Here is a 72,089-nt window from a genome sequence, read left to right on the forward strand (position 1 = left end):
TCTTCTTGTTTATTATTGTGCATTGCCAATGACACTACGCATCAGGCAGATCGGAATTGCAGCCATTGAAGCCCATCGCATGAGATGAAGCAGTGTCACTTGTGAATGTGAGAATCGGGCACATAATAAGAATCCTTGCATTTGATACAACGCCTTATCGTGTCTTTGAGACGTCTCAGAGCGCCTCACAGGATATACTGCAAAGTGAAGTGACTGTAATTTTGTGGGCGAAACGCGGCAGCCAATTGCGCACAGCGTCCCACAAACAGTCGTGGATTGGGGTGAAATGTGTGCCATCTCAAAACATGTTCCTTGTGCTCATCATCCGTATAATACTGCAAACTTTATTCCTATGTAGAGCACAATGACAAAGTGCGCGGGCGCTTTTAAATGGTATTTTACAGTAAGCAAGCTCCAGACAGATATTTTCTTGTGGATGTACAGTGAGTCATGCTGAGCTAATCAAAGCTATTTGTATAGATCTTACTAGATAATCTATTTAATTACAACCTTGGACTGAAACAGCAAATACTGACGAGAAAGCTGCAGGGCTGTCCTGTGCGAGAAAATAGTTTTCATTATTCCCCAATAGTTGATGTGAACAGACAATGGAACAGAGAGTTGTATCACTGATGGTACAAAAGACAGACCATTAGTTTGCAGCAAGTATGCAAAAACCATGTGTATTTTTAAAATAAATAGCAATCAGACATTATAATGAACCAACAACTGAAGGTAATTTTCGGACACAAAAGCCCAAATTATACCCACGGCAGCAATCAAGCGCCGCTTCATATAGAATGATTCAAAGCATGAACTCCAACTCCAAAACCTTCTCACCTGGACTGATTTCTACACATTACACTCAGACATTGTGGCCGGGCGCTAATTTTGTACAAGGATGTGATGATTCAATGTTCTCACTTTCTCGCAGGCTAAGGACAAAGCAAAACCTGCACAACGTGAAGATTTCTGCCTTTTATTTATTCCCTGTGTGGGTATGTTGTGTACAATGATCTCCTGTGGTCAGTGCCTCCATTGTCCAGGCAGTTTAGCACAGTGGGCGCACTTCATACAGGGCTGTGGCATTTAAGTGGTTTCATCCTCCCACAGGGAGACTGAGAAACTGAACAATTAAGGTCAGCACTTATTCCAGGCTCCATTGTTGCCTTTCCTTCTGGTATTTCTGTGGTGTTCTGTAGCGTATTGGTTAGAGCGCTCGCCTCGCAAGCGAGAGGACCCGGGTTCGATTTCTGGGTGGGTGAAACCTTAGGCACGTTTCCTTACTCCACACACCTCTGTTTACCCAGCAGTAAGTAGGAACCCAGTTGTTAGTTGATTGGCGGATTGCTTTTCTGGGGGTAACAGTCCCTTCAAAAAAATTTGTCACTCAATCCATGCAATTGGCTGCCGAGGATCGCCCACAAAATATATAGTCAAGTCACTGTACAGTATATTCTGTGAAGCGCTTTGAGACTTCTCAGTAATGTGATAAGGAGCTATATCAAATGCAAAGATTATCATTATTATATTATAATCTTTCTGATCATCAGTTGGCACCTTGATAGCCAAGGGTGTTTAATATCATTTGTTTGCAATGTAAGCGTCACTATTTGGCATTGTCATGTTTAAAGTGGAGATTGGGGCAGCAAATTTGAAATAATGCTATTGCTATTGATGATTGGGTACCTTAATTAACTGCTGGTAGCAACAATGCAATTATTTACAAGAGTTGTTTTCAATTATGACTTTCAATTATGTTTTTTTTCTTACAAACAGCAATGTTTCAAACCACCCACATATGTCTTTTTTTTATATAATGTTGCTCCTTTTTCGCAAAACCCTTTTCAGGAAAATTAGCGGCAAGCAATGAAAGAAAATTACATTTCATTCAATTGTTCGATTAATTCCAGGCATGTTTCACCCAATTATTTCTATCATTTCCAGCAATCTAACTGCGATCATTTAAAATAACGTCATAATATGATGGAATTTAGCGTTAAGTTAATGAGGGAAGTAGTTAAGTCTGAAGCAAAAGTCTTCAATTTAAATTGAGCCAACTTTGAGAGAGGATTTAGGATTGGTATGAGAGAGGATTTAGCCAGAATAAACTGGGAGACTAAACTTAAAGATTTGACGGTAGACCAGCAATGGCAGACATTCAAGGAGATAGTGCAAAATTCCCAACGAGCACATATTCCTTTGAGGAATAAGAATGCCATGGGAAAGGTGGTGCAGCCATGGCTAACTAGAGCAGTTAGGGAAAGTATCAAATCAAAAGAAAAAGCCTATAAAACAGCGAAGATGAGTAGTAAACCCGAGGATTGGGAGAACTTTAGGGAACAACAGAGGAGGACCAAAAAATTGATCAAGAGGGAGAAAATAGATTACGAGGGCAAAGTAGCAAAGAACATAAAAACAGACTCCAAGAGTTTTTACAAATATATAAAGAGGAAAAGGCGAGCGAGGGTGAATGTTGGTCCATTACAGGCAGAGACCGGAGGAATTATAATAGGGGACAAAGACATGGCAGAGTCATTAAACAAGTATTTTTCTACAGTCTTCACCGTAGAAGACACTGGAAACATACCAAAAATAGAGGACCAAGAAGACAATGTTAGCGAGCAACTTAGGGAGATTAACATTAGTAAAGAGATGGTTCTAGGTAAATTGTCGGGTCTTAAAACCGATAAATCCCCTGGACCGGATGGCCTGCATCCGAGAGTTTTAAAGGAGGTGGCTACTGAGATAGTGGATGGCATGTCTATAATCTTCCAAAAGTCTGTGGATACTGGAAAAGTTCCCATTGATTGGAAGATTGCAAACGTAACTCCACTATTTAAGAAGGGTGGGAGAGAAAATAGGGAAAACTATAGACCAGTTAGTTTGACGTCAGTTGTAGGGAAAATTCTTGAGTCCTTAATAAAAGACGTAGTTATGGGATACCTGGAAGACCATAAAAAGATTAGGCAGAGTCAACATGGCTTTACAAAAGGGAAGTCATGCTTGACTAACCTTTTAGAATTTTTTGAGGATGTATCCAGCAGGTTGGATAAGGGGGAACCAGTAGATGTGGTATATTTGGATTTTAGGAAGGCATTTGACAAGGTGCCACACAAAAGGCTGTTACTCAAGATCAAGGCCCACGGGATTAATGGGAAAATATTAACATGGATAGAAGAGTGGCTATCGGGTAGAAAGCAGAGAGTAGTGATAAACGGATCATTCTCGAATTGGCAGGATGTAACTAGTGGAGTGCCACAAGGATCAGTGCTTGGGCCTCAGCTATTTACCATTTACATCAATGATCTGGACGAGGACATTGAATGTAATGTGTCTAAATTCGCGGATGATACTAAACTCGGTAGCAGAGTGAGCTCTCAGGATGATGCAAAAAGATTGCAACAAGATATAGATAGGCTCGGGGAGTGGGCAAGTAGGTGGCAGATGGAATTCAATGTTAGCAAGTGTGAAATTATTCACCTAGGTAGCAAGAATAAAAGAACAGATTATTTTCTGGAAGGGGAGAAGTTAGATAGTGTTAGTATTCAAAGGGATTTGGGTGTCCTTGTACACCAGTCCCAAAAAGTTAGTTTGCAGGTGCAGCAGCAACTAAGAAGGCGAACGGCATGTTAGCGTTCATTTCGAAAGGTTTAGAATATAAGAGTAGGGAAGTCTTGCTGCAACTGTATAGGGCTTTGGTGAGACCGCACCTGAGTATTGTGTGCAGTTTTGGTCTCCTTATTTAAAAAAGGACATACTTGCCCTCGAGGGGGTGCAGCGTAGATTCACTCGGTTAGTTCCTGGGATGAGGGGACTGACCTATGAGGATAGGCTGAATAAACTAGGGCTGTATTCTCTAGAGTACAGAAGAATTAGGGGGATCTTATTGAAACTTATAAGATTCTTAAAGGGCTGATAAAGTAGACACTGAGGGTCTGTTTCCCCTGGTAGGAGAATCTATAACCAGGGGTCACAGTCTTAAAATTAAGGGTCAGCCTCTTAGAACAGAGTTGAGGAAACATTTCTTCACTCAGAGGGTAGTGAACTTATGGAATTCACTACCCCAGAAGGCTGTAGATGCTCAGTCCTTGAACATTTTCAAGGCTGAGACTGATAGATTCTTGAAAAATAGAGGGATTAGGGGATATGGGGATAGGGCAGGTAATCAGAGTTAGGTGAGAAGATCAGCCATGATCTTATTGAATGGCGGAGCAGCCACGAAGGGCCGAATGGCCTACTCCTGCTCCTAATTCTTATGTTCTTATGTTCTTATTTCTTCACAATTACGTAAAAATGTAATCAGTTAGGAAAGTCAACTCGGAGAGTTAATCAGAGCACAACCACAATATTTGCTTTCAAGCATCTTTTATTTAATAAACTACTTCATAAAAAATCATTTAACAAAAAGACCTCTCAGTTCCAACAGCTGAAAGCAGCAGTCAATAGTTGGTCTTAGAGTGGTCATTCGTGTTTGTTTTTTGTTATCCGATAACAAGAACAAATTAGACTTACACAGCACCTTTCACGTCAGGAGATCGTCCCGAGGAGCTGGACAGTTCAGAGATTTGGACTTGAGCAGGAGGTTGGGATCAGGAGGAGTGGGAACCAGGGAGGATAGGGGTAGGAGGGTGACCGAAGGCGCGGTCGAAGAGGAGCGTCTTGAGCCGTGCCTTGAAGGAGGCAAAATGAGGGAGTGAGGCGAAGGGACTGTGGAATGGCGTTCCAAAGGGTTGGGGGAACAGAGAGGCTGAAGGCCTGACTGAAAACGGTAGGGTGGGCTGTGAGGGGGAGATGGAGCAGGCGGAAAACAAGGAATACAAGGGAAAGTAGAATCTTGGTAAACTTTTTAGCTTTTTTTTGTTTGTTTGTTTTGTTTTTGGTCAGCCGGGTGTCTGACATGTGCAGAAACTCATCACCGTGCTTTAGAGTATCCAAACCAAGCTGAGTATTCAACCTTCACGTGGAAATGATACAATATGTGACTTGACAAGCAAACTGGCGGAACTGAGAGATTTGCATTGGAAGAGCCTAGGCAGAGCTCAAGTACCCTAAGCCAATGGATCAGTACGATTGAAATATCCCAAACCTTAAAAATTTCAATTAAAAAAATGTTGTAAGGTTATCGATGTTAAAATATTCATTTTCTAAATGCTCTCTACTTCTCTCTCATTTCCCCCCATCCCTAGTTTGCTGCTCAACAACATGAAACCTTTTTTCTTTTAAGAACAAATTGGATCGATTTCTGTTAGGAAATAATATCTTGGGATACAACATATAGTATGGGACACGACAAGTCAATGCAACTGCCAGGATAATAATAAAAATAATAAATAATCCTTGCATTTGATATAGCGCCTTATCACGGCTTCGAAACATCTTAAAGCACTTTGCAGAATATATTGTAAAGTGAATTGACTGTATATTTTGTGGGAAAGACGCAACAACCAATTGTGCACAGCAGCGTCACACAAACAGTCGTGGATTGAGTTACCAAATTATTATTATTATTACCCCTGGGAAAATGATCCACCAATTGACTAACAACCGGGTTCCTACTTACTAATGGATAAACAGAGGTGTGTGGAGTAAGGAAATTTGCCCAACGTTTCGCCCTGCCAGGAATCAAACCCAGTTCTCACACTGGGGGGGCGAGTGCTCTAACCACTGGGCTGCAGGACTCCAGCTACCGGACGGACCTTGGTCTTCTCTCATCCAGCAAACTCTTACGTTCTTATGAAACGTCCTGTGTGATCATTGTAATAGAAGCTCTGTGAACATTGAGCATCAGATATCATTCCAGCTGGACAACACACTGAAGAAGTCATGCCTGGTGTCACAGACAAGCAGCTTATCATTAAGAACTTTGATGCAGCCAGCAGATCTGTGATCTAGCTTTTCAGAGCTGTTCTAATTCTGCTAATGCACTCACTCTCGTAATTCTCTTAATGGAGGCAATCACAAAAAGCTATTAGACCCAACTTAACGTTAGAAACGGATTGGCATTCGAAATGGAAACTGACTGGAGCTTTTAGGAAATGTGTTGTCTTTTTTTCTCAAGGAGGATTTCAGACTTTTGTCCATATTTCACGGCATCATTTGAAGAATTTTGCATCTTCGAAACCGTAATGTGCTGTTCCAATTCTATTATTTCTGGTGGAGTTGTGAATCTACAGACAAATGGCAGTTTTTTTTAATGGAATGTGTAATAATCCCTTCAAAAAAGTATTAAAAAATGTGATCACTCAATCCATGTTTGTGGGACGCCGCTGTGCGCAATTGGCTGCTGCGTTTCACCCACAAAATATACAGTCAATTCACTGTGCAGGATATCCTATGAAGCGCTTTGAGACATCTCAACAACGTGATAAGGCGCTATATCTAATGCAAGGGTTCTTATTATTTATTATATCTAATGCAAGGATTAATATTATTACCTTCTTCACAAATAAGATTCATCGTAGCTAGACAAATCTATTGCAGAAATGGGCGGTTGGGACTTTAGGTACCAATATGAATAGATGTTGAATTGATTCGGTGCTTTGTTTGGTGAGTGATACCCACACACATCCTCATGACTCTGCAACATTGTACTTCATTGATAGATATCCATTATTCTGTATGTTTTGTCAGCTGGAGTGAGTTCTGTGATAAGTGGGTAGAATTACAACTCCATCAGTAATAATAGAGCTGTGTGGCACGCAAAGGTGTGGCGGGATTGCACTTTCAGTTGTTCAGTTGATGCAGACTCTACACTCATCACATCATTGAGGCATCTCAAGGCACTTCACAGAATAAACTGTAAAATGAACTGACTGTATATTTTGTGGGCGAAACGCGGCAGCCAATTGCGCACCGCAGCGTCTCACAAACAGTCTTTTTAAATGTTTAAAAGTTTTATAAATCGTACTTCTGGGTTTCCTTCATTCTGTCTGTCTCTCCCAGTATGATCGCTCGTCAGCTCATCTCATCGTCGCTCAGTTCATTCTCATTTTGTTTTTCTCATTTCATTTTAAAACGATGTAGGATTGCCTGTGACCCTGTGTAACTGAGAGAGGGACATGTCTCTGCTCATAATGCAGGTCAGAGCAGCCCTCAATAGCAGAAAATCATTGTTTCTCATCAGTAATAGCACCAATAGCTAACCACAAGGAACACAATAACACATCAGCAACCAGCAATTAATCATTTCTGTCTGATCAAATTCGTGTTTTAAAAATAATGAATAATTTGAAAAAAANTCAAAACAATTAGTAGTGTAATAACTGGCGATTCTAATTATGGTTTTATGTTAAGTACATTATAGAATCTTACTATACCGTCATAGCTAAGAAAAAGTCAATCTTCTCTGAATTAAGTGGAGGTCATTTTTAGTCAAGGTAATACACATCATTAACTTTGATGTTTCTAGATTTGACAGACTGATCGCATTAGGTGTCGAAACAAACTTGTCTGTGTTGAGCGCAACAATCCAATAGCATAAAAGGCAAAATACTGCAGATGTTGGAAATCAGAAATAAAAGCATAAGTCACTGGGAACTCTCAGCAGGTCAGGCAGCATCTGTGGAGAGAGTTATGTTTCAGGTCGATCACTTTTGTCAGAACATCAGTTAATTCACTTGCCTCTCTCCATAGATGCTGCCTGACCTGCTGAGAGTTCCCAGCAACTTCTGTTTTCAATCAAATATAATTTCCATATGTGGATGATTTTGATATTGTGATAAGCCTCTTCTCACAATAATCAATATGCTAATTCAAATTAAAATGTAATCAGGCTGCATGATCCAATTCATATTGATACTGCTCTGCTTCTCGCTTGAACTACACGAATATCCTCACAAACATTTGTGGGTCCCATTTGAGCCTAGAAAACTAGCAACTTGTACTTAGTTTACTGGAGCCACTCATGTGCACAAAACCTACCCAAGTGTTTATACAAGATTTTTCATTACGTGAACCTTGATCACTTCACACCCCACCCCCTCCACATCCCCCAGATCTTTGTTTAAAACCTGACGGCAGAATCCTTCAGACAGTGTAATTACACTAATTAGACCACAATGTCAGTTTGTCTCAGTTTGTCTCTTTATTGGTCAGAAAGCTAAACGTTCAGGCATTCCTATTTATATTCATTTCAGGAATACTTACTGATGTAATCGTTATATCTGCTTACCGATCAGCAGAAATATAGAATATTTTCACCACACGAGTCTTATTTACAATATTTCTGATAAGATGAATATTTGACACTTCACCCTACTTCTATTTCTAGCTTCTAATTAAACTATAAACTTGTGTATTTAATTCAAGCATAATAATTTATATCATATGAAATTAATCACTCAATCCAAACATAATATAGCCAAAACAATATTCCTCAACCCATTTCCCCTATCAAGAAACATCACAAATAAAACACGACAACACTTATTCAAATCAGACACTGTTTATATGAAATCCATTTTATATTTTATATTTTGTGTTTTGCCCACAAAATACACAGTCGATCCACTTTACAATCTATTCTGCGAAGCGCTTTGAGACTTCTCAAAGATGTGATAGAGCGTTGTATCAAATGCAAGAATTATTATTATTATTTTCAAATAAGGAGAACCTAATTCAACTTTTATTTTGGAATTCAGATGAAAGACTTGCTTGGTGTGTTTGGAAGTACAATGGCATTGCTGTAGTGATATCTATCTATTAATTCAAGCGTTTGATTTCCATTTGTCTTCCATTGATTTCATGTTGTTAAAAATGGTAATGTGTCTGGTGGAATAACAGATGGATTAGATGAATTGATATATTCAAGTCTATTCATTGTTTTCTGTGTACTGTGTCTAGTGACAAAGAAATAAAACTTAACAGCATCTCATATGTATCTTCTCCGACTCTTTATCTTGTCAACATTTTTTATTTAAGGTTTTAATAAAAATAATAATCCTTGCATTTTATATAGTGCCTTATCATGTCTTTGAGACATCTCAAAGCACTTTACAGAATATACTGTAAAGTGAATTGACTATATATTTTGTGGGCAAAATGCGACGGCCAATTGCACACAGCAGCGTCCCACAAACAGTCGTGGATTGAGTGACCAAATCTTTTTTTTTTAAATTGATTTTATTGATGTGCACTTCTCAATGTTTCCTAATTATTTTAAAAGTGGTTATGTGTCCACCGCCTATTCAAAATTCTGTAGAATATAGTTTTAATTGGATCTCCACGGATCTACATGAACTATTACTAGCTATTTTATCTCATGTAACAGATCCCAAGTCTTGTATGTAGAGAAATAAATCCTTACATAATAATAACAATCTGCAATTATAATACTTGTTTTATATGTTGCTCTTACTTGGATCATTGTAATGGCAACATGAGCTCTAACCACTGTAGCTTAGTGGCTGGAGCACTCTCCTCGCAAGCGAGCAGACCTGGGTTCGATTCCAGGGCAGTGCAAAACCTTAGGTAAGTTTCCTAACTCCACACGCCTCTGTTTACCGAGCAGTAAGTAGGAACCCAGTTGTTAATCGACTGGCAGATCGCTTTTCTGGGGGCAATAAACCCTTAAAAAAAATTTTTAAAACATAATAATTTGGTCACTCAATTCCACGACTGTTTTTGGGTGGTCGCTGCGGTGTGCAATTGGCTGCCGTGTTTCGCCCGCAAAATATACAGTCAATTCACTTTACAGTATATTCTGTGAAGGGCTTTGAGACGTCTCGAAGACGCGATAAGGCGCTATAACAAATGCAAGGACAATTATTATTAGTATTATTATGACATTAATCGTAAAGCTATGCCTGTAGCGCGCAGCTAAGTCGGTTTGGGGTTAATGGTCCAAGACATTCCTTTTATCTTTCGAGTACTTCCGTCTCCTTCCTACATGGGTCACCTCCCAGGGCTGAGGGAATAAACAAAAACATTTTTGTGGCTTGTTTTTGTATTGAGGCCAACGAATTCCTGTTGTGTGTGTGTGTGTGTGTGTGTGAGAGAGAGAGAGAGAGATAGAGAGAGACAGACAGACAGTGACAGAGGGTAGAAATCCATCAAATGTACAGATGTGCCAGTGTCTGTCAGTCATAAAGACACAACCAGCTATTTTTAGCTGAGTTTCTTTCCCCAGCAGCTGAAGTGGGAGAGAGAGAGAGAGACACACACACACACACAACAGAAAGAGAAAGAGCTGCAGACAGGCGTTGGAAGGAAGGAAGGAAGAAAGGAAGGAAGAAAGGAAGGAAAGAGCTGTCCTTTCAGCACCAGGAGCCAGAACAGAAGGAGTTCGTGTTTCCTTTTCCAGCCCCAAAAAAACAGACGCCCATCAGGCAAAGGCTGTGCCCAAAGAAAGACCCAGGTCTGTGCAATTTCCCCATCCTCCCCATCTCCCCATCCTCCCCATCCTCCCCATCCTCCCCATCCTCCCCATCCTCCCCATCCTCCCCATCTCCCCATCCTTCCCCCATCCTCCCCATCTCCCCATCCTCCCCATCCTCCCCCCATCCTCCCCATCCTCCCCATCTCCCCATCCTTCCCCCATCCTCCCCATCCTCCCCATCCTCCCCATCTCCCCATCCTCCCCATCTCCCATCCTTCCCCCATCCTCCCCATCCTCCCCATCTCCCCATCCTCCCCATCTCCCCATCCTCCCCATCCTCCCCATCTCCCCATCCTCCCCATCCTCCCCCCATCCTCCCCCATCCTCCAGCACTGTTGCATTAGCCTCTCATGCCTTCTCCTTTGTCAAGGCAGCAGTTGCAGCAGAGGGGGCCCTCCCTGTGCTGTGTGCACCCACTCGCACACTCTCGTTTCGAATAGACTGTGCAACCTGTATCCCTCCATCCATCACCACAGGCAACGTGCAGCCTCCTCCATCGGTACAGGTACAGGTCCAGAGGTCCAGAGGTCCAGAGGTACAGACACAGCGCCATTTCAGATCTCACAGCATCCAATGCTGTGGCTGTGTTGCATTTAGGATTTTGAACACAAGGAATCGCCTGTGTTGTGTGTGACTGTCAATGTGTGTGTGTGTGTCTCTCTCTCTCTCTCTCTCTGTGTCTCATTGTGTGTGTGTGTGTGAGGCTGCCAGTCTGTGTGTGTGAGTGTGAATGTCAATGTGTGTGTGTGAGGCTGTCTATGTGTGTATGTGTGTGTGTGTGTGTGAGGCTGTCAGTCTGTGTGTGTGAGTGTGAGGCTGTCAGTCTGTGTGTGTGACTGTCAGTGTGTGTGTGTCAGTGTGTGTGTGTGTCAGTGTGTGTGTGTGTGTCAGTGTGTGTGTGTGTCAGTGTGTGTGTGTCAGTGTGTGTGTGTGTCAGTGTGTGTGTGTGTGTGTGTCAGTGTGTGTGTGTGTGTGTGTGTCAGTGTGTGTGTGTGTGTGACTGTCAGTGTGTGTGTGTGACTGTCAGTGTGTGTGTGTGTGTGTGTCAGTGTGTGTGTGTGTGTGTCAGTGTGTGTGTGTGTGTGTGTGTCAGTGTGTGTGTGTGTGTGACTGTCAGTGTGTGTGTGTGACTGTCAGTGTGTGTGTGTGTGTGTGTCAGTGTGTGTGTGTGTGTCAGTGTGTGTGTGTGACTGTCAGTGTGTGTGTGTGACTGTCAGTGTGTGTGTGAACAAGGCAATATACAGCTATGTAGTTATTACGTTTGCAGACAACAGTGTGTAACTAATCCTGGACAAGCACAGAGCAGTTTGTAAGATTATTGTCATTGAAACCTGTGTAAACACAACTGACCAGAGAAAGGGGTGTGTTATTGCTGTATGTTGCCCTGTTTCCCCATCACTGTGTGTTAGACGTAATGTGTGGGTTGACATAGTGAACGAGTGCAATGTTGTGAATGAGTGTTAAAGGCTGCCACAGGGATCAATGTGCCTTTCTTTTCTCCCAACCATTGCCTAAAGCCAGGAAAACTGTGAGGAGTGGAAGGAAAGGTGGGATGGGGAAATGTCAGGCATCAAAGATTAAGCTGAGTGTGTTTGCTATTTGCTGTTCTGTTTTCAATGCACAATGTGTTTGTGTCTGTATGTGTGTGTGGTCACCATAAACACACACACAAGTTTTGTATTTCCTCTCCAAATCTTTTATATGTTACCTGTATAAGCTAGTACGGTGTTAATATTCGGGGTTTATACAATAACTATTTTATATTAAAGTGTGGGAATGATTCTGGTTGAACCCAATCCATCAGTGGAGGCTACAGCAATAGACACAGCAACAGCTATAGAAATAGTGGGGTGAGCCATGTGTAAATTATTAGGTTGGAGGCCACCCATTTGCACACTTAAACGTGTCTGATAAACAAGCTTGACTACATTCTACACATTGGCCTCAGAGGGCTGTCAATGGCTTGTGCGGTTGACATCCGAGAGGGGCTGCAATGGACGTGCCAAGGGCTTGTGTAGATTGGAGTCAAGAGAGGGAACCTTCACTTTGTGGCTGAGTAACATTATCCAACACAGGTGCCTGTTATATTATCTCAATTTTTTCCAACACAGCAGAAGCCAGGAGTATTGGCATATTCCTTGCGTGTGGGTTAAGCGTTCACAACCATAGGGAGGTAAGCTCCAGTCATGTTTATCTTCTTAGGCAGGTAAGTGCCAAATTCTGGCACTGCTTGTCAGCTGAACTTTCACTTAACCTTTTGCAGCTTTTACAAATGTGGCTCACACACCTCTGTTTACGTAACAGGAAGTTGGAACCCGGTTGTTAGTCAATTGGCGGATTGCTTTCCGGGGTAATAATCCCTTTCCCCCCCCAAAAAAAATGTGGTCACTCAATCCATGATTGTTTGTGGGACGTTGCTGTGTGCAATTGGCTGCCGCATTTCGCCCACAAAATATGCAGTCAATTCACTTTGCGGTGTATTCTGGTGAAGCGCTTTGCCGTGTCTCAATGACGTGATAAGGCTCTATATCAAATGTAAGGATTATTATTATTATCTTTAAACTTCTACCTTCAAAATAACATTTCCACGTGAACAAGGAGTCAATTCCTTTCTAACTTTTGATTTGTTTTGAGTGGGGGAGAGTGAGCTAGAAGGTTAGCTTGATTTGTAAATGCATTTACTCGAATGGTTCTGGGTCTCTGTCCAACATACCCAGGCTGGCAGCTTTTTGCTTGTACTTGTTTGCAAGAGCTCTCTGTGTTTCATTGGTTTTGTCATTTGTCAGCGGGTGATCTGGACATAATTTAGTCTCAGTAATGGACACTGATATGATCTACCCTCAGCCCAGCTTGAATGACGCATCGTTTATAAGATTTCAAATTATTTGAAAAAAATAAAATTGCAAATCTAAATCTACACAAAAAAGGACTTGAATTTATGATCATAGAAATCTGAAATATTCAAGACTTGAAGCGTCAATGGGGGGGCGGGAGTCATTGTATTATTCAGCATAGATCAAGTCTTTTTGAAAAAATATAATATAATGTTTTCCCCAAAGTCAAGTAGAGCTTTGCATTTTATCAGGTTAACTTCATTTATATTCATTAGAGGGGGGAAATAAGATACAAAGTAGAATTTATTATCGGGATCAAACTTTGACCTTGAGTTTGGATGTCAAGCAATTTATCTATCTCAAAGTTTGTGTTTGTTTACTTGCTGATTGTGGAACATTGCTGTGCACAATTGGCTGTCATGTTTCACCCACAAAACGCACATTCACTCCACTTTACAGTATATCCTGTGATGCGGACTGAGACATCTCAACGACGTGATAAGGTGCATTATCAAATGCAAGGATTAATTATTATTATAAATGTCATGTGTTGAGAGGGTCTTTGTAAACAGAGAGTGATCAATCATCCCACACACAATATGCACGTCTTCAGTCTTGGACCGATTAAACAGATGATGGATTTAGTATTTACACCTGAAATGCAGGTTTATTTTCTTTGTTATTCTTGAGTAATGCAATTAACGGAACATGTTTTTCTTCCACTTCTGCTCTTGATTGCTTTTGTTGTTGAGTTTTGGTCATGTTAAGTTAAGCAACACGTTTAGTCTTTTCAGTTCTCTTCAGCATTGAGGTATTCAGTTTCCTCCTAGTAAAAAGTCCTCAAGACTCGGTGATGTTTAATAGGTGGAATAATACTTGGGAATAGAGAGCCTAAGCACCTTCCAACCATCTAATCCAACAGCATCAACAAAATTATATTTGTATAGCATCTTTCTCGCCAGGAAGATGTCCCAAGGCGCTGGACAATCAGTGTTTCCGACCCGAGATCAAGGAGGGTGGAGGGCGGGGGGAAGGAGGGTGACCAGAGGCAGGGTCAAAGAGACGAGGGTAGGAGTATGGTCAAGGTCAAAGGTACAGTCAAAGGCTAATGGCGGGGCGGGCAAGGCGGGGGAAGTGAACCAAGCCGGAGCCCGCTGAGCGGTGAGAGTGGGCAACAACAACAAGATTCCATTTATAAAGCGCCTTTCACATCAGGAGGACGTCCCAAGGCGCTGACAAGGGCAGGTTGGTAGGAGGTCACAGATAGGGTCATGGAGCCTGGTCCGGGAGAAGACACGGGCTGCAGAGTTCTGAATGATCTGCAGCCTGTGGAGGGAGGAGTTGGGGAGGCCGACAAGCAGAGAGTTTCATAGTCAAGCCTGGATGTTATGAATGCGTGTGTGAGGGTCTCAGTGGCCTGCAGTATGAGACAGTGGCGGAGCCGAGCGATGTTGCGGAGGTGGTGAAAGGCGGAGCGGGTCATGGCACAGATGTGGGGTAGGAAGACAGTTGAGGGTCAAACAGGACGTCGAGGTTCCGTATTGGCTCCGTGAGATGTAGTGTGCATCCATGGAGGGTGATGCTGTCAGCGCCTGAGGTATGGAGGCGCTGACAGGAGCCTCGGCGTTGTTGACATTCAACTGCAGGAAGTTAGCTCTCATCGAGGACAAGACTTGATCCCCTCATCATATGACACCAGACACAGAAATTTGAGACAGCATCGTTTTCATTTAATGGGCAACAGCTTAAGAAATATTTCATCTCCATTCAGAACTTTAAATTAGCTGGAGTTCAATGATGGCCATTGAGTGAGATTTTTTTTTATTGTTGTTGTTGGTACAAATCATTGGAGTCTTTTATAGTGTTGCTGTGGTAATGAAGGGTTGCCCTGGCAACACATTTTTTTTTCCACCTGGATTTTCCATTGCTTAGAGAATTGTGTGGTACAATGAGATGTTCCATTATATTCTTATTGAAATTGTATTTTCATTCTCTGGCAGATTATATACAAATAGGTGGGTGATTGTGATGTACCCTTTAAACAATTGTATTACTACATGTCACTGGCTGGCGAGATATGGTATTCTGATGCCTGAGGACAAATGTAAATCCATTCGACACAAAAGACAGAGATAGAGTTAGTAAGCGCGAGAGATTAGCACAATAATAATATCCTTGAATTTGACTTAGCTGGAGTCCTGCAGCTCAGTGGTTAGAGCACTCGCTTTGCAAGCGAGAGACCTGAGTTCAATTCCAGGCAGAGGGCGAAACCTTGGGCAAGTTTCCTTACTCCACACACCTAATAATAATCCCTCCAAAACCAAACAATAATAAATTGGTCATTTTCAATCCATGACTGTTTGTGGGACACTGATGTGCGCAATTGGCTGCTGCGTTTCGCCCACAACTATACAGTCATTTCACTTTACAGTATATTCTGTGAAGCGCTTTGAGACATCGAGAAGACGTGAAAAGCGTCAAAATCAAATGCAAGGATTATTGTTATTATTAGCGCCTTATCACATCTTCAAGACGTTTCAAAGAGCTTCACATAATATACTACAAGTGAATTGACTGTATATTTTGTGGATGAAACGCGGCAGCCATTTGTACACAGCAGTGACGCACAAACAGTCGTGGATTGAATGTCCAAATTATTATTATTAGATTGCTTGCATCTCAGAGATATGTTGGAAGATTTCAGTACCAGGGCCAATTATTCCTTGAGGAATTGCAGTCAGTGCTTGCCAGGGCTGAAAGGAAGACTTTACATCGGGACAGTGTATTTCAGAGAGTGCAATAGACTATGTATTTCAGAGAGTGCAATAGACTATGTTATTGTTTGTTTCTCCCCATGCAGGCTAAATCAAGCTTTCATCAGCAACAATTTACATAGTGCCTTTCACAAGGGCAGACTATCTCAAACTGCTTTACAAATTCAGAGTGGAAGCTTCTAAACGGGATAGGAGTATGGTCAAAGTCAAAGGTACGGTCAAAGACTGATTTTGAAAGCAGAAAGATTTGAGTCCTGTAGTGTGTTGATTAAAGCTCTCGCCTCACAATCGAGAGGACCCAGGTTCGATTCCCAGGTAGGGCAAAATCTAAGGCAAGTTTCCTTGTTCCACACGCCTCTGTTTATCCAGCAGTAAGTAGGAACCCGGTAGTTAGTCGATTGGCGGATTGCTTTCCGTGGTTAATAATCTCTTTAAAAAATAATAATAATCACTCATTCCTTGACTGTTTGTGGGACACTGCTGTGCACAATTGGCTGCCGCGTTTCGCCCACAAAATATGCAGTCAATTCACTTTAGAATATATCCCGTGAAGTGCTTTGAAACATCTCAATGATGTGATAAGGCGCTATATCAAATGCAAGGATTATTATTATTTATTATAATTATTGGAGTAAGGCAGAGGGATTACAGAAAAGCATTCTAGACGGCGGGGTTAAAGTGGTTCGATCCTCACCAATTGATGGGGCATGGAGCATGCCCGAGCAGGCAGATTAGGGTCATGATAGATCACAAAGGTAGGGAGGGAGGGATAAGGCCACAGAAGCATTTGAAGGCAAGGTAATATTTACATCCAAACATTAGTTCATGATGATTTTTCTGGGTGCTATTTTCAAATTATTAATAATATTAATATTAATAATAATAATAATCCTTGCATTTGATAGAGCGCTTTATCATCTCATTGAGACGTCTCAAAGCGCTTCACAGAATATACTGTAAAGTGAATTGACTGTGTATTTTGTGGGGATCTTGTAGTAGGAAAGGATCATAGGAAAACAGTAGTAGCCCAGTCAGTCCATTGTGCTTATTCCACCAGTTTATCAGATCTTGGCGGATCTTTTGACCTCAATGCCACGTCCTTTCACTATATCTCTTAATAGCTTTACTACCCCAATATTTCTTGTAAACATCCCTATTGATTGCACCTCAACAGCTTTCTGGGGCAGAAGGAATATGAAGGAATGCTAAGAATCAATTATTTCTAACGTGAGCCATAATCTTCAATGAGAGCTACAGGAAGTACCTCTCCAGTAGACACTGTGCAATCTGTCTTGGAGCAGCTGTGCTTCCTGTTGGATGAGAGACAGACTGTTCTCGACAACACAGAGGAGCAGGTGACGCGTTGACCTGCCTTCCCTGCTGAAAAGCATTTATAATAACAACTTGCATTGATGTAGCGCCCCTCACGCAGGGTAGAGTCCCAGAGCGCTCGACAGTGGCAGAGAATGATGCCGAGCCGCGGGGAGGGGGGAACGGGGAAGTGGTTGTAGGCTCGGTCAAAGAGGAATGTCTTCAGGCAGGATCTGAAGATGAGGAAGGAAGGAGCAAGGCAAAGGATACAGGAAGAGTGTTCCAGAGTTTTGGGGCGTAGTGGCTGAAAGTGAGTCCACCAATAGCGGAACGAAGGGCACGAGGGACATGCAGGAGGCTGTAGCCAGCCGAGCGGACGCAGCGGGGAGCGGGTTGGGGAGTAAGCAGGTCCCCTTAATGACAGGAATAAAGGATAATGTGGGAAAGGGAAGTAAAAGAGTAAAATGTTAAATTAAAAAAAGTGCATTGTGAGCTCTTTGCATAATATTTGATGTATAGACAGTGGAAGAGTGGCAGATTTTGCTGATAGAGTAGCATGATTCACCAAGGTGTTTGGGAGGGGGTGGGGGTCGGTGGGTGGGGGGAGTGATGAATGGCGTGAGTATTGTCCCAGGGTTCGGTACCAGCTGGGCTTGTTTTTCTGAAATGTAATGCTTTTCTTTTGTGCAATGTTACAATCAGAGGAGTGAGGTTGGTGGAACTCTATAAAGCTCGGAAAAGTGGTGGTGCATACTTCTTTGTAGGTGAATATTTTGTGACCACCTGCTAATACATTGCCTGATACTCCAGTCCCATTACCGCTCCCATAATCTGAAGGAAATAATTATGGAAATAATAATAATAATCCTTGCATTTGATACCTCATCACGTCAGTGAGACGTGCTTCACAATATATTGTAAAGTGGATTGACTGTGTGTATTTTGTGGGTGAAACGCAGCAGCTAATTGTACACAGCAGTGTCCCACAGTCGTGGATTGAGTGACCATATTTTCTTTTGAGGGCTTATTACCCCTGGAAAGCAATCCACCAATCGACTTACAACCGAGTTCCTACTTACTGCTGGGTAAACAGCGGCGTGTGGAGTAAGGAAACTTGCCTAAGGTTTCGCCCTGACCAGGAATTGAACCCGGGTCCTCTCCCTTACGAGGCGAGCGTGTTCACCACTACGCTGCTGGATTTGCGGGAAATTTGCCTGCTTCCACAGTCCACACCTTGCTGATATTTTACATGCATCTCAGAACCGTGATGCTGCCAAAGTTAGCTGTGTTGATTGAGGCTGTAATAAAGGTCAGACATTTTATATGTGAAACGAATGCTGCCGAGGTAAATGGAAAGGGTGATTTTGGTTAAGCCCCAGTGTGGACAATCAGAGCAGCCGTGTGTGGAGGTGAGCAATGTAGTGTTGAATTACATGACAAGTACAGGTTGTTGTAATTTTACGAGTTCCATCTTAATGGTTCTCTGTAGAGAATGTTCCTTCTTTTAACATACTGTACTCGCAAACAGAAAGAAAATTACAGTATCAATAAACACTGATTGGAATTTTTATCTCATCAAAGCTATTGACCTTTCGTAATAATAACTACAGCAAAACGATGATCTGTTATGAACAAGACACCTGGGCCTACTTGCTTTCAATTATTAAGGATTTTAATATATATATTACATTACACTACATTGCTCACCTCCACACACAGCTGTTCTGATTGTCCACACTGGGGCTTCACCAAAATCATCCTTTCCATTTAATATATATAATGCCTAGATCCTCATGATTGTTTTAACCAAGATATTATTTTGAGGGACCAAAAGGAAAATGCTTTTATTTGGGACAGTCAGGGCTAGGATAGAGAATTCCCAGTTCATTTCTGGCAGCGTTCAAAGGGGAGGAATAAATGTTCCTCCACTCTGTCCACTAAGGGAGGTATTTTTCAGTCAGTGTTGAGCTTTCAATGAAGGGATATTTTGTTCAAGGCAAGCCATGTATATATATGTCTACATATATTGATTTTTTTTCAACTGAGTGGTGTGTGCTACACTGTTTAATGGAGCAAATAAGAGCAAATCTCTTGTAAGAAACAAATTGGTCACCAACCAGGATGTGCAGTTGAAAAATTTTTGCATCTTCAGAAAAGGGCTCTCCAACTGGTATTAAGGCATCAATCATTCTGGAAGAGATACTACTATTAATAATAATAATCTTTGCATTTGATAAAGCACCTTATCGCGTTGTTGAAACATCTCAAAGCGCTTCACAGAATATACTGTAGTGGGTTGACTGTGTATTTTGTGGGAAAGCAAACCCCCACACACCCACAAATCCATGCAGTCAAGCACATCTGAGATGTATTGTAAACAGAGGTCTTGCTTTGCACACAGGTAGTTGGAATCTCGATCCTCCAAGGCTGATACACGGGTGCATTTATCCTTCAGCTCATTGTGAAGCCCCTTCCGAATGCCAAGTTAATATAGCACACAGCATGTCTAAATCAATCTCCACACTGTGGGTGGAGGGGAGGTGGGGGAGGGTGAACAGTCAAGATGCCTGAAGTGTTGCTCATAGACATATATATGCTTTGCTCAATGATGGAGTGAGTGCCTAATTTTGCCTGTTTTATTGCATAGTGGTTTGTGCCAGCATATCAGCTGTATATCATTCATCTCTCTCACAGAGAAACACTGTGGAACTCGTGTAATATTTTCTTCCCTTTTGTGAATTATTGCAAAAAATTCAGTGCTCGGGTTTTGACAAATGGCAACACCACATGGCCTCTAGTATGTATTCACAACTAACAACAACAACAAATTACATTTGTAAAGAGCTTTTCACGACCAGAGGACACCCCAAGGTGCTGGACAGGAAGGGTGGAGAGCAGGGAGGGTAGGGGTAGGAGGGTGGCCGAAGGCGCAATCGAAGATGAGGATCTTGAGATGCAACTTGAAGGAGGCAAGGGAAGGAGCAAGGTGAAGGGACTGTGGGATGGAGTTCTAAAAGGTGGAGGCACCACTGATGGTGGGATGGGCTGTGCAGGGCACGTGGAGCAGGCCAGAGCCTACTGAGCGGAGGGAGTGGATAGGTTGATATGGCATTAGAGGTAGGAAGGAGCAAGGCCGTGGAGGGCTTTGAAGGCAAGGATGAGGATTTGAACTCTATCCTCTGAGGAAAGGAAAGCCAGAGGAGCCAGGCATGGGTGGGGGTGATGGGGTCACGGAGCTTGATGTGGGAGATGCCACGAGTTGCAGTGGCAGAGCCTGGTGATGTTGCGGAGGTGGGGAAAGGCAGAGCAGGTCATGGCACGGATATGGGGTAGAAAGGACGGTTGAGGGTCAAACAAGATGCCAATTCCAGACTAGCTTTGTAAAGTGGAGTGTGCATCTTTGGATGGTGATGCTGTCAGTGCCTAAGGTGTGGAGGCGCTGATGGGAGCCAATCAGGAGAGCCTTGGTCTTGTCTTGATGTCACCAAGAGGGAGCATGCACATGTTGAAGAGGAGGGGGCTGAGGACAGCCCTGACGAACACTGCATGAGATGGTGCGGGGGCTGGAGGAGCAGCCATTTGTGGAGACAAAGTGGAGACGGCGTGAAAGGTAGGATCTGAACCAGTCAAGGACAGAACTATGAAGGTTGAGGTGAGAGGACAGGCGGTGTAGGAGGAGAGAGTGGTCAACAATACCGCTTTTGGCATTTTTCTTGTTTTGTGCAAAGGGGAAGTGGCCTTTGGCCGAAAGTGGTATATCGTCAATTTGATTATCGTGTAGCACAGCAGTTAGAGCACTTGCCTCGCAAGAAAAAGTACCCGGGTTCAATTGCCGGGCAGGGCGAAACCTTGGACAATTTCCTTTCTCCTCACGCCTCTGTTTCCTGAGCAGTAAGTAGGAACTCGGTTGTTAATCGATTGGCGGATCAGTTTCCAGGAGCAATAAATTCCCTTCAAAATAATAATCAATGACTGGCCCTGGTACTGAAATTTTCCAGCATATATCAGAGATGCAAGCAATCTAATAATAATAATAATAATAATTTGGTCACTCAAACCACAACAGTTTGTGGGACATTGCTGTGGGACATGGCTGCTGTGTTTTGCCCACAAAAATATACAGTCAATCCACTTTACAATATATTCCGTGAAACCCTTTGAGACTTCTCAATGAGGTAAGAAGGCACTATATCAAATGCAAGGATTATTATTATTATAATTACTGGATCAGTTTCCAAGCATTGGAAATTCTGGGGACAGTGTCCATCTCTGGCTTTTCAATTATTTTAGAGCTGCAATTCTGCAGGAGATGGCAGTTTGCCGGAGATTTGGCAGATATGTCAGTAAATTGCTATTATGCTAATAGTTGATGTCACACATGTCAGTCAGCCGTCTTAACAAATGAAAACAAAATCCTTTTTACCTGGTACTGCATTTCATTGACTTTTACATGCTGTTTTTCAAAACTATTACATAGACCGGAACTGTATGGATACGGTAATAATAATAATAATAATCCTTGCAATATATGCAGTCAATTCACTTTACAGTATGTTCTGTGAAGCGCTTTGAGATGTCTCGAAGACGTGATAAGGCGCTGTATCAAATGCAAGGATTATTATTATTATTTCATATAGCACCTTATCATATCTTCGAGACATCTCAAAGTGTCTCACAGGATATTTCTGTAAAATTAATTGACTGTATTTTGCAGGCGGAACGGACAATCAAACAAAATCGACTTTAAAGACTTGAAAGTGAAGAGAAAGTCAGGAAAGAAAAGCAAAGGGGATTGGGACAAAAAATAGAAAGATGGAGATATAGAGAAAAGGAATAAAAAAATGTGAAGGTGGACACGGCACTTAACTCCATAACTTGTTGGCTCGGAGTGCTGCCAACTGAGCCAATCTAACAGTGTGAAGTTAATGAGACCTGATTGCTGATTGTGTTCACTCTGTATTGAAGTGGTTCCATACCAGCTTCTCTCTGAGGTTGTACAAGTTGTGCACTTGGACTTGATGTAAGCTAAACCTTTGCTCTTTTTTCCGCGTCTTTGATTTGAAAACAAACTCACATGAATGGATGAAGTCTGAATCTTTTTAACCTTTATGTCTCGTTACATTGCATCCAAGAAGTGCTAATGATGTTCCTAATACTACTTTGGTCTAAAAATTGTGAACTGGAGTCCCGGTAACGTCTCTCTTGTGGGCAGAGAATAATCATTCTTGTGCAGTTGTGAAAATTCCAGTTGCCCTTTCCGTCTTTCCCAGTTTAAGTTTAACTTGCCCTCTCCCCTTTCAAGGTATGTCTCAAAACATACTTCTTTGACCGCGCTTTCGATTATCTTTGGAGTAAGGACAAAGTTTCCGCCCTGCCGGGAAACGAACCCAGATCTCTCGCTTGCAAGGCAAGTGCTCTAACGACTGAGCTACAAGACTCATAATATAATTGCAACTTGGTCTCGTATTGTAATCAGAATTCTTGTCGAGGCCTCTTTGAACCCCTCCTTAAAAAAGCATCCATCAATACATGCCATCCTGGAGTTCAGGCTGCAGACACTTGATGCCGAGATTAGTTATCGGTTAAATATTAATGTCTTGACCTCCAAATATGTGCAGATTAACTATTACTGAACTGAAGGCTGTGACTTTCCATCTGTCTATAAAAGCTCAAGTGGCAGCACATTCCCGCTGGCTGGTAAAGATACCAACATCAAGAAGGGTAATTTAATCAAAAAATCAAAAAATAATTTGGTCACTCAATCCACGACGGTTTGTGGGACACTGCTCTGCGTAATTTGCTGCCGTGTTTCACCCACAAAATTTACAGTCAATTCACTTTACTACATATTCTGTGAAGCGCTTTGAGACGTCTCAATGACGTGATCAGGCACTATATCAAATGCAAGGATTATTATTATCATTTCCCCAATATAAGCACAGCCTGAATACACGACCAGTACATTATAGACCAGCGGAATCCACCTTCCTCCCATCCAAGTTTCGCTATTCTTCCCAGATTTACTTTTCCTAATTGGATATTTCCCTATTAGTCCAAGACAAGAAAAAAGATGCTTTCACCAATGGAACGACATTATAATAATAATAATTCTTGATTTGATATAGTTTCTTATCACGTGATTGAGACGTCTCAAAGCGCTTCACAAAATATACTGTAAAGTGTAGTGACTGTAAATTTTGCGGGCGAAACGCTGGGCAGGGCATAAATTATCCGTGGACAAAGGTATTCACTTTGCGCCTGATGTGAGGACTAATTGCACAACTAACACACGCGTGTGCCTGGCTGCTGGCTGACTCACTCGCCCTCTCCTCTATAATGAGCACTACAGTGATTGCCATCATGGGCTGAATGCTACGTGTTGCCTAGTTACGGGCTGAATACACGGCTGTCAATATGTTTCATTTTCCTCGGTCCTTGTTAGGTAATTGGATCCTTTCCAATAGCTCAATAATAGGGATAATTGTTGCAGACAATGGCTTTAAAATGCCAAAAGCAATGAAAGAAAACAGCGACAATAATATCCTCCGTAGCCCACATAGACAGCGAGCGATTGTGCAATAATAGAGACAAAAGTGTTCCGAAAAATATTCATCCAGAGTACTCTGCAATATATAGTTTGGTACTCAGTGCAACCTTTCTTCGTGCTGGATCAACTAATCGTACAAAATAAGTTATACAATAATGGTAATGGACCAGGTGAATACTTGATATCAATTTAACATAGTTGGAACAACAACAAATTACATTTATATGACACATCGGGAGGACATCCCAAGGCGCTGGATAGCGGGGTTTGGGATCAGGAGGAGTGGAGGGCAGGGGGGGGTGGAGATAGGAGGGTGACCAAAGGCATGGTCGAAGAGGAGGGTCTTGAGGTGTGCCTTGGAGGAAGCAAGGGAGGGAGCAAGGCAAAGGGACTGTGGGATGCAGTTCCAGAGAATGGGGGGCAGAGAGGCTGAAGGCCCAACCGCCGATGCTGAGGCGGGCCAGGCAGGGAACATGAAGCAGGCCAGAGCCTGCTGAGCGGAGGAAGCGGACAGATTGATATGGTGGTTAGTAAGTCGCAAGGGTAGGAAGGTCGTGGAGGACTTTGAAGACGAGGACTTTTAATTCTATCCTCTGCGGGATGGGGAGCCGGTGGTGCCAGCCGAGGGTGGGGGAAATAGGGTCACAGAGCCTGCTGCGGGAGAGGACATGAACTACAGAGTTCTGGATGATCTGATGCTTGTGGAGGCAAGAGTTGAGAAGATCGACAAGCAGGGAGTTGGTGTAGTCAAGCCAGATGTAATAAATGCGTGGATGAGGGTTTGGCGGAGCCAGGCAATGTTTCGGAGTTGGGGGAAGGCAGAGCAGGTCATGGCACGGACGTCGGGTAGAAAGGACAGTTGAGAGTCAAACAAAATGCCAAGGTTCCAGACTGGCTCAGTGAGGTGGAGTGTACATCCCTGGATGGTGATGCTGACAGGAGTTAAACCAGTCGAGGACAGAACCGTGAAGGTTGAGGTAAGAAGAGAGGTGGTGGAGGAGGATAGAATGGTCCACAGTGTCAAAGGCAGCAGAGAGGTCGAGGAGGAGGAGGATTTGCAATATTATGTACCCGGGAAACAATCAGCCTGTTGAGGCCATTCAAAAAAAATGTTCTTAGGTTGATTTGAAACTTAGCCAAGTAATACCAGCTGTATTTATGCTCTAGGTTTAGCATGTGAGTGTTGTGGAAAATGAACTGCCCAAATCCTGTCTGGCATAGTAACCGTTGTTACAACTCTTGTGAAAGGAAGTCATCAGTGGCAGTTGAATCCTTGGAGTGCTGCAGCTTAGTGATTAACAAGCTCGCCTCTCAAGCAAGAGGACCCTGGTTCGATTCCCGGGCAGGACAAAACCTTCGGCAAGTTTCCTTACTCCACATGCCTCTGTTTACCTAGCAGTAAGTAGGAACCAGCTTGTTATTCGATTGGCGGATCACTCTTCCTGAGGTAATAACCCCTTCAAAAAAAGTGTGCCCACTCAATCCATGACTGTTTGTGCGACATTGCTGTGCATAATTGGCTGTCACGTTTTGTCCACAAAATACACACTCAATCCAACTTACAGTAATTCTGTGAAGCACTTTGAAACATCTCAATGACTTGTTAAGGTGCTACATCAAATGCAAGGATTATTATTATTATTAATAACATTGAAAGTGATGGCTGGCCATATCTACTAACCTTAGGTCTGGAATCCCACCAGTCTGTAAGACTGTTAACTTCGAATTTAAGCTCACATATTTTTGCGGTGGGAAAAAAAATCTTGAATTCCTTCTAAATTTGGAAGCCGGTTTATTGCCTTAAATGTGGGAGTGGAATATTTAGCCTTCATCTTCAATCAACAATTGCTCATTGACATGGAATTGAGATGAACAACAATTCAGAGAGGGCATGATTATTTTACAAACCAACATGTCTGCATTTTTGATGCAGACACATTGGGAAGTTAATTAATGGGTACATAAGTTCATGAGCCTGGAAACAAAATGGTGGCAGATCTTGAACCAAATAAACTCAACCAAGCTAGAATCACTGAAAATAATTTTTTCCATTAATTAAGCTTTAGCACCGGAATGATTAAGCGAAATAACAGGGATTGCACAACCAGAAGGCTTTGAAGCTGGTTAAAGGTTTATTTATTGTTACTGTTGAACCGTAAAGCAATTATTGCACTTTATTTTTCCCTGACTGTAGGGTTTTAAGCTTAATGTGAATGACGGTGTGATCATCAAGTTTATTGACAATCAAACTTTATAATGTCTACTTGGCCTGTGGCTGACATAAAAGATAACCTCTTGATGTCAATGATGGAATCGAGAAAACAGTAAGGATGCTCGGAACTAGATGCAAATGAATTTCAGAAAATTCAGCACAGAAAAAGGGAATGTTAGAGAAACCGAAAACTGGAACCCAATTAAAAAATAGAGATTAAAATGGAAGAAAACGAGCGAAAAGGGAAGGAACAAAAATTGAGAATTTACAACGTGAACGGTAGGTAGGAAATAGAAATCAGTTTCATTTGTCACGAGCGTCAAGTTCTTCTTTTACAATCAGGTTAATTGGCAATGTAAATGCTCATGTAAAATGTATACATGTATGTATATATTTGCATATCTTGCCCACGTAGATGTGCTGGTTGAGATTCTGCCCCCAATAGTTTCTCCCCATGCATTGTTCAAACACAAAGTTCCTTTTAATGAATTGCAAAGTGGAATCTGGCTACCTTGTTTGTTGGCAATTGATTCTCATCTCTGTGGATGAACTGTGCAAATAACACTTGGGTTCATCCAAGGCTTACCTTTGGGCTTTATACAGTACTAAATATGTCTTTATACATCATTGTTTGTTCGCATGTCAAAGATCCATTTAGAAAAAAACATTGTAGATCCGTTCTCCTTCCTCCACATGACCCGCAGCGGTCAAAGTGTGGCATACGGTAACAATATTCATCACTTCTGTTCACGCTGCAGATCAGGGTGATATTCACCATCCTTTGCCCCTGAGACACAGCCTAGCATTTGTGAAATTCCACTCCATCTGGAACAATTGACAATCTTCTTAGCTTGTGTTTAAAACGTACATTTATCATTTAAACTCTGTTTACATAGCAGTAAGTAGGAACCCTGTTGTTAGTCGATTGGTGGATCGCTTTCCGGGACTAATCCCTCAAAAAAAGTTCAACACTGCTTTCCCACAAAATAATTAAGGAATCTGGTCACTCAATCCATGACTGTTTGTGGGGCACTGCTGTGAACAATTGGCTGCCACGTTTCGCCCACAAAAATGACAGTCAACTCACCTTACAGTATATTTTGTGAAGCACTTTCAGACGTCTCAATGACATGATGAGGCGCTATATCAAATGCAAGGATTATTATTAATGTGCTGATGGTGGAAACTAGTTTGATATTTATCTTTTCCTGGAATGTGATTTCTCAAAGCTCAGTTATTGGCTCTGGAGGGGCTTCAACGCAGATTCACCAGAATGATACCAGGGCTAAAAGGGTTAAATTATGAGGACAGGTTACATGAACTTGGTCTCTATCCCCTTGAGATTAGAAGATCGAGGGCTGATCTGATTGAGGTTTTTGAAATAATAAAGGGATTTGATAGGGAAGATACAGAGAAACTATTTCCTCTGATGGGGAATCCAGAACAAAGGGGCATCATTTTAAAATTAGAGTTAGGCCATTAAGGAGTGAAATCAGGAGGCAGTTTTTCACCCAAAGGATAGTGGAAATCTGGAACTCTCTACCCCAAAAGACTGTGAATGCTGGATCCATAAACATCTTCAAGATCAAGGTGGATAGATGTTTGTTAGGTCAGCGTATTAATATAGAGCAAGGGAGGGTAATTGGAGTTGAGGTACCCATCAGCCATGAGCTTATAGAATGGAGGAACAAGTTCAAGGGGCTGAATGGCCTCCTCCTGTTTCTGTGTTCTATGTTTCTAATGTGGTTTCTGAGTACGACTACACCAGCTTCTTCTGCTCTCTGACTTGTAGGCTAATGAGCAAAGTAAGATAAATCCTGGCTTGAAAAGTCCATTTGACCCATGGAGACCACTCTAGCAACAGGCCATGTGCAATTACACTCTTGTGGAGTGTTTCAAACTCATGTCATCTCCTGTGGGAGGTGAACAACCACAGGTAAAGCTTTCAGTAAGATAAAGCTCCGTGAATCCTCTCCCTGAGTCCCGAAGGTAATCAAGCCCAACTTCAGGATATAAATCTAACATCACAATCTGTATTGTTCAACCCTGACTGGTTGCACTTCACCACAGATGACATTTCCATGGTCCCAGCAGGACAGGGAGCAAACTTCCATATAGTACTTGTATCTCAGCTTATCTTTAACTGAAACATACCTTTCAAACGTTCTCATATTCATTAGGCTATTCCTCAAAGGCTATTCTGAGTTATAATCAACTCAAAATTCAATGCTTTGATGGGAATCTGTTCATATATCTACAGCTATAGTAACTGCAGTAACTTCTTGCTTCAGTCTTGGTAATTGTGTGTTTGTTCTCTTCTGTATTTTCCTGACTATCCTAGGGCAGTGGGGGGGGGGGGGGGGGGGGGAGATGGGGGAAGGAGGTAAATGAGCTCTCCTTGGAGTTATGCTCCAAGGTGACAGAATGTCGGAATTGAGTTAACCCTCTGTGGCAGTATTAGTTCACTGATCCCTGAGACAGGTTGGTCTGCATTGGAGGAGCAAGGGGGGGAATGATTCTTCACACTCGGCTCCCATTAACTCCATAAATTGAAGCTCTAAAGGCCAGCTGGCAGTTTGCCAGATAGTTATCTGAATGGCAAACTGTGATTTTTATCTTGTCAAATCCCAATATACTCTGGGGTCCCCAAGACTTGACTCTTGATAATCTGCATCTAACAATTTCTGTGAATTGCTTTGAGATGTCTCGAAGACGTGATAAGGCGCTACATCAAATGCAAAGATTATTATTATTAATAATACTTTTCAGTGTTTAGGTATGCAGAGGAGAGAGTATGCATTTCATTTCAGACATACGTAAATGTCTATGTGTAGGTGACAGCGTTATGTGGAATTCTCATTCTGTTTTGAATGCTCTTAACCACTTTGATGGGCTTTCACATGTGTTAGATACCTGGCTGACCAACTACAATTCATGTATTCGCAATTCAGTTCGTGTTGAATAATGTGTTTGCCAATAAAAAAATAAACAAAGTAACTCCATCAAAAAACATTGGATTTTTGTGTATTCATGTTCCCCGAAGAATGAAATGAAGAAGATAATATTCCAGTCAAAAAGGGAGCATTAATATATTTGAAATGCTAATAGCTTCGCTTCCTACAATATTTTTATTTTGTTATCTGAAAAAAGGATTTGTGTGATCCCTAAAAATGGTTATTTCATTTCTGCTGAGATAATGGTACAATATGCAGAAGGTAAGATGCATTGTGCTTAAAATAGTAAATCATGCAAATTTTTACTGGATGTGATATGACCATGAAATCTTGGATAATTCACATCTTGAAATGAATCTAGTGGCAGCCATGGTATAATTTCAAACATAATGATTGTAATAATAATAATTCAGTACTTGTTTGAACTTTATCGTTCATAACACTGAATGAATTTTCTCTCAGGATTATAGTTTAAAAATTATTCAAAATACAAATGGTCTTTAAAAAATATGTTCTTGGATATTAACGTTCCCCATCAACATTTTCAGATTTGTTAGGAGAGGGAGATTTTCAGATAACTTAAATAATTTAGTATTAAAAACATGTTGAATAATTGAGAAGTAAATTTCAGAATGTTAATTTTATTTTGCTGTGTTTATGAGGCAAGTGTTATGTCCTGGGAAGGGGACTGGTAAAAACAAACACGTGCTTGTTTGATGTGTTTGTCACAAAGATTGTTTAACAGTCGGACACGCAATAGACTCTCTTTAACAACTCTAAAACCATCCTTTAACATCTCCCAAGCATTCTGATGGGCCACAATGCACTTAGCTAGAATATTTATCTTGTAGCTGGTGTGAATCCCAATCCTGACACCAGCTCTTCCAAATAATGCTGAATCTAATGGAGATGGATTAAAGCTAACCTACTCCTGACAGTTTATTGGGGTCAGTGCACATTTCTGCATTTCAGTTTGTTTTGGGATGTGCTGGTGGGACGAGAGGGTGTTTAGTCCTGTATTCCTAATGATATTTCAAGGACAAACAGTCCTTGTTTGTATATGTGGGTATCATCACTGGTCATGGGGTGGTTAGAATGAATTCATTTCCCCAATGTGAGAGTATAACTTTGTTTCCTTGCACATTAAGGACATTGGGTGAACTGGTCACTATGCACTCAATATTTTACGTTGTGAATATCTGAACCTAACGTCAAAAACAACTTAGGGGAAAGATCCTTCTCATTGAGAACTTGAAGCAAACCCAACAGAAATCCAATGATTCTGGTCACCTTGCTATAGAGATGGTGAATGCTAAACTTGGCACACATACTATAATCTTGAGAATTGTGCTTCACCCTTACACTATGTTAAATTGAACCTAACTAATACTGTATCACTGCAGCTGGCTTACGAAATGTTGAGTTGAGCCCAATTAGTCCTGTGCATTGATAACCCTGAACTGAGTTTATTGCTGTGTTTGTGACTACTATGTTGACAATTTTTTTTGCATGAGTAAACATGGTTGAATGAATTAACTGTTAGCACATTGAACTGTCTTACTCATTCATTTACACTCCCTCTGAGGTGTAATAATAATAATAATCCTTGCATTTAATATAGCACCTTATCACATTGGTGAGATGTCTCAAAGCGCTTCACAGGATATACTGTAAAGTGAATTGACTGTGTATTTTGTGGTGTAAACCTGGCACACACATACTGTAATCTTGAGAATTGGACTTTATTGTTACGCTATGTTAAGATGAGCCTTTTGGTGTCTCTAGGTCCAATTGCAGAGCATGCATGGCTGACGGGGATGTTTCACATTGAACTTTAAACACATTTGCCAGAGTCTCTAAGGAAATAGGAGCAAATGGTCACTTAAACCACGGCTCATTGATCTCTGCCTGTGAGTGGAATGTGTCATCAGGATTTGGATAGTTTTTGCTACGGGATCTCGTTGATCCAGGTTAAAGAGAACATAACCAGTGTCTTAACTTTTATAAAAGTTTATTGGCTTGATTCACACCTCGCAAGTTAGCATAAGCTTCTGTTTGTCATGTTATTGTGCTGAAAAATAATAAAACCTGCTACTTTTGATTACTAGGAAATTGCAGATAGTTACAGTAATAATGCAAACAATGCTTCACAGCAAATACTAAGTGACTGATTATAGTAATGGATGCATCGCTGCGTCCCCTGTGGGGAAAATGGCAGAGGGAAGCAATGATAATGATGCTTTGTTGCCGGTTCAGTGAGGTTTAAAGTTACAGCATCAGGCAGACAGTGTGTGTGTGCTTTGCCTGACAGGGGAAGGAAACAGTAAAGTCTGTGCTGGAGGAAAAGATCACACATTCATTGTGTCTGGCCACAGCCACAGTTTCAAAGTCACAAGAAATCAGAAACCTCAGTGAAATGATACCTGTTTTTGTAAAAGATGGCGTGGCTGTGTCTCAATAATAATAATACCAACAATCCTTGCATTTGATATAGAGCCTTATCACGTCGTCGAGACATCTGTAAAGTGGATTGACTGTGTATTTTGTGGGTGAAATTTGTGATGCAATGAGTGTGTTCGTGCCAGAGGCAGAACCTGGCTGCTGTCTCTCAGGCTGGCAGCTGTGGGCAGTGGATCATAGGCAGGTAACACATTATACAGAGCACATCACAGGGCTCTCAGCCACGCAGCTCATCCATCAACCTACAAGTAAGATTGATATGAGTTTCACGGTGAGAGACAAGCAGCGGCTGGAGTCATTGCCACATTGGCTGGAAGGAGAGAGAGAGAGTTATGTCTGTTTATTGGTTAATTACAGTGCAGGAGAGTGGCTGCTCAGAGAGAAAGGATTGAGCGCACACACACACACATACACACACACACAAATACATATACACACACATACAAATCCATATACACACACACACATATACACACACAGATACACATACAAATACATCTACACATACACATATACACATACACACACACATGGTTTATTTAGCGCTTTTGTTTCCTGGAAGTTAGTGTTGTTACCCGAATGAGGTTCCGTGCTGTATTGTGTTCTCCAGGAAAACACAACGAGTGTCCTTTGGACTTGTTATGGTGCAGAGGGAAGGCTGTTCTGTCTGTGCTGCCCTGGTCAGTCCAGCAAGGTGCTCCTGTGTTGGGACACACACGCAGTTTGCACTTCTGAGATGTGTAGTCTTACTGTTCCTGCAATGTCAGTCACCAGCCAGCTTCACACTGTTTGTTTGCAGGAAGCCTTGTGTTTGGGCTGGGGATGCCGGTGAGGGTTAGGGAAGTGGGGGCGTGTGGGGGGGTTAGGTCATGTTTAGGAAATGACTGAAGGATGCTGAACGCTGCAATAAGGGAATTTCACACTCTCTGTCATCTGGAATTCTCATCTTGGTTTGGATACTCTGAAGCACGATGATGGGTTTCTGCGCGTGTCAAGACACCCCCCCCCCCCCCCCCCACCGGCTGACCGTTTGCCTTTCTCGGTGTATTTTTTTTTGGTCAGCCGGGTGTCTGACACACGTGGAAACCCTCTCTCCGTGGAGGGTCTCATCCTGCTTACCTAATTCCAGAAAGTATTAAGCACAGGTTGGCCAGAGCCAAGGCTTGGGGGACCCCAGAGCGTGCACTGTCTCTCCGTGTACGTTGTCACATTGCAAAAAAATACTAATAATAATTCGGTCGCTCAATCCACGACCGTTTGTGGGACACTGCTGTGCGGCATTGGCTGCGGCGTTTCGCCCACGAAATAGGCAGTCAATTCGCTCTACGGTATATTATTCTGTGGCGCGCCTTCGAGACGTCTCGAAGCCGTGATGAGGCGCTGTATCAAATGCAAGGATTATTATAATTCTTCTTATTATGACATATAATAATACCTGACGAGGGTAGCACTCTCTGCCACGAGAGGGAGTGCTGTCCTCTCTCAGGGCTCCCAGCTCCATTCAGTCTGTGTAACTTGCAGACAGACACGCCTTTCCTTACACTTGCTGCACAGTACATCCACCAGGAGACACATGCAAAAGGCTTTGCACGTTGCATTTCCCACAGACCAGAGGAGAGAACAGTCCACACTACCCTGTGAATACCTGGGTGGTGTTGTTGTTGTTGTTGTTGTAGCTGGCTCAGGCTTCAGATGGTAAAAGAGACTGACTGGGTGTCTTGGCTGGTCAGGGCAAGGGCAAGGGCTAGTGGATGGATCAGTCACTGGAGTAATTCTTTTTCCTTCTCTTTGCTTTCTTTCAGCTCTGACTCTGTCCTCACTCAAACCCCACTTACCTGGAAAAGAACCTGACCTGAATGAAATTTGCTCCAGTCAGCACAGAAGTGAGTCGAGACAATTAGCTGAAAGACATGGATTTCGTTATGAAACAAGCTTTGGGAGGTGAGTTACAGTAACAGCTCATCTCTCTTCTTTTTTTTAACCTTGGGAACAGTCTGTGCTGTTGGAAAAGATGGTTTAGGACATGTTCACACCTGTGTGAGTGGCTGGCTTTGTGATAAATCATTGCCCAGTGTTTCCTTTGGCTCCTGATTCGTGATGTATGTGTGTGTGTGTTTTTTTTAAATGAAATATATATCTGTATTTGCACAAAGAAATAGCCAAAGGGGCAAAGTGTGGGAGTGACTCAGGGTGAAAGGTGATTAAAAGCGTTGCTTCAAGGAGAGAGAGAGAGGAAAAAAAACAGTGAGAAGGTTAAATGATGCTTAAAAAAATGTCAAGTAGCTGTATTAGTCCCTGTGAAGTGGAGCTGGGCTGGTGGCAATGATAGGGTTAGGAATCTCTGGTCATGAGATAAGGAGGGGAATGGTCAGTGGGTGTAATATGGGGGGATTGGGAGTGAAGGGTTAAGGACATGATGTAAAAGGAGCAGTGCCCCTTCTTTCATCATTCAACAAAGATTGAAATTGCACCTGGTTAAACCCTGAGGTGCAAAGGGATTTTCAAGGTCTCTGTTTGTAATTAATAAACACACACAGGAGGAGGATGAGATGCTTTTTTTTTCACTTGGAGAAACGCTGGTTCAATGTTGGGTAAAAAGGGACTGTTCACCCCCACTCTGATTGAGATTCTCAGTGTTATTTCCCCACCTGGTGATGGGGGAAATGGGCTCAGCTCAGAGCAGGTGGTTGGAGAGGATGGTTGGAGTGCTTTGGGCAGAGTTCCAGGCTATCAACGTGGAGAGGAATACTGTTCTGGGTTTAGATTGCCTTGGATAGGTTCTTGCACACTTGGTAATGCCCAGCACAACTCAACACAAGGATGCCTCCACTTCCCAAATCTTCATTAAAATGCCATTGAGAGCCAGAAGCTGCCTGTTTTAATGACTGGTTAAATGGTCAATGGTTCTAGGTTAGGACATCAGGAACCCAATATAACTCTCTCTCTCTCTCTCTCTCTGACTGTTCAAGGCATATGCTGTGTTGGTTGATTCCAATTATTCTGTGTTTATCTTTCCCATCCAAAACAGAACACGTTTCAGTTAACAATGTCTTGCTCATTTGAAGTTATTTTTATGATGATTTTTTTAAAAATCACTGCTAGAAACAGTAACAAACGCCAGATAAGTGTGTGTGTGTGTGTGTCAGACAGTATGTGTGTGTCAGACAGTAAGTGTGTGTGTATGTGACATTAAGTGTGTGTGTCTGTGCGTGTCAGACAATGTGTGTCTGTGTGTCAGACAATAAATGTGTGTGTGTCAGACAGTAAGTAGTGTCTGTCAGTCAGACAGTAAGTGTGTGTTTGTGTGTGTGTTTCAGACACTGTGTGACTACTCCGCAGTTCAAAGCGGTGTAATTTACCATTCAAGCCCCTGTTCTCCCCAATCCTGTCGCAGAAAGCGTGGAGGAAATGAAAGGAAGGGATGAGAGAGTTAAAGGTCTTATTAATCGGAATAAAATATTAGTTTTTGCTATCGAACAATCAGTCAGTTAACCCATCGGTTCTGAACCGTTTTCACCATTGTACACTTTCTTTCCAAAACAAGAGATCTCAGGCACAGCCAAGGTCATAGCTAATCCTTTACTGTATCACTAATAACAATAATAATAATCATAATAATCCTTGCATTTGATAGAGCACCTTATCACACACAGTTGAGACATCCCGAAGTGCTTCACAGAATATACTGTAAAGTGTAGTGACTGTGTATTTGGTGGGCGATTGTGTCACGGAAGTCTTGCTTTACTTCCAGCTGTGGTGTGTCCTCCCATCCATTCATTCCATGAACCTTAACATTACCCAGCGCTGGATTTTAATGGAATCATTGAGTGTTAACCTCTGCAGACTCAACCTGGGCATTTTATTTTGTGTTTTGTTTGTGGATCTGGCATTAGTGTCGTTTGTGTCGGGACACTTTTTGTCCTTTGGGGTAACTGTCGGAATCTAACCAGCTGAAACTGCACAACTTGCCATAGAGCGCACTATCTGGCAAGCTTCCTCTTGCTTGTCTAGCTAGAAGCACCCTCGCCGTTAGGGTTTTGGCTTGCAGGGTTAACAGGAGCTAAGTAGGGAGAATCTTGGCTCTTAGCTTATCTCAGTGCTGTACAGTCTTATTTAACTCCTCGTGATCCCTGCTGCTCACCATCTGAGTTCCCAAATATAATCGTACAAGGTGGAATCCAATCAGTCATCGCAAGAAACCTCTGGCAGCCTTTCGGCACCAGTGCTGTTGTTTGCGAAGATATATGAAGTTGAAGAAATATTCAAAACAGGTTATTAATTTGATGTTATCTATAATTAACCTAGCACGAGTGCAGCTTTTACACTCAAGCTACAATTGTAGTGTGCATTGTGTACGTTCATAGTACATGCGATGTTGTACTCTGTATGTGAAGGTTTTCAAAGTGCGTAGACTGCAGTACATTACATTAATACATTACATTAATAACAGTCCTCGCATTGGATGAAGTGCAGTACATTTCATTGTAGAGTTTAATAATGAATGAATTACTAGATAGGAATAGGCCAAATTATAAAATAAAATAATGCAAAGAAATATGTCTAATCCAGAATTTCCATTACAGTACTTTTTTTTTAATATTATTAGCCATAATGTTAATTATTACTGCAAATGATAACAAGTTAGATTTTTTGTTTCAAAATCCACGAAAGGAATTTTTACCAGTGTTTTTGATATGTACTTGTACTCTGTGTCGTGCAAGTTTCCATTTATAACAGAGACTTAATGTTTTGATTGCAGCTTTGGAAATGTAGTTATGCAGGACCGACAATGCTCATTTTTGTTCGGTCAGGGTGTCGAGGGATATGGGGCAAAGGCAGGTAATTGGAGTTGGGGAACAAATCAGCCGTCATCTAATGGAATGGTGGAACAGGCTGGAGGGGCTGAATGGGCTACTTATGTTTCTATGACGGGGGTGTGCGGGGTGGGGATAGGGGGAATCGCTTCACACAAAGTGGCTGTTTTACTGGAAGGATTTTAAGATTCTTTCTGCATCGATGGCTAGAGGGCAGTGTAGTCTGCTCAGATTCCTCGTATTAGCCCCGTTTTTCCAGCATCGTCAACCGGTTTTATGTAAATTCCTTGCCAGTCTCAGAAGTTGCACCCAGCAGCTGCGTTAGACGTGCTCCGGTAAGAGATCAACATGATCAGGGAGCTCCTAACACCCCTGTAAAACAGCCTCACATCTCAGTGCTTGCTCCGCCTTCTGTATAGACTGTATGAACACACGCACATAAGCAATTGTAAAACCAAACTTGATGGGCACACTGATGCAGTCAGAAATGCACAGTTGTACAGCGAAAGTTAATCCATGTAAGATTCAGACGTACTGCAAACATGGCGTTTTCGTTTTTGGGTCTTTACATTATTTGGGTGAATAGCATTGCTTTATTTAACTTTTTTTGGATTTTTTTGAGTTTTTAGCAATAATTTTCACTATAAAAATGGCTGATGGGGGAGGTGGTCTTGCGCAATGAGCGGGCACATATAAGGGCTTCCTGTGTGAATTGTATTCCCCCCACCACTGCAGTCCAATTGTTTGTTGTTGTGATGTTGTTCATAATATCTTGTTTGATTAGAAATTTCAGTGAAATATTCATACGTATCGAGTTGCAGTGGATCTCTGCAGGTGGACCTGAGTAGGAAAATTGACTTTGAATCCTTGTGTAAATAGGCCAGGAAGGCTATTTGCAATCATTTCTAAATGTTAATGTACAATTCAGAATTGAAAAACACATTAAAAAGCTCCATGTGGAGAGCACTTTAGGGGATAATAATCCTACAGCATCCGGTAAACAAGGCTTGTCTTATCAAACGCACAGCAGGAGCAGCTGATCAACGGGGACTGAGCTGTTGTTTGCTCTGGCTTTTCTGCTACCTGCACAGATAGCAAGGTTCACTACCTGTCAAGTAGTCACTGTAGAGGTTTAAATTTTTTTGCACAATGAACCCAGTCCAGTGTAGCTTTGTTTCATTCATAGCGTCGTGTGATCATCTGCCAGCTGTGAGGAGAGGCCTCTGGCTTGCTTTTCTGATGATGATGATGATGATGATAATAATAATCCCCGCATTTGATACAGTGATTTATCACGCCTTCGAGACGTCTCAAAGCGCTTCACAGAGTATACTGTAAAGTGAATTGACTGTATATTTTGTGGGTGAAACGCGGCAGCCAATTGCGCACAGCAGCGTCCCCACAAACCGTTGTGATTGAGTCACCAAGTTACAATTATTTTTAAGGGATTATTACCACCAGGAAAGCGATTTGCCAATCGACTAACAACAACAACTTGGATTTATACAGCGCCCTCCACGCCGGACGGCGTCTCAGAGCGCTTTACAGTAACAGATCCCGGGACTGAGCCAAGGGGGGGTGGGAGAAGGTGATCAAAGGTGTGGTCAAAAAGAAAGGTCTTCAGCAGAGATCTGAAAATAGGAAGAGAGGGGGCGAGGCGAAGGGAGTGAGGAAGGCAGTTCCAAAGCCTCGGGCCATAGTGGCTGAAGGCACAGCCGCCGAGTATGGAGCGGAGGACTCAGGGGACGAGGAGGAAACCAGACCCGGAGGAATGAAGGAAACTGACACTGTTTTGAGGAGAGAGGAGGCCAGAGAGGTCGGGGGGTGCAGAGGAGTGGCGGGATTTGAATGAGGATCTTGAAGTCAATCCTCTCTGGGATAGGCAGCCAGTGCAGTCTGGCAAGGACTGGGGTGATCGGGGAGCGGAGTTTGGTCGGATGAGAATGCAGGCGGCAGAGTTTTGAATGATTTTGATTTTATGGATGGTAGTGAATGGAGACCGACGAGGAGGGCGTTAGAATAGTCCAGCCGAGAGGTAGCAAAGGCATGGACTAGGATTTCAGCGGCTTTCGGAGGGAGGTATTGGCGGAGACGGGCGATACGTCGGAGGTGGAAGAAAGCGGTGTTGGTGAGGGACCGGATGTGGGGGAGGAAGGATAATTGGGGGTCGAACCTGACGCCTACGTTCCTACATACTGCTAGGTAAACAGAGGCATGTGGAGTAAGCAAACTAGCTTAAGGTTTTGCCCTGCACGGGAATCAAACCCAGGTCCACTCGCTTGCGAGGCGAGTGTTCTAACCACTGAGCTACAGGACTCCAGTGGTGCAGTGTAGCAAATATAACTGAGTGACACAAAACATTATGGTTGCATTCCTTCTTTTGTTCATCAAAGCTATCCATTTCATAAAGTTGTTCCTTGTCAAAGAGACGAGAGAAGAATCTGAAAAATATTTTTTTATGTATTCATTGCATACACTGATTGTACCATTTCCAACACTTTAAACGAGCTACACCTTTGTGCAATGAATTGCTGTTAGTGATGTACAAGCGGTGTGGAAATGAGCTGGGATTGTTCTGTACCTTTTTGCTCGACTGTCTTAAACCCCAATATATTTCTGTCTGTATAAACCCTCAGATATTTCTGTAAATGCCTCGTTTTCTGCAGTATTGTTCAGCAGCTCTATCTGACTAACAGATATAGTGTGGGCTGAGGCTAAAGGTAACAGAACAAATCGAGTTAATTAGCTGTTGATTATGAGTGTAACCAAATGAATATGAAACATGTAGGATTGCAAACTACAACCTGCCTGCGAAACAATCGGTTGATTTATTTGTGCTGAATGGTTCTCGGCAGGGTGCTCTAATTAACACTACATTAAAAAGTATTTTGCATATAATAAAATCAACATATTGAAATCATTTGAATGCTAGTTAAAGCATTAGTTGAATTAACTGTATGGGGCCAGTCCTTCACTGGGCAAAGCAAACTGCACAGATCCAATGACAATTTGCCCTTGTTTTGCACTTGATTGCATGTACAGTATCCAGCCTTATTTTGACCCAGCAAAATGATCAATCCATGGAAACTTATTGAACACTATGTGTTTTTGAATTTGCCTAAACATGTATGTGTATCACAGAGGCCTTTGACCCTTTGGGAGAAGGTGGATGTGGAGCTGGATCAGGGATTTCATAACGCTGTCACATCTGGATACAATACTGTAGATTGTTCTTCAGATTGTTAGATTGGAGTCCTATAGAGTATTGGTTGCATTCGTCTCACAAGCGAGAGGACCCTGGTTCGATTCCAGGGCAGGGCAAACCTTAGGCAGGTTTCCTTACTCCACAGGCCTCTGTTTACCTAGCAGTGGGTAGGAACCCGGATGTTAGTGAATTCTTTTATGGGGGTAATAATCCTTGTAGAAATAAAATTAAAATTTGGACGCTCAATCCACAACTGTTTGTGTGACACTGCTGTGTGCAATTGGCTGCTGTGTTTTGCCCAGAAACTAAACAGTCAATTCACTTGATAGCGTATTCTGTGAAGGGTTTTGAGAGGCCTTGAAAATGTGAAAAGGCGCCCACAAATATACCGTCCATTCACTTTACAGTATATTCTGTGAAGCGCTTTGAGACATCTAGAAGACGTGAAAAGCATTATATCAAATGCAAGGATTATTATTATTATATATCAAATGCAAGGATTATTATCATTATTCTTTGGATAGAGACTTCAGGTCACAGTAGTATCAAATATATTGTGTAGAATACATAGACCCCCAAATACAGTGTATACTTTACAATATGTTTTGTGACGTGCTTGGAGATGTCCTCCTGACGCGAAAGGTGCCATATCAAATGAAAAGATTATTATTTATTAAGTACATCAACATGTGGTTGAAATACCAAAGTTCATCCACGCTTCACTTGGTAATTGTCCTGAAAAAGCCTCCTCATTACTAATCACACCACTGAACTAATTGGAGCCCAATGATGAACTACATCAAAAGGATTCTTTCATCATTGAATCTGAGTAACAAGGGAATATTGAATTTTAATTTTAACACATTACCAATTAATTGCTAAGGACTCTTCTGGGCATTCACTTTCGTCATGTGACAGAGCCATATCTTGTAACCCGTTTACAGGTTGCATTAATACAAATTAATTATATAATCCCTCAAAAGCAAACGTTTTTAATGAATAATTTGCTCACTTAATCCACGACTGTTTGTGGGACGCTGCTGTGCGCAATTGGCTCCCACGTTTCGCCCACAAAATACACAGTCAATTCACTTTACATTATATTCTGTGAGGGATAATTTTTTCTGAGGGGACAATGATTTATACTTTACTGATTGTGAAACACTGAGGGCATCTTTTTATCACAATTGTGCCTTTAGTAAACAAAATCTACACACATCTAATGTTATGATATATATATATTAGGAATCTCATAAAATATGAATGCAAATGGGTTTCAGAATTGCGCAGCATGAAAAGAATTTCATTAGTAATATGTTCTTGTACGTTTGATTTTGCAACCTGGGTTTGAGTTAGAAGAAAAATATTTGCCAACGTTAACAAGTGGCATAAAAATAATGATGTCAGTGTGACACAAAATCACACAACTGATGGGATCGCATTTGTCATCAGCTTTTCCAATTTGCACCTATGGAGAGTGCTTTAACCAGTGAGTTGTACATGTTGAGCTCCCTCAATATAACCATGACATTGTTCATCAGCTTAGATCATAAGAACACTCCCCCATTGCACTGGTGAGCCAATTTCATTATCTCCACTCCATGCTGCCTGTATGTTGGAGCAAAGCCCCTGAATCAAGTAAGTTTCCATGTTATTCATAGTTGGGGTCTAATATTCACTAACAGCTCAAGTTATTGAAGCTGATTTTATTCCCTGAAATGTTCCCAGTCATTTTGAGGGAAGGCCCATGTCAAATTGGGCTTGAACAAATTGGGCCAGAAGGTCCTGCTTTGAAGTGTTCTGTTGTACTGTGGCACACAGGTTTCTAGACTGATTTCCTAGTCCATGGTACGTAGCATTTTTGTGATGTCTTGTTGAACTCGTGGCAAAGCTTCGAGCTGTAAATGAGGGATGGTTTTGTCAACAGAGGCAAAATGTTAGGCACGTTTCCTTACTCCACATGCCTCTGTTTATCTAGCAGTAAGTCGGAACTCGGTTGTTAGTCGATTGGCGGATTACTTTCTGGAGATAATAAATCTTCTCCCCCACCCATAAAATGATTTGGTCACTCAATCCACGACTGTTTGTGGGGCATTGCTGTGCGCAATTGGCTGTCACATTTCTCCCACAAAACACGCAGTCCATTTTACAATATATTCTGCGAAGTGCTTTGAAATTTATCAACAACGTGATAAGGCACTGTACCTCAAATACAAGGATATCAAATGCAAGGATGTACTTTAATAACGCGAAGCAGAGCTGCTCACAAGCTGCTGGGGGGCTATAAGCCTATAAGCGAGAGGATGGGTCCTTCTCTAACTACCTGTGAATTAGAGGTGGGACTTTTGTTGGTTTGTGTTCTGTCTCCCTGTGGCATCACTCTCTGGGTTCTGTCTTCTTCATTAAGAGATGTTTTATGCAATGAATTTCGGAAGACATTTCATACAGCACCTCACGTGAAATGCATGGATTAATTTTTTTTAAATAAATTGGAATGAAGGTGGAAGCAGTAAAAATAGGTAAATTATAAGAAGTAATCACAAATGCACTGATTACTGGGAAACGTTTCAGTAGGCACCAAGGACTAGACTTTTGAACGTCTTTAGAAACAATGCATTTTGGATAGTGACACGGTCTTGGACTCTCACTCAGCTCTGCTCTGGTATATCTTTCACCCTCAAAATATACAGTCATTACAATTACAATAACAAGCCATGCAAAAGGAGAATGTTTGTGGGAACAAACCCAGCTAGCACACAGTTACCAATGCTAATACTGTGCAAGGTTGGGTCAACTTACATTTCGCCCACAAAATACACGGTCAATTCACTTTACAGCATATTCTGTGAAGCGCTTTGAGACGTCTCGAACACGTGATAAGGCGCTGCATCGAATGCAAGGATTATTATTATTATTACCATCATTATCTGGAGGCTTTGGTTTCCAAGTGAGGAAGCGCAAAGTGCAAATTGTTTCGGCGCACAAAGGGTTAATGTGCTTACTTCACACTTCTGTTGTCACAGCTTCCAGTTCCACAGTTGTAATGAGTTTTGTCAGCTCCTGACTGTGCCATCCAGTGGGACAATTCCCTGTAGTGGCGAGGGAAAACTGACAGAGTGAGTTCTGCCCTCTAGCCAACCATCGAATGTGTGCAGACATCCAGCGAGCTTGGCATTTGCTGGCAGAGACGTGCGTTTCAAGGAGAGATTGACTGAAAGGGGGAGCTTTGGCAAGAAGAGAAACCAATAACAGACATCCTAGATTCCCCCAAGTGTGCATGTGTTTGCTTTTCACACAGGCAAGTCTGTAACCAGAGGAGACCCACTGCCGTAATGGTTAATACACTGACTTCTCACCTGGATAGTGCAAAGAGTAGCGTCTTGTTTTATTTATATATGTATTAAATATATATATATATTTGCTTGGTCCATCTCCTGTTCCTGAGAGAGTTTTGTTTCTCAGCTGACTGGTTAGATGGGGCAGCATATTACTGCCTTTCTCTGTACCATTGGAGGCAAGGATACAGCCTAGTTTTCTTTCTATTCTGAGGGCACTGTGGCGTGCTGAGTCTCTGCTGTCTTGGCCACAGAGAACCCGTGGCAGTGATCAGCTCCCGCAACAACACAGTCAAAACAAAGGCAAAAATCCCTCAGAAGCTATATTAACATATCTCACCCCGCTTAACACAGTCCGGTTATACATCGTCAGGTACTGTTTGATCAGAACATAACCAGACCAGAGAGAAAAGTATCTGTAAGCCTGGTGAGAGAGCATTTGCTATTAGCGTGAGTCTCCTGATGCCTGTTATAGCTGCAGTGTTAGCCTTTTTCCCTCTCGCTGTCTGAAATACATCTGCATGGTAAACAGTGCACCATGTTTAATCCCATTAAACACAATGAAATTGTTTGGGAAAATATTTTGAAGACATCAGAAAATATAAGACAGACCTGCCCTGTGTAGTTTACTGCGCCATCTCAACGTAATTTATGAACAATGCCTCTTTAGCAATTGACAGTGAACTTGAACACTGATTGCTTCTTCACCCCACAGTGTAAACCTTTACTTTTCGTTCACTTAACAATTAAGGGATTTATCTTGTTCTTAGCAAAAAGTAATGGATTAAACTGTACATCTGGGTCTGGCAAGTAACAATACTAATCCTTGCGTTTGATACAGAGCAGTATCACGTCATTGAGACGTCTCAAAGCGCTTCACAGAATGTCCGGTAAAGTAGAACTGACTGTGTATTTTGTGGGCTAAACGTGGCAGCCAATTGTGCACAGCAGTGTCCCACAAACAGTCATGGATTATTTCATGTTGAGCTTTATAGGGACTGGGAGGAACAATTCTGTTCTATTTAGAGATTATTTCATTAGATGTGTCTGTAAGTAAACAAAGTGGAGGTGGATATCCATTGACCAGATGGTCAGTCTATGTACAGTCTAAACCTCTGAATGGAATCAAATTCTTGTTATAAGTAAATTACATCTGCTTGTGCTATGGTTTATCTCATAAACAGCAGTATAATTAAGCTTTCCAGATCAAACAAGGGAAGTGCAGTCTTAATCCATTAAATCCAGGTCTGGACAACACAGTACAGACAAATAATACAATGAGTGAGTGTTGGGGAACAGCAAATCTTTGAATTTGCCTCAAAATCATTGCTGGGAGTGGAATAATGTACTTTGTATGCTGATTTTTAACAGCAAAATTAGCCTCTCACAATTAACGTTTGAAGTGACTAGCGAGTGGCTGCATTAACATTGTACAGGAGAGAAAGCGCTAAGTCTCCGCTTGATTTTATGAACCGTTTTGTGCTTTTAATGATGAGGCGTCTCTCCACATTACAATTCAGAACACTCCAAAAGTGTTGAGATCTAAAGTTCATTCAATGTTTGAAAAGCTTTCAATAATGTCAATTAAAAAGCAGCAACCATCCGATTTGAGGAGAAGAAATAAAAACATTTTTTGGGGGGGCGCTGTCAGCTGGGGGTCTGACACATGCGGAAACCCATCACTTTACTTAAGAGTCTGCAAACCAAGCTGTGAATTCCATGCATCCCACCTACACATGGATATCCCAGAGATAGATTGTCGGAATGGAATGCGCTCTCTCTCTCCCTGGAGGGACGCCTCCTGTTTACCTTATTCCGGAAAGTATTAGGCGCAGGTTGGCAAGAGCCAAGGATTGGGGACCCCATAGTGTGTGTTGAGGTAACTGCAGGAGTCTAACCAGCTAAAACCACGTAGCTGGCCATTGAGAGCATTGTCTGGCAAGCTTTCCCGCTGTAGTATAGTCACTTGTACAAACTCAGGCTCCAGGTAACGCCTTCCAACAGCTGTCGCCCCAATCCTCAGTGTTTCCTCATCAGCTATTTGCCAAACATCTGCCTTCAGTGAAGTGGGAGGACCTTTACAGGACAGCTTGTGGCATGCCAGCCATCTTGCTGTTCTCAAGGCCCAAGTCCAATGCTGTGTACCAGGCTTACTCAGCACCAGCTGCTTAATCCAGGTCCTCATGTGAAGGGCCATGGCAAATAGACGTGCACTCTGAGAAGTGGACTCTGCCTCCAGGGTGCTTAGCAACAGATCCGTGTAGGCCAGAGCCCTCCCTCCCTCCCTCCCTCCTTGCAAGCACTTCCCTTGTTTTCCACCAATCCATCTCACTGCTTGATCTTGGGCTTTGCACACGGACCGGAGAAAACCTCTCCGCTGGATCCTCAAGACCTCAGATCCTTAGACGGGAACAGTTTGCACACATTAAAATGTATGTCACAAGCTTGACCTACATTGAGACCCTGCGGTGCATAATCATTTCATGATTCTCTTTCCATCTCCATTGATTGAGTTGTCTCAGCTCATCTTACAGAAACCTACGTCCTCCTGTTTATAAGTGCTGTAATATTGTTATAAATGATGACCTTTACAGTCTAACACGCCTGAGGTACCCTTTTGGAATGAGAACTGAAGATTCTGATATTGTTTGTGCACAAGGACTCATCACATGAAGTACGGAGCGAGACAAGAATCGGCCAGCGTGTCTTGCCCTATCAGCTCAGACAAGGCAAGGACATGGTGCTACAGCTAGATTGCTCAATGAGTGAAGAATTGGATGCAATCTGTATAGCCGGGTCACCTTGACACCTTGTAATGCTGCCAGTCTCCATTAGGCAACATATTTCTCTCTCCAGGGAACACAGAGCCGATCATATGGTCCTCAACATCTCACTCAGGAGCTCCGTTCTCTGCGAAGGTTTCAATTTGGAAAGTGACCAACCAAAGCCAACGCCACTGTGTTGGGGTCATTGAGGCAGATTCCGCATTTGCTTTTTAGAGGGGAATCGGATAAGTAGCTGAACAAGGAGAAATATAAAAGGGTGTGAGAGTGTGTGTGTGTGTGTGTGTAGGAGGTGGGGGGGCAGGAGAATCGACTTGGCATTCCCTGTATAAAAAAGTGGCATAATAAGAATTCCCAATGCTGGGATCAGTCACTGCCAGCGATGGCTGCTGGATGGTGTGTCCGTGTGAATGGTGAGGAGGTTCAGACTTGGCTGTATTGCTTGTTCCCTGGTTGAATGACCTGCCCATATTGAGGACTCTATAGGAAGTTAGGACATTGGCTCATCACTACCACTAAGCTGGAGCCCAGGAAAATGTCTCCCAGCCACAGTCTGTGCTTTCAAGAGGAGGAGAGAAAAGGTCAGAGGCAAACTGGATTATGGAAGTTCCTTCACAATGGGCTCTATTCTCAGATGGCTCAATATTTAATAATAATAATAATGATATTAATATTCCTTGCATTTGATGTAGGTTCTTATCACGTTGTTGAGATGTCTCGGAATATACTGTGGATTTTGTGGGCAAAATATTTCCCAGTTTCAAAGGGATTTTTAGCAATTCGTCGCATGAAAGAATATCAGATCAAAATTTCCATAACTTCTATCATCGGCACAATATTTTAATGGCTCTCCAAAGCACAAAGCTCTTGAACATAAATAAACATGTATAGCCCAAACCACCAAGGTAGTTTGGTATTAAATAGGAGCATTGTGCAAAAGTGAGATAGCACCTGAGGAAAGATAAGATAACAATGCCATTTCACAGCCATTTTGAAAGCAAGTGGAAGATTTATATTCCAAAAGGTTTCCAGTGCTCAAATAACAGGGTAAATCTTCATATAAAACATTACAAATGCTGAGGTGGAGATTGATTATTATGTGTTGCTTCCAGCGGAATTGTGGGGAAAAAAAAGGAAATCGAGTTTCAAGTTTTCCTCAGCACTGACATTTTTTTGTATTGAGATTATTTACAGAACAAATGGCAATGGTTTCAATCAGCAACTTGTTTTTTTTTAAAACTTCAAACTCTTAACTGTGGCACATTGGCACACAATAAATATACCACAAAAGTACAACTATCTTTCAGTAATAAAGTCTCAGTAATCCGTATGCAGAACTGGGAGTGATTCCTGGCCCCACTTCTCAGTTTACTTGGTGTGAGTTCACAATTCGGACCGTCTTAAGTGCTCTGATATTCTGAGTCCTGTAGCTCAGTGGTTAGAGCCCTCGCCTCACAAGCGAGAGGACCTGCGTTCGATTCCTGGGCAAGACGAAACCTCAAGCAGGTTTTCTTACTCCACGCTCCTCTATTTACCTAACATTAAGTAGGAACCCGGTTGTCAGTTGATTGACGGATCGCTTTTCCAGGGATAACAATCCCTCCCAAAAAAATGATATGGTCACTCAATCAACGACTGTTTGTGGAACTCTGCTATGCGCTAATTGACTGCCGCGTTTTGCCCACAAAATATACAGTCACTACACTTTACAATGTATTCTGTGAAGATGTGATAAGACGCTGTATCAAATGCAAGGATTTTTTTTAAAAAACAAATAAGAGACTGATTCAAATGTAACCTCCCTTCTTATTGCATTATTAAAATGTAATAAATTCAGGACTGTGATTGAGGTATTTACGGGGGAATGAGTTCAGAATATCAGTGTTCCAATCCCCACAGTTTGAATAATTTATACAGATAAGAAATTTGAACAAAAAAATGACTAAATGCCCTGAACTCCTACACTCGAGTTATAAATAGTTTTTGAGTGGAAAGAGCAGGTACCTGCAAGGTTTTTTAAAATATAAAAATTATATAAAAGCATTCTTGGATAATTCTGAATTTGTTTCTATGTGTTTACCAGAAAGGCAGATTCCCTACTTGTCTCGCATCTTAATGCTCTTTGCTGATCATTTTGAAAGCCGTTCGCGATAGCGTGGCAAGTCATTGATTGAACGGCGAGATGAAAACGATAGTATTTTTGCTAACGCAGCCACGATGCAAACCTATATGAATGTGCAACGCCTTGGCTTGTGAGAAGCAAACAAGCGTGCACTCTGCGTGAAGCACATCAGCCACCGAAGCTTGCTTGCTTTCTTGTTTCCTTCACTGCACTCCATGCTGTTTATCATTTCACCTTCACTCTGTCTACTCCGACCTTGAAGCTGGCCGACAACATGATGGAGATTGCAAAGCAGTCAGGCTCAGTCCCATCCACGCTCTCTAGCTCGCTTCAAACCCCACCACAATTAACCGTTCTTGACATTTCAAAATGCCGTCGACGCCTTTGATTTCACAAGGTAGTAATTACCAACAATTTCTGATTTTTTTTTATTAATGAAAAAGAGCTTATCAGGCAGAACAATCCGAATTTGAACACGCGGGTGTGAGGTAGCGTGACCTTTGGGTAAGGGTTGGTGTGATTTCTCAAGACAATAATTTGAGTGTTGTATGATCATACCTTTCACGTCGACTTTTAATAACGATGAAATTGCTTTTCAAATTGCAATGTCATTTTTTTAAGTAAACGGGCTTCGTGCTTCGTTCACCCCTGTCTAGGTATAATAAGATCCAACGTCAAGGACCATAATCAATTGGAAATGTTAAAACGAATTAACATTGTGAAGCACAACCGATGTGCTTCACAATGGGAAAGGAATCTTCAGTGTTCTGGGTCATGTCTCCCAGTCGAGCACATTGTGGACAAAGTCTTTCTTGAAATATATTCATAGGAATTGGTTTAACACAGTCACAAAGAACCCCATGGTGGACTGAAATGCGTAGAAACGTTTGGAAATAAGAGGCTATTGTTTGCAGTAACTTGGAGGGAAATTAAAGAGTTACGTTGAGAGGAAAAGCAGGTCCTTCAAAATGCGGATTCATAAAAGAAAATTATACTGTTATATTAAAAAANCACTTTAAGAATATACTAAAAAGGAAGAAACTTCTGCACCTACTCAGATTAATTGTTTCGACTCCCAAGTTGACTTTTATCTTGTGCCTGATAATGAAAGGAGAATAAAGTGTTTCAAATAGTGGCCGGTGGGATGTAAACAGCGGCTAGAACAGGAAGAGAAGATTGTTTCATGGGGTGTGTGTTGTGGATTGAGGTGTGTTGTACTATATGACAAAAAACAATGGAATGGATATGACAGAGAGCTTTGTGGAACTGAGTTACATAACTTCTGTCCTTTTACATTGATTTAGTTCATGTAAGAACACACAGTGGTTCAGAACAAACCTACTGGTTCAGCTTGTTTTGGCCGCTAGTTGTTTTACCTTGTGTTAATTTGTATCAGTCACACAGCCAACTCACACAACAGATCAGTCTTTGGCACAATCAATCCCTCGTTGAATTCATCTTTTCATGTGGGACTTGCGGATTTATTATCGAGTGTTTTCCACAGTGAGCAGCTTCAACCTTTTCAAAATAATAATAATCCTTGCATTTGATACAGCGCCTTATCACGTCTTCTAGACGTCTCAAAGCGCTTTACAGAATATACTGTAATTGACTGTATTATTGGGGCGAAAATCCCAATAAGCTCTCAATAACTCGACCCTGGCTTAACTTGTCACTACCACTTAAGTCATCGTGCTGTTAATATCCGGGACGCATTTATTTGTGTATTTATACACACGCCTAACACGCCACTGCTGATAACTCGCCACTATGAGCTCTATTCCCTTGGAGTGATGAGTTATCAGCAATTTAGTGCCTTGGGACATCCTCCCGATGTGAAAGGCGCTTTACAAATGTAATTTTGTATTGTATTTCTATGTTGTATTTACTGCCAACGCAAATGGGTTTAATGGTTTGCTGGCTACAGGCTGAGCACACAAACATCCTCGCACACACTGTGGACTTTGTGCTCCTTTCCAACTGCAAAAATAATGCCTAAATAACTAAATATGCAGAAGATTTAAGTAGAATTAGAACAACGTCCAGGAACACATCCTAATAATAATAATCCTTGCATTTGATATAATGCCTTATCACGTCGTTGAGACGTCTTAAAGAGATTCACAGAATATACTGTGATGTGAATTGACTGTATTTTCTGGACGAGACACTTAATATTGCTTAATAAAGACCTAGGACACAAGCAAGATGAAGCATAAGGCAACCAGGCTGGAGGGTTCACCTCTGCCAGGACTATCCTGAATCATTGGTGATGCTGAGATCTTTCATAGAGTCCTGTAGCTCAGTGGTTAGAGCACTCGCTTTGCAAGCGAGAGACCTGAGTTCAATTCCAGACAGGGCGAAACCTTGGGCAAGTTTCCTTACTCACACGCCTAATAATAATCCCTCAAAAAAAAAAACCAAAACAATAATTAAAATTGGTCATTTTCAATCTACGACTGTTTGTGGGACATTGCTGTGCGCAATTGGCTGCCGCGTTCGCCCACAAATATACAGTCAATTCACTTTACAGTGTGTTCTGTGAAACGCTTTGGGACGTTCTCTCGACGTGAAAAGCGCTATATCAAATGCAAGGATTATTATTATTATAGGAGGAAATGTCCAAATGCTTCACTTTTTTTATTATAAAAACGAAACATTCGACTCGTTTTCTTTGCTCCTGTGCAAACCGCTGCCTTGAATTACTATTGTGAGCGAAGGTTGAGATTTCCAGGGTTACTGGATCAAATTTGACATCTCCTGTGTTATCCCTAAAAGCAGGTTTTGTGATCGCTCCCAGCACAAATGGATTTTATGCTTTATTGGATACGGGCTGAGCATAAGCCTGGTCACACAGACCGTGGACTGTAGCATTCACTGGATGTGCTCTGGGAGCTAAAATGACAACCTTTTCCTTTGTAGCTTTTCAAATCATTGCAAACAAAGAAGAGAATAGAGCAGTGAATTGGTCACTGACTCTCACACAAACCCAGTTAGCACTCAGTTACCAGTGCCAATACTGTACAAGATTTGCTCAACATATATTTTGCCCACAAAATATACAATCGATTCACTTTGAGACGTCTCGAAAACGTGATAAGTCGCTACATCAAATGCAAGGATTATTATTATAACATTCCTTGTCTGTGAGTTTCTGCACAGATTAACAGTGTACAAACATTTCCTGTCAAATGTTTTGTGTTTGTCTGTAAGCATTTTCATTCATGTTATTTGAGCCCATTTTAACAAGTCAATAATTTGCTCATCTACAAAATAGTCACTATCTTTAACAGTAATTCCTATGAAGGAACAGTGATAATGCATAGTACGATACAATGGTATTATTTCCTCTAATGAAGACAGAAATGGACTTCTTTGTCTTATCTGCAAAGAACAGAAATGTTCCTGTGTTTCTCAACGTGCCCAGTTCACAAGAATAAAAGGGGCTGGGTTTAAATGGAGATGTGCCCAACACATGTGTTTGTATTGACAATACCGCAACATATTGTCATTATTGCTTCAACACATTGAGCAACAGTATTTCAGGGAAAATATATTTATTTAATAATACTCCTTGCATTCGATATAGTGCCTTATCACGTCATTGAGATGTCTCAAAGCGCTTCACAGCATATATTGTAAAGTGGATTGACTGTGTTGTATTTAGTGGGCAAAATGTGGCAGTTCAATTGCACACATCTCAGCAGTGTCCTACAAACAGTTGTGGATTGAGTGACTAAATTTTTTTTTAAAAAAGGGACTATTACCCTCGAAAGCTATCTGCCCAATCGACTAACAACCGGGTTCCTATTTAGTGCTAGTGAAGCAGGCGTGTGGAGTAAGGAAACTTGCCTAAGATTTCGCTCTGCTCGGGAATCAAACCTGGGTCCTCTCGCTTACGGGGCGAATGCTCTAACCACTACGCTACAAGACTTTCAAGAGGTCATTTGTTAGAACCTTTTGTTGGTGACAGGCTACATCTCAACAGACAAAATGATCCAAGTGTCAGCAAGTCAGTAGTTAAAGGCTGCAGAATATATTCTACAATTATTACCGCCACTCTTGCCACAGAACTGAAGCAACAAGAAAATAATCCAATGCTGGAAATTAAGAAGTCAGATCTTCATTGGGGAACCTTTTTGAACAGAAGTGGTTGATATTTTGTGCTAAGTTTTGCACTTGAGTCTGAACACCGTCCAGCTGTATCAATAGCAATGTGTCTTGAAGGCATCATAACAGCTGGCAAGTGTTCACTTGATTCTCAATTAATATGCACAGTGCCACCTTCCACAGGCACTGAGGTGAGAAGTGAATACAAATAAGAGGCTGTAACACACTGACTGGTTATAGCACCTCCATGCTTTGTTGCTGATTAATCGATCTCGTCCTCTGAACATAACTCAGCTGAGTTAGCTCCAGGCAATGGTAGGATTTTATTGAACGCTTTATTGTTCTTCTGCGAAGGACTCACCCCTGCACAGCAGTCCGTGTGTGTTCTCTTCATCCATCACCCGGTCCGCAGTAGGGTCAAATAATAACACGCCAGTTTTTAATAAACATCAGTATACGTGCTTAGAAACATTTCATGTCACATCGATCGCAAAAGTAGGGCTGAAAATCAAAATGGAAACACTAAACTTCAAAAGTTCCAAAGTTTGCTTTTTATTATTGGCGAGTTTACCCATCGCTTGCTGGTAATTAATTGAAATGTCTCAATCGAACGACGTTACCAGAGTTCCCTGGCTGAAGGAGCGATACCAGCGAGATGGGAAGAGAGCTGACCGGCAGAGAATGAAGATCTTCCTATACCTGTCACAAACACTGCTGGTTCCCTGCGGCATTGCGAGAGGCCGCTGTGGTTCGTTGTGGCTCACTCCCCTCACGGGGGGTACCCACTGTCACCGGCAAAGGGCAGAGCGACTGGAGGAGGCTGAAGCTGATATGACACCCAGCAGGCTGCACCTGTGCAGTGCCTCGCATCCCTCTGGTCCCATCCATCTGCTGCACATGCTCACTGACCCCTCCGCTCTCAGCTGCTGTAAGCTTTCCGATTAGCCGCTATCACTGTTCTTTCTGCAGGAACAGCAGAGAGAAAACACAACCTCACAAGCTCTCGGAACCAGTTTGTAAATGTTACTGAGGAGAAGCTCCAACAGGACTGTGGAAGGTCCAACGCTGAACACTTCATTTGGGGTTCAAGAACAACAAATTGCATATTTATAGTGCCCTTCACTGAGAGCGTCCAGGTCTCTGTATTGTCTCAATAATCCTTGTATTTGGTCGTGAATGTCACTTTGGGAGGACGTCTCAAAGCGCTTCACAGGATATAACGTAAAGTGCAATAATCGTGTTTTGTAGGTGAAACACAGTGGCTAATTTGCCCACGGCAACATAGCATACATAGCGATGAAGTGAATGACCGATTTTATTGGGTGGATAGTTGGCCAGGACACTGGACAGAGAGACTATGAGATGCTCAGTTATTGAATTTAGCTGTTTTTTGGGGGAGAAACTGTATTCACATCACATTCAGATACAATAAAAAAAACATTTTTTTGTATGCGACACATCAAGAATTTTCTTTAATTTGCACAACCAGAACCAGATAACGTTGTCTTATTTTATTACCTAATAGGATTTGAAAGAATAATAATAATCCATGCATTTGATATTGCGCCTTATCACTTCGTCGAGATGTCTCAAAGCGCTTCACAGGATATATTGTGAAGTGAATTAACTGTATAATTTGTGAGTGAAACGCGTCAGCCAATTGCGCACAGAATTGTCCCACAAACAGTCATGGATTGAGTGGCCAAATTATTATCATTATTTTTGTCACGCAGCGTGAATCTGCATCAGAAGTGTTGACGTTAGGAGCCCAGGACCAAATTACCAATAACAACAACAGTTTGCATTTATATAGCGCCCTGTAAGGCTCTCTATCAAATGCATGGATTATCATTATTATTATTCAGAGCTCACAGGTTACGATGACTGTTGATGAAGCTCAGTCCACTGATGTCTGAGGTGACAGGCCTGGAATCAGACTCAAGCTGCTCAAAAGAGGTGCAGTGTCCATTCAGGGCAAATGGACCACACGCGCCTTTGATTTCATCTGAAGTGTGAAGTGTCACGGGTTGTGTTAGAGGAAGCCAGCGCGTCCAGTCTTGCTTGTCATGTGTGAGGACACGGCGCTGTTTAAATGTAGATTTACTCTCCCACTGGTGCTGACACTATCACACTGCTCTTCCAGTGTCAGTCTCTGACAGCGCCTCCTGATTAAACCATGCATGTGTAACTTGCTTAAGGAGACGCTGTGTAACACAAAGACCTGGTGAAATAGGTCATTACAGCCCTGCAGGGATGATTATAGCTAACTAGAACATATACACTGTGGGTCAGGAAGTTTCAACACTTTGAGAGTCAGGAAATTTCAACGCCTTGATCTAGTTCTTATTAATAAAACACATATTAAAAGGTACAGAAGCCTCAAGTGTAGCTTAACTGGGTTTTTTTCTCCGAAATGTTGTCCGTAGCATTTTCAAACGGGGGCGGCCAACTTTTAAGCAGGTCCTTAAACGCCTAAGTTTTGAAACCGTCTTTCTACTTTGAATGAGTTTAAGAACTACAGAAAACAACAACACGTTACACGTTACATGTTACGTGTCTTTCACGTTGGGAGGACGTCCCAAGGCTCTGGACAGTCAGGGCTTTGGACACGAGCAAGGGGTTGGGATCAGGAAGAGTGGAGGGCTGGGAGAGTGGAGAAAGGAGGGTGACTAAAGGCATGGTCGAAGAGGAGGGTCTTGAGATGGGTCCTGAAGGAGGCAATGGAGGGGTCGAGGAGAAGGGACTGGGAGATAGAAATTCCTGAATTCAGCAATTTGAGAAATTCTGCCCACTCTAAAATGTTACTTTAGTGGAGTAAATCTAGACCTGGGTGAAATTTCTTCCCTTTTGTCTGTATAGGAAGAGAATGGATTAGTTTTTTTTTAGGTGGGGTTGAAGATGAGGGTCTTGAGGCAGGTCTTGAAGGAGGCAATTACGTATATCTCGCCCCCTACACATGGAAATATCCCTGGTCCCTAATTTTGCAGGATGAGTAAATACGCAAGAAAGTAAAAGCCTCCATTATACTTTGAAGCGACTTCATGTCTGTGAGGTTTTTTGTGTGTTGTTGAACGCAGGGGCCACCAAAGACATGGGAAAGATGCTGGGAGGTGATGAAGAGAAAGACCCAGACGCGCAGAAAAAAGAGGACGAGAGACAGGAGGCTCTCCGACAGCAAGAGGATGAACGTAAGCAGAAACATATCCGAATGGAGGCCGAGAGGGAAAAAGTACGGCAGCAAATAAGAGATAAGGTACAAAAGCTTATTTCTCCCTTCACTGACAAGCCAAACCCACAGCTAAAGTTGTCTGTTTAGATCAGAGTGGTTCAACTGGTGGCCCACGAGCCGATTTCATCCACCCTTTCTCCTCACCCCCTCCATTTCGTTCGGCCGACCCACTCTCTCCACACCTACTCCATCTGAGAAGCTACTGGAAGTCCAGCTTCACTCCTCCAAACCACGCTTCGGCCACGAGAGAGAAAATAGCGGAAAAAGAAAACATTAGTTTTAACACCTTATCTGTCGCGCAAAGCAAATCTCAGACCTGTTCTGTCAAATGCAGCAGCTCTTTAACGATTACAATGCCTGGTAAAATCTGGATTACATTTAGCTAAAGAGGTGGACACACCGCATGCCATTGGTGAAGCGCTTTGAGGCGTCTCGAAGACATGATAAGGAACTATATCAAATGCAAGGATTACTATTATTATTATTATTATTAAAGTCGCACATAAGGAATTGATCTGGCATTGATCCAATCACTGAGACCTCAGTCTTACATGGCTGTGTGCTTACACTTTGATATCCTGTTTTGGGGGCATTTGCTACATTAGCACGGAACTAAAATGCATGGAGTTAGCATTGCGAATGGAGTTACTCCAATCTGCATGAGACGCAGCCCTGTGTTTGCCAGTCCTGATTTTCAATGAGGTTTCCTCTGGAACTGATTACAGGCTGGGGCTCAGATTGGAGAACGAAGACTCAGCGATATTGTGGCTTGGCCCCATTCTGGTCAGTTTCCTGCTGCTCAGACACACAGTGAACCATGGCTCCTGAGAATTATTTCATTTTCCACCTCAACGGGCGCTTCTCTTACTAAGTCAAGGGAAGGATTCTTACCTCCACACTGGACTTTCACAGTGTATAAGAGAACAGCTGACAAAAACATGCAATGGGCTGCAAGTCAGGGCCGTGTTTGACAACAGTGTTCACAATGAAAAGGAAGAACAAGGATAATATTGGCATTCATTAGAAAAGAGTAGCCCACACATATCAGAATGTCGCCAATCAGATCAATCTGAGGAGATAGGCCGTAGTTATTGTATTTTCTTTTATACTGTCAAGGAAAGAAACAAAGATATTACTTTCTATTATCCCAAGACATTTCTTTCAAGAACAAATGCGAGGTACTACTGAACCTTAAGCTCTTGCAGCTGTGAATTTCATTCAAAATCAATGTTATCTCCAATCTTCAATAACCTGCTCGGTGACAGAGATAGACATCTTGCAGAATTTTGAAAGCTCTCATTGTAGCCTTTCACTCCTGTGTTGCATTAGCTGAAATGCTCTAATCTGTATGCTTGTGCCTTAAATATCCTGGGTTACCTATAGAGGCAGGCAGCAGATACATCTATTTTCTTACCCTTTTCTGGCCTGTTGTTCATCTGTCACTTGCGAATCCAATGATTAATCAACTGAACATTGACCCATTCAGATTCAAATCATCAAATTGGATTGTAACCTTACACTTTTTCCCTCTGTCTTTGCTGAATTCCTGAAATATGTTTAAAATCTCGAGCATAGTCCTGGCAGGATAATCAGAGTTATAGTTTACTGGAACTCTCTCCCCAAATCCTTCCAACTCACACCTTCCCTCTGGGTTTTCATTAAGTTTTCGACCCATCTCCTCCACCCCCTCCCTCCTCCACCCCCGTGCCTTCAGTCACCTCTTCCCACCATTCCCCCCTCTCTCACCTCAGTCTCTCTGAAGCTGTGTTATCCTGCGTGAAAGGCACTGTATATTGTTGACAAGCTGGCTCAATAAAACATTCCCAAACTACATTGCAGCGCTCCAGTGTGAGGGGCGATATATAAATCCATTTCCTCCCTCCCTCTCTCTCTCCCTCTCTCCCACACACACACACGCTATCTCATAATTACCCCTTCACATAGACTTGCACGACCACAACTCACTCTATCCGTCCACATTGTTGTTTGTGAACGTTGTAGTATTGTCACTAGACTGAAGGAGTTAGAATTGTTCATTTGCTAATTGGATAGCAACTGGCGCTGTGCCCTATTACTGTTGCCAGTGTTCCAGTCAACTGTGTCTTTGACAAACACACAGTTCAATGCTAATTTCCAGATTTATTATATCAGTGTCTAGTCCCATCTTACATTGCAGTGTCTAGTTCCACCGCAACAAAGCTGGCACGCTAACCAATGCGGCAGCACATACATTTTTCCCCTCCCAAAATACACTGTCAATAAATCCATTTTACTGTATATTCTGGAAAGCGCTTTGAGGCATCTCAAAGACGTGATGAGGCGCTATATAAGAATTCCTTCAAAAAAATAATAATAATGATTTGGTCGCTTAATCCACGACTGTCTGCGGGATGCAGCTGTGCACAATTGGATGCCGCGTATCGCTCACAAAACATACAGTCAATTCACTTTACAGTATATTCTGTGAGGCGCTTTGAGACGTCTAGAAGATGTGATAAGGCGCTGTATCAAAGGCAAGGATGTTTATTGGTATTATCCATTGTTCTAGCTGGCTCCTGATGCTTGCTTTCATTACATTACAGTACGGACTAAAGAAGAAAGAAGAGAAGGAAGCGGAGGAGAAAGCTGCGATGGAGGCCCCAATAGAAGGCAGCTTGACTCGTCCAAAGAAAGCGATACCTGCTGGCTGCGGTGATGAAGACGAGGATGAGGAAGAGAGCATTCTCGACACTGTGCTTAAGTACCTTCCCGGCCCCCTTCAGGACATGTTCAAGAAGTAATTGAACGGGGTGGGGGTGGGAGGGGTGGGGGGTGGGGGCGGGAAAAATGCTTTATATTGTAAATTATTTTAAGTTCTTAGGGTTTACATATGTTTTGACCATATTCAAAATGAATTTCCTTTTTTCTCTAACTTGAGTAAAAACGCTTAAAAAAAACTCCTATTGCAATATACTTACAAACAATTTTTTGTGCCTCTCTATGATGTAAGCCATGGTGAGGAGGGGGGGGGGGGCTGTGATTGAGCATGGAGTCTGTGAGACCTTCCGGTCTCGTGTCAACTTCTAATTGCCTCTGTTATAGAGTTCACATGTGCTCGCGTAATATTGAAACTCTCAACCTCACGACTTGGCAGTATTAATTTGTCTTCAACTGTTGAGCTTTTCTTCTGTATTGCAGACTTTTTTTGGAGGTTGCCTTTTTTCAGTTGCCATATTGGTAAGTGTGCTGTAATGTGACTTGGTCGTTGGCTATTGCAGGAGAACTTGGGGTTGGCATGCAGCCAGGCACCCTGTGTCGTTATGTGTTTAAGATCAGACAATTTTCACCATGATTTCTACTGAGATTTTTAAAAACAAAAGTTTTATGCAGTCGTGATTTTTTTTGGTAGCAAAATCCTTGCATGGTTTGCTAAAAATAGTGAATCTGTGCAATGTTATTATGGAGATGCCTTTCTTTTAATGAAACAGCAATTTGCGATATGAGTTGAGGTTTGTTGTTGTGAAAAAAAATCTTTATTTTTTTTGAGGGGAAGCTTTCTCTCTCTCTGGTTCAATATACAAAAGGTAGCAGTGTACAGTAATGCCTTGTATTTTCACAGAGGAAATATTTGGTTAAAAACAAATTCAATTTAATCCCAATTCTATGTTTAACACTGACGATTATTTATGCCAAACTTCAGAGTGAACAGAAATGCTCATTTAATCCCTCTGTCTTCACACACGACAAAGTTGAGATGAAACAAGGTTTGAAGCCTTTTCTATTCATTCACAATATCCAAGTGACAGTCGCCTTTCTCTGTGTTTTGAAGGAAATCTTTAATAACCCTGACTTTCATCAATAAGCTACTTTTAGTGGAATCCTCTTTATTAGAGCCCCTTTGTGTTATCCTGAAATGAACACCTCCCGTTGTTTAATAGTCTTAACAACAAAAAACAACAAAAGATCACAACGTGTTGACAAAGTTAATGATTTTTTACAAATCACAACAGGACCAATGACTTGTCATAGCACGAGATTGTGACAAATCCTCAGTTTTTTGGGGAAAAATACACACACACAAATTGCTGCCGAAACGGCTGTAAACGGCAGCATTCTGTTTCCTATCACTGCCATGCAATGTTCTTGCTCCCAGTGCCGTCTTGTGCCCAGCTTGCCCACTGCCTAACCCACCCACCCCCCACCCACCCACCAACTATTGCCAGGCCAGGTTAACGTGTTGTGACTTAACCTACGTCCGTGCGTGCATTATCTGCCCAATTGCTCACTGCAACCAGGTCTCACTGTTCCCATTGAAAGCCTCTGTGGCCTAAAAGATTCCCTATTAACTCTGTCGAACCTCCTTCTCGGTGCTGTTGGACTGGCCTTTGGGGCTGCTGCTTATTATAAAAGGTGAAAATCAGTTATCATGTGCAATATTATATTAATAAATCCCATTGGAACCCCCCCCTCCCCCCAACGCACTGTAGCAGATGGCAATTACACGCACAAGTCCGTGTGATTTTTCACTCCTATTCCCACAGAATGTTGGCCTTTTCTTGCCACCACAGCTAAACAGAGTAATGGACTGGCCTGCCGTTATTAATATGAAGGAAATCTTTTATTGGCCCTGTTTTGACTTTTTCTAGCCTTGATTTAACATTTTTATATATTTGGAAGTTTTTTGAAGGTTATTGTTGCTTTGGTTACTTTTTCGTAACAACTATTTCTATTGTAGAGACCAATTTTCTTGCACAAAGTGTTCTGAAACAAACTTATTAGATGTAAGAGCAGGAGATATTCCACATTCCGTTACATACACACTAAAATATTATATAATATTGAGCCCCCGAAATTGCACAAATGCGTTTGTTTGTATTGGAATTTCTACTCGGTAATGAATAAATTTCCCCCACCATTTAGAGGTGCCTACCATCACAGTGCAAAGCTTCATTATATACAGTAGTGTAATTAGACATTTGGTAAGTGAAGAGACAAATTTAAAAAAAACATTCAATATAGGTGAATTTTAGAATGTATTCTAACTTCTATTCAATACAAGATACAAATCCCATTAATTATAAGGTCTTCTATTATCAATCACTCGCCCATTATTTTACTAGTTTGATTAAACCTACCTGAATAGTTGGATCAGCTATTCAGATATCTCGGTTTGCTCGCGATTCAATAGCAGTGCCACAAATGTTTAGCACTAATGTGCTCCTGTTATTACTATTTGAAATGCTACCCCAGAATGAAACTAGGAATGATTATCAGTCTTTGGATTCTGGCATCGGCTGACTTGTATTGTGAACATTTGAGTTCTTTTATAGTCGATTTTGCTGCTTGCAATAGCTCGCTCAGTGTTGAAACCTTTAATGAGTTTGAATTGTTTAATAGTGGTGTATCTATCACCTGCATTTCATTTGGCGTCAAACCAAAGAGAATCGTTCTCTATGGATATCACTAACTTAATTGCTTCCCATGGCATAAAACTAGTTTCAAATTTAGATGAGAATTAGTTTAAAAATCTCAGGTATTGGTTCTTGGATTTCAAACCACTATGCAGGAGAGTTGCTTGTGTTTGTCTTGCGCTAGCTGTTATTGCCCGCCACAGTCCTGTCAACACAAACCAGGACTCCAGTCAGGAGAATCCTAAGTTAATGTTTGAAGTTAATTTAGGGATTTGAAGTTTCTTCAGTTAAAACTCTATTTCAATAGTTAAAGCCATATCAGTTAGACTGCAATACTGAAAAGGAAAAATTGAAAGGAAATATCTTTTTCCATAAAGGAAGAGTGTATTGAATAATTTATACTTAAAGCCACAGTGGTCTGTCTACGTGTGAATTGAAACATGCTGTCGAAACATCAGTCTAGTTTGGAACCGTCTCTGTAACAGGGTATTTCGCTTGAGCTCATATTTCATTCTCATTGATTATATGATAGTTACATTCGCTGAACCATTTGGATGTGTGACTTGCTTTTAATGTTATTTCAATGCACAACACAATGGTACACACAGATGTATGTATTTATTCAGAATATTTACGAAAGCCATGCTTGTTCTTCTGATGTTTGTAACACTCCAATTACTACTCACTAAGTTGTAGAGGGAATACATGTACAGAGTTGTGTTATCTTTACTACAAATAACTTAAAGTAAAGTTGGCACAAGGTTAAAGATAATAGAAGCTGAACACTGTCAACCTTATCGCCAGTTGGTGTGCCTCTACTTTTTGATAGAGCAGTGTACTCAAAGTCCTTTCTTCTTTAAAGCAAATCAAGTAAGTATCGGTTCAGTGTGATGCTTTAGAAAGAGCTAAATAGACTTATTGTGTAATTTTTCACCACATACAGGACACGTTGTGAAAGTAATTTTGTTATAAACTTGAATGACTTCTCTCCTATGATTTTTACTGTGCCATTTTCTATAGCTCTTTATCTGATAAAAGTATAAAAGCAAATAAAAAAGGTAAGGTTGAACGTGTTCAGTCAAGTGACTTTTTTCCACAGTAAAACTAGGGGAACATTAACCTCTCGCAGCTCAGCAAAGCTTTAAATTTTGCCGCTCTGATTCTCAAGAATGTAAAACTGTGTTCATTCTGATAGAAGACTAACTTCACTGCATGTCATAAATGTGCAAATCGCTGTAGTATTGTCACAAACTGAATTCAGAATTCTTTAAAATAAAATGGTTTATAAAAACCTTCACTGTGTTTTGTTTAAATAATCTCGAGTTTTGCAGCAACGTAGATTAATTCTGTGTCTCCTATCTCCTGACACCCATCCGGTGGCAAGGCAACAACAACAACAACTTGCATTTATATAGCACCCCTCATGCAAGGTAGAGTCCCAGAACGCTTAAGGCGAAAACACACCAGATGCTTATAACTTGGGACATCCTCCCGACATAAAAGGTGCTACATAAATGTAATTTGCTGTTATTGTTATAAAGCCCAGGTTACATGTTAAACACAATTTATTGGCCGTGTTCCTCCGGTGACATGCCACAGCTTACCTGGAACACAAGCCAGTCAGTGATTACCATGGACTATCTGCCAATCTCCTGGTAGAGTTATTATACATTCAATCCCTTTGTTAAACAGGCATCTATCCAGTTCTTTTTGAATCAACGCAAGGTTAGATGTTTTCACTGTCAGTCCGCTTTCTACTATAATAATTCCACATTACAGTCTGTGTCTTTTGGTAAATAATCAGAACTACACTTAACACCCTACACTTGTTACTTGACCAAGACTTGGTTTTCCATGTAAAAGGTGTGCTGTACAGAGGGCAATCTACTCCATTCACCCACTTGTACATCACCCATTTTGGTCTCCTTCCACACTCGAGATCGATTTCCTATTCAATTCTCCAAATAGTGCCTCTCCCTCATCTGTGCAGTATTTACAATGCTAAATCGAATAACACGCTGTGAGATCAACAGGGCAACCAAAAAGTCGGGCTATCTACCCCACTGTCTAAAAACAAAACAAAAATATCAATCATTTCTTCAAGACTTATTAGACATTGTAATGTTATCACGACTTTTTGGTCACCGTGTATTTCTAATGGTAATATTATGCACATTGCAACAGTTGAATTATTTGTGGTGCAGTAATACAGTACATTAAACCTGGACTCACTATATTAATTATCATGTACGAACTGCAACACAGTCATTATTTCGCGCATTCATAATTTCTGCTACTGGTTTGGAAAAAAAAGCACATTGGAAAATACAATGGAAATTGACCCAACTCGGTTCATAAAATCACAAGCCCTGAGAATGACATTTGAGAGTCAGAAGGTGAAGAACATTGAAGGGTGATAAACCGTGTTTGTTCCTGTAATGATCCTGTACTTTTGAACCTCAAAAGCATCCCAGCTGTCTTTGATGTGATAGAGACAGACAATTCTCCAAGTTAATGCAGATCAGATACTTTGCTTTCCACACACACACACAAACAATGTTGGCCTGAGTGATGTTATACAAACATGCAGATCAGGTTTACATTTTTTGCTAAACTGAGATCTTAGCAGAGAATGAGAGCGTGAGGATGGCGTAGGATGTGGGTGGTGGGGGGGGGGAGGGCAAGGAAAGCATAGCATCACCTCCAGGTCTCTAGTCCTGTGAGATGCGCTGCATAAAACACATTTTCCTACACGCACACACCCGACACAGACACACACACAACAACAAGATTACATTTGTATAGCGCCTTTCAGGTCGGGAGGACGTCCCAAGGCGCTGGACAGTGTACAGCATTTCAGACCCGAGCTGAAGTCTGGGGGGGAGAAGGGAGGGGAAGGAAAGGGGGGGTGGGTAATGCCATGGTCAAAGAGGAGGGTCTTGAGGTGGGACTTGAAGGAGGCTAAGGAAGGGGCAAGGTGGAGTGACTGGGAGATGGAATTCCAGAGGTTGGGGCAGAGTGGCTGAAGGCTCTTCCGCCAATGATGGGGCGGGTGGGTCGGGGGACATGGAGCAGGCTGGAGCCGGCTGAGCGGAGGGAGCGGGCGGGTTGGTAGGGGGTTAGAAGGTCACGAGGTTGGGTGGGGTGAGGCCATGGAGGGCTTTGTAGATGAGGACCAGGATCTTGAACTGGATCCTCTGAAGGATAGGGAGCCAATGGAGTTGGGCAAGAGTGGGGGAGATGGGGTCACGGAGTTTGGTGCAGGAGAGGACATGGGCTGCAAAGGTCTGGATTATCTGCAGCCTGTGGAGGGAGGAGTTGGGAAGGCCGACACGCAGGGCGTTTGCATAGTCGAGCCTGGAGGCGATGAAGGCATGAACAAGAGTTTCAGCGGCCTGAGGTAGTGGCGGAGTCGGGCTATGTTACAGAGGTGAGGGAAGGCAGAGCAGGTCATGGCTTGAATGTGGGGGAGAAAAGACAGTTAAGGGTCGAACAAGACACCGTAGTTCCTGACTGGCTGGTGAGTTGAAGTGTGCAACCATGGAGGTTGATGCTGCCAGAGCCTGAGGTGCAGAGGCGCTGGCGTGAGCCAATCAGGAGGGCCTCAGTCTTGTTCGTATTCAACTGTAGGAAATTTGCCCTCATCCAGGACTTGATGTCCGACAGGTAGTCTGTCAGGACAGCAGTGGTCCTGGAGTTGTGGGTGGAGGCAGAAAGATAGAGTTGAGTGTCATCCGCATACATGTGGAAGTTGACCCCATGTCTGCGAGATGACGTCACCGAGGGGGAACACGTAGATATTAAAGAGAAGAGGGCCGAGGACAGAGGGGACGCCAGATGTGACAGTGCGGGGGCTGGAGGAGAAACCGTTAGAGGCAACAAAGTGGAGACGGCACACACAAACAGACACCCATCCCACCTTCCCCCCCCACACACACTCAGACACCCACCCCCCACACACACAGACAAACCCCTCACACAGACACACACACACACACACCCCACCCTCCCCCCACACACACACAGACACCGCCCCCATAGACACACACACACACACTCCACACAGACACACACAGCCCCCCACCCACCCACAAGCGGATACCACAAACATACACACAAACACCCCTCTACCCCACACACACATACAAACATCTCACTCACACACAGACACCCTCCCCCCCCCCCCCCCCCCCGCACAGACACTCACGCAGACAGGAAAGCAGTGTTGTGTATACGGCTACCAGTTGGAGTTTGCCGGTTGTGGAGCAGCCCCTCAGATTTGTTAGCATTTCTTTCCGGATCATATTTCGGGGCTTGTTCATTTGAAAGTTTATTTTTTTCTTGCCTGCAAAATAATTTACATAAAGATACAGCCAGAGCACACTAACCTATCGAAGTGCCACTGGCCCGAAAATTCTCATTAGATGATTGCCTCGATACATGGAAGCTCCTGTGGAGGTTTAGCAAACAAACAGCCTTCAAATTCAGTTGCAATCGGGAAACCATTTTGTCCAAATTTCAAAACAAAACGTGTCTAAGATCTCCGTAGTATTAATGTAATTACATGCCTTGCTCTCGTAATATACACATAATAAATATGTCGCTATCATAATATATACATCAGCCCTAGTGAAGGATCCTACATCATTGCCATTAAATCCAAGGTCAATTCACTTTACAGTATATTCTGTGAAGCGCTTTCAGACGTCTCTAAGACGTGATAAGGTGCTGTATCAAATACAAGTATTATTATCAAGCAAAATACATCAGTGCTGATCTGAATATATTGCGGATCACTCGGTGACTGAATAAAAAACTGTTCTCCCAGGCAGGTCCCTGTTAACTGTGGTTCCCATTAACTGGAATCAAAAGTGCTTGGAGCAGAGGGTGACATCAAGATAAGACAAGTGGTGAGTTTTGTTCGCTGTCTGACTGACTGACTGACTGACTTTCTTGTGGGACTGCTACCTTACAGCTTCACCAACCACCTGCTTTGCTCCCAGATTGGCTTTTTATATATATATATATATATATATAAAATAAACTTTTGTGTTCAGCGAGTTTCACCTGATGTGTAAAGAAATAAAAAAAACATCAAATCCTTCCTGTTTAAAGGGAACACGTTTGGCTCAGGATTTTTTTCGAGGGGGTATGGAGGGGAAGAGGAGAGTAGAGGGGTTCTCGACGATTCTAACTTGAGCCTATAACACAATCTCTTGTCTGTTAGAAAGTTATGACTTGGGTTTTCAATGAAGACGTTACCAGCAGCACAAATAGAACGGTTAAAAAGGCAAGTGATCTGACAGCACTAAGTTCAAGAAAACAAGCCAAGGTAACAGTTTCTATCTCTACCAGAGTAACCGAGTTGAAGGAACACAATCTCCTGCCTCAGCTTGGTTTGGTTACTCTTTAAGCATGGTGATGGGTTTCCGCATGTGTCATTCACCCGGCTGCCCCCCTAAAAATCTCAGGCTTTCATGAACTCTGTCAAGTCTCAGGTAATAATAATAATAATCCTTCCAATTTGATACAGCGCCTTGTCATGTCTTCGAGACGTCTCAGAGCGCTTCACAGAGTATACTGTAAAGTGAATTGACTGTATTTTGTGGGGTCAGGTTGCTTGCGAAATATACTGTGAGTTTATTCTTCTTGTGGGCGAAAGTTTGGTGTAGAAACAATTCCATTTTTGTTGCATTGTGTTGTTGCTTTGGTAACAATATTGACAGGAATGAAGGTTCCTGTGTCTGAGCCTCATACCCAGGAGGGGTAGAGAATTGCCTGCAAACCTCCCCACGTTCCAAAAGTCATTATTTTTCTCCACAAACAGCAGGAACCTTTCCCCCGCCCCCGCACTTTGTCATTACCATCTTCCAACCCAACATCCAGTGAAGAATAAACTCACAGTATATTTCGCAAGCAACCTTACCTCATGTATGAAATAGTTAGTGTGCTTTCATCTATCCAATCAGTAATTAAATTGCTCAGAATAAAGTGTATTCCAGAATCAATCACCAGGAAATAATTGAGATTGAAAGCACACATCAGCCCATAATTGTCTACTCCTGTGTCTTGTCCACCCAGACAGATACGAACGAATGATGCACAAGTGGTGGGATGGAGGTGAAGAACATTTCAAGGTGTGAAACACAGTTAATGTGTTCAGTATCGCTTCCTCATTTCCTTGGTAACTGAACAGAGTCTCGTAATTATAAGAAAGAAATTCAATTTCCACCTGTACCAAACCGATAATCTCACTGAGATTATAAACCTTCTCACGCACGGTTACATATTGAAGCATCAAAGATTTTATTTTAAATCTTTCGTGATTCCATGATGAAACAAAAGAGACCCAAGACAAAGAGTGGAAAAACAAAATGAATATTATGAGGAGAAGTGAGCTAGAGAACAGCAATGTAAATTGTAAATAGCAGCAAATCGCAGATTCAGTCTTATTCTGTTGAATGTGACCCCCCTGAGCAGCTTATCTTGATGACGTGATAATATACTCCTTCAAATTCACTCACAAAATATACCCTCATTCCACTTTACAGTATATGCCTTGAAGCGCTTTGAGACGTCTCAACGACGTGGTAAGGCGCTGTATCAAATGGCAAGGATTATTCTTATTATTAAATGCAAGGATCACCATCACACCACAGCAAGCAATTCCGGTAAGAAACATTAAAGTTACCAAAGTTGCTGGCAGTTATCCATAGCTTTGTGGCAAACAGTAGATATTTTACATCCTCAATATTCAGCCCTTTACCTACCAGAACTATTCACAAGTAAATGTATTGCGTGTGGGTTCTGTAGCTGTGCTGCTCATTAGCATTTAGGATGTTTGATGACTATATGCAGTACCTAATCATTTATACTGTGGCACGAAATTGATTGTGAGATCAGTTTGAATACCAATTATTTCTCTTAGAAAAATAGATATTGAATCATCGCGTCACAGTCATTTACAGCACAGAAGGAGGCCATTCAGCCCATACAACAACAACAATCACAACAAAATTTACATTTATAAAGCGCCTTTCATGTCGGGAGGACATCCCAAGTGCTGTACAGTCAGGGGTCAGGACCCGAGCATGGGGCAGGGGTGGGGTAGGGATAAGGGAAGGCAGAGAGGTGGGAGGGCGACCGAAGGTACGATCAAAGAGGAAGGTCTTGAGACCAGCCTTGAAGGAGACAAGGGAGGAAGCGAGGTGAAGTGACTGTGGAATGGAGTTCCAGAGTGTGGGGGCTGAAAGCTCAGCCACCGATGGTAGGGCTGGTCGGGCGGGGAGGGAACATGGAGCAGACCGGAGCCTGATGAACGGAGGGAGCAGGCAGGTTGGTAGGGAGTCAGCAGGTCAGAGAGGTAGGAGAGGATAAGGCCATGGATGGCCTTGAAAATGAGGATGAGGATCTTGAATTCAATCCTCTGAGGGATGGGGAGTCAATGGAGTCGGGCGAGGGTGGGAGTGATGGGGTCAAGGAGCTTGGTGCGTGAGAGTACACGAGCTGCAGAGTTTTGGATGATCTGCAGCTTGGAAAGGGAAGAGTTGGGAAGGCTGATGAGGAGTGAATTTCCAAATCGAGCCTTGATGCGATGAATGCGTGGGTGAGGGTTTCGGCAGCCTGAGGGGTGAGGCAGTGGCGGAGTCTGGCAACGTTGCGGAGGTGGTGGTAGGCAGTGCCGGTCATGGCGCGGATGTGGGAGAGAAAGGACAGTTCATACTGTCTGGGCTGGCCCTTTGAAAGAGCGGTGTCTTTCTGCCGAGAAAATATACACACCACTTTTCCCACAAACTCCAACACAACATAGAGATGGCCAACGGCAAGAATTTCAATTAGCAATTAGCAGATGTGGAGCCAACACCAGTCATTTATCTGACTCATCGAAGAGAAGCAAATGCGATAGAATCAATTATAGCAGATGTCATCTATCTCGGCAAGGTTTTCACTAAGTTAACAATTAACACAGCCATATCCTGGGGTACTATTTTCGGTGTCCCTTAACCCATCCGTTGCCTAAATTAACACAAGGAAAGGGTTAAAGAATGACTGCAATTTCGTCAAGGTGGATCGCATATGTGCAGTGAATATTATGTCTAACACAGAATTGTTTTGAGTGTTTTTGAGTCTTCTAAATAGTTTGTTAATCGTTCTGAAACTTGGCAGTCTGTGCAGTGAGATCAGCATTAAGACACCTGCGAAGTCTCAGCACAGATTTGAGAAGTTATCCAGTTAAAAAAANGTTTGTTTCATAATTACTGAATGGCTCTAGGTACCAAAACATTTATTCGCATTAAACATGCTAAATTAGCATTTAATGAACATCTGGAGACATGAAACCATCTCCTACAGCTAGTGTGTGATCCAGGTGAAGACAGGCTCCCAGTTCTGAAACAATGCAATAAGTGTTCGCAAAGTGAGGCTGAGCAGTTAATTACATCTCAAGTACATCAGGAGGAATAATGCAATTAGATACTGGTCTGTTAATAGGAACACAGGAGTAGGCCATTCAGCCCCTCGAGCCTGTTCTGTCATTATGTTAGATCATGGCTGATCGTGGGTTAGCTCTGCCAGATGTGTTTTGGCCAATTCCCACAGTTTCCTGATGAAATGCTTGGCATAATTGTTAATTTGGAAATGATCCTGCTTGCTCCAGAATTCTTCGCTTCTGCACAAACCACACACAGAGAAAACTTGACAGAACTTTCTCTTCATTTCAACCCAACAGAGGAGAATATCTACCACATCATCTTGTTACAGGGGCTCAGTAAAGCAGGGGCTTGTTTATTTAGCAAAGGAGTTAACCACGTAGGACGAGGTAAGGGCTGAGTCAACAGTCGCTCTCATGAGAGAGATTCTACATCACAACAACAACAACTTGCACTTATATAGCTGCCCTCCACGCAGGGTAGTGTCTCAGAATGTTTAACACTATGATCGGGATTAAGACTTGCTAGTTTGGGAATGAATGAATGAAACATAAGGCATTCAGTGGAGATAGGGAAACTGTCCCGATATAGTTCATATGACCAGAGTACCTGTGAAGACTTGGAAGAGAATAAAAAAAATGTCAAATCCTCTTTAAATCACGGTTTTAGCTGGTTAAACACCCAGCAGTGCCCAAACCCAAACTCTGGGTACCGCAAGCCTTGGCGAATAATATCGAGACGGTTTATGCTTCCCCAACGTTAAATTTCTTGCTCGCTCACTGCGGATTTCAAGGATGTTGCTATGATTAAATATAATTTGTATTTTATTTGCATTTAATCATTGACTGTACAGGAATAAACAATCCAATTGGCAACATAAGTCCAGCTGAAACATTGTAATGGGTTATCATATCATTGCCTGAATTTATTTTCTAAAGCGAGCCCATAAGCACTATGTTATTTCGTAAAACAATTGATAGACGCCTGAGATGGAACAAAAAAAATGATCTGCTATCTCTTGAGGTCTATTATTTCACCAGCTTCAAAAGTATGTGGTTAGCACCAGGCAGCACCTTGCTGTAAATTGTGTTGAATTCTATAATACTAATATAATAATCCTTGCATACCACCGAGATATAGCGCCTTATCACGTTTTCACGACATCTCAAAACGCTTCACAGAATATACGGTAAAAAAGTGAATTGAAAATTTCTTCGGGTTCTCTGCAAATGCCACAAGGAATTGCTCACGGTGCGGGTTCACACTGTCACCTCTTCTTTCATACCGTCACTAAGTGAACTTCTGTTCTTCCCATCTATTCCATCGATTAAAAAAAGAAGTCATTTTTTGTCCTCTGGCAGCCTGTTATGCCAAATGCCACCTTTCAGCTCCCAGTAAAACCCACAACCTCTGACATTTCAACGATAGTTTCCAAGCCCCAAGGGGCCGACTCATTCTCACAGCTGGGAGCATCGCTGAAAAGTCACCAGCGTCGAAAAGACCTTCTGCACAAAAGGCTGAGACAAAGAATTGCTTTGCTGAAGCAAACTTTGAGAATGACCTCAGAGAAGAGATTTTTATTATTCTCCACACTGGATATAACCGTAGTTATCACTGAACTTCTCTCTCTGTGTTCTGACCCCGTTCAGAGCTCACTTGTAAACCTCCTGGAGCTCAGTGCTGATGTGACTCGAGAATGATTTGCAAACCCCTCCCCCCCGCCACCACCCCCAGAGCTAAATAAGTCTCATTAGCCGACTATGTTTTCTCCAGCAGTTTCTTTCGTTTAAATTAAAAATTGCAGGGGAAACTCCTCAGCAATTTAAGGCAAAGCCCGGGGAATTGTGAAATTTCCTGACACAAAGTCGTAGAAGTGATATCAGTTTCAGGTTTTTATAATAATTAACAATAATAATAATTATTGCATTTGATATAGCACCTTATCATGTCATTAAGACTTCATAAGGCACTATATCAAATGCAAGGATTATTATTATCATAATTAACAAATGCAAGGATTATTACAGAATATACTGTAAAGTGTAAAATGCTGAGGTTATTATAATTATTCTCAAATCAAATTATTACAGAATATGCTGTAAAGTGAATTGACTGTATATTTTGTGGCTGAAATATTTCATACAGAGAAGGTTTTCCAGTTAGGACTTTCTCGATCGTGGCACGTTCACAAAGGTTGGTTTTGTACAAGTGTCTGCTTCTAGAACTCGGGTTTAATGTCAACCTTGACCGACGAGTTCTTGCTCTTTAGAATTATGGGAACCCAGAGAGCAGAGACGCAACAAGAGGTTTGCAAAAAAAAACACATCGAGAGAGATTTAGAGTAATGAGCTGGAAGGAAGAACTGTGGAAAGGGAGCAGGTGAGAAGGATGGAAAGAGATAGATTTGGGGTAGAACAGCTACATGTAGGCACCACAAGCTTCTTTAGTACGTGATATCTAAGGAAAATATAGTAATTAATATTTCGGGATGCAATACAGAGGTTGGGACACAACATGTCAAGCGACTGCCAGGATGACATTTAAAAGGCTAAATACAAGTTTTAAAGTGAAGATTAACGTATCTAAGGCTAAAGGAAGATTAAGAGTTAATTTTATTTTGGTCAGCCGGGAGTCTGACACGTGCGGAAACCCATCACCGTTGCTTAAGAGTATCCAAACCAATCTGAGAATTCCATGCATCCCACAAACACATGGAAATTCCAGAGATTGATTCTTGGAATGTGCACTCTCTCCCTGGAGAGACACATCCCGCTTACCTAATTCCGGAGAGTATTAGGCCCAGGTTGGCGAGAGCCAAGTGCGCCAGCAAACAAGAATTAAACAAAAGATAAAATAACTAGAACCTCACTCAAAATGAAACTGAGAAATCACCTCACTCTTAATTTTGCTCCCACATCTCACCCTTTCTCTTTTGTTGTTGTTGTAAGTTGAACACCAAGGATTCGGCACTGAACAACCTCTCAGTTGCCTTAAATTGTGGAGTCCTGCAGCTTATTGATAGTTTAGAGCACTCATCTCGCAAGCAAGAGGACTTCGGTTCCAATCCCAGACAGACTGAAACGTTAGGCAAGTTTCTTTACTCCACACGGCTCTATTTACCGAGCAGTAAGTAGGAACCCAGTTGTTGGTGGATCTCTTTTTCCTTCAAACAAAAGATAAGAATTATAATTTGGTCACCCGA

The 72,089-nt window shown here is 42.1% G+C and overlaps 1 protein-coding gene across 2 annotated transcripts; it reads left to right on the forward strand.

The window, feature by feature from the left end:
* The first annotated feature begins 10,196 nt into the window (after window positions 1-10,196).
* On the forward strand, window positions 10,197-57,878 carry LOC103186943 (complexin-2). Of its 2 annotated transcripts, XM_007906229.2 has the most exons (4): window positions 10,197-10,357; window positions 33,273-33,411; window positions 54,917-55,092; window positions 57,651-57,878. In XM_007906229.2, the coding sequence occupies exons 2-4, from the start codon at window positions 33,381-33,383 to the stop codon at window positions 57,846-57,848; spliced, it is 405 nt and encodes a 134-aa protein (XP_007904420.1). In that variant the 5' UTR covers window positions 10,197-10,357; window positions 33,273-33,380; the 3' UTR covers window positions 57,849-57,878. The 2 variants fall into 2 exon arrangements, with proteins under 2 accessions (XP_007904420.1, XP_042196075.1); XM_042340141.1 differs by lacking the exon at window positions 10,197-10,357 and having other exon boundaries at window positions 32,998-33,411.
* The last annotated feature ends 14,211 nt before the right edge of the window (window positions 57,879-72,089 follow it).

Source organism: Callorhinchus milii, unplaced genomic scaffold (genome assembly GCF_018977255.1).
Source record: "Callorhinchus milii isolate IMCB2004 unplaced genomic scaffold, IMCB_Cmil_1.0 Scaffold13, whole genome shotgun sequence".
NCBI classification, from domain to species: Eukaryota; Metazoa; Chordata; class Chondrichthyes; order Chimaeriformes; family Callorhinchidae; genus Callorhinchus; species Callorhinchus milii.

Excerpts from the sequence above, each read along its gene's own strand:
- LOC103186943 (XM_007906229.2), top strand. The coding sequence starts at position 33,381 with ATGGATTTCGTTATGAAACAAGCTTTGGGAG. Across the intron at positions 33,412-54,916 it reads TATGAAACAAGCTTTGGGAG|GGGCCACCAAAGACATGGGA; the intron begins GTGAGTTACAGT and ends TGTTGAACGCAG. Across the intron at positions 55,093-57,650 it reads GGCAGCAAATAAGAGATAAG|TACGGACTAAAGAAGAAAGA; the intron begins GTACAAAAGCTT and ends ATTACATTACAG.